This window comes from Coenobita brevimanus, chromosome 70, assembly GCF_032717465.1.
Source record: "Coenobita brevimanus isolate Jiangsu-jjx chromosome 70, ASM3271746v2, whole genome shotgun sequence".
NCBI lineage: Eukaryota > Metazoa > Arthropoda > Malacostraca > Decapoda > Coenobitidae > Coenobita > Coenobita brevimanus.
The window spans coordinates 19273166-19345254 of NC_137023.1; positions in this window are offsets into that span (position 1 = coordinate 19273166).

Here is a 72089-nt window from a genome sequence, read left to right on the forward strand (position 1 = left end):
TTTATGTTACAGTTACCTACAGCCTACTTTAAAACCATACGTTTTCACATTACTCCTTCAGCTGAATGATCTATTCTGTTGTGCTTGCAACCTCCAGGGAACTTTAACCAACTTAAAAAGTATGTCTCTCTTTTTTAAAAAGGATTAACAGAATCTGTATTTGATCCAACAGTTCGGAACATCTTTCGTAATTGGAGTAAAGTGGTATATTCACTTGGTAGAGTCCTCCACAACGATGATATACCGATATAAATCACACTGCCACTATATGATTTCATGAATGCAGTTTATTTACATCTAGTAATTGTGAGAGTATAATAAGGTTGTATCTAAGTTCAAAGTTATCAAGACACAAATAAAATTCCTGAAAGTTGGAAGCATAAAATTAAGAAGCAAGTAAACTGACTGAAGGACTAAATTCACCATATCATACTCACCTTACATTGTTTCCACCCCGTGGTCACAGGTATAAGGGTCCGTCCCCCCGCCAACATCATGCCGGTTTCCATGGCGGGCCTCGGTGTGGGCGCTGCCCCTTGTGTGGCAAACACTGGGGTGTCAGGCATCCCTTACGGCGGATTGGGCGTGTCTGGACTGGATCTCAATGCAGGCATCTCCAGTATACGAATGGGCGGCCCCATCAGAATGACCAGGGCGGAGAATGAGCCCTTGGGCACGATCAGTGGACACTCCAGCAGTATGACCAATGTGGGAGGGACGGGGGCAGTGAGGATGATTAATGTGGGTAGTATGAGTGGAGCAGGGTCTGTCATGAAGGGAAGTGCAGGTACTGTGCCTGGCCTGGTAGTTATGGAAGCTTTTGCCCATATGAACACACCTACAACGTCAACCTCCCATCAGGTCTTCGCTACGCCACCCCCTATTGGCTTTGGTCAAGATGGTGGCAGTGCAGCGACGCCACCAGACAGCACTGAGAGTGTTAGTGCTTTATGAGGACAAACAAAAGACACACACACCGTCAGTTGCCTATACTGATTCAGGAGAATCATCTCCATGGAGGAATGGAAGTCATTAAGCCTGTTATTTTTATCTTACCATGTATGACACATTAATTCAATAAAACATTTTCAGTTACCTCATCGTAAAAGATCAAGTGTCCTTGCAGATGAAAAGCATCATACATTCAGTCAAAGCTCATTTTAGGCTGATATAATTGTTCTGCGTTATAAGTTAAAACACTGTATTCTTTCCGAGTAGATAACACTCTGTATTTAATAGACAGACTGAAAATTAATGGAAGAGTGCCAGATACGTGAATTGGAATTTGAGGTTTGAACAGCCGCTCTCATAATGAGTGTATGCAGGGTAAATAAAAGAAAATGTATTTCATATTATGCACTCCATTTGCCAACAAGATGTGTCATAGGAACGTGAACATGTCCCACATGCCTGTGTTTCCAGGAATATGACGAAGCTAAAACGTGCAAGTTTTAGTGGTTGCATCCTTTGTTGGTCTGGCAAACCTTTCCAGGTTCCTGGATTTAAGTTTTGCGTTATTAACAAATTACAGTTAATTATCCATAATTATAGACTTGAAGTACGGAACTTCAGATCATGATACTGAAGTGGGTAAACAGGAAATACTGTTATAGTGCATTGCTACGATCATACCCGTAAAAATATGGACATTCATAGGCATTTCTTCGCCATGAAATACTGTAATAGCATACACTTGGGTTTACAGTATGTTACTGGTGATAAATATTAAGTGTATGCAGATATGTGCAGGACATAAAGTTTAATTATTTAATTGTTTCTTTACCAGCCTCTGCATCATCGTTGATTCACACCCTTGAGACACAGCTTTTGGAAACATGAAAACGGTAGACATAAAGACAACATTTGCTAGGCCCAGTGAAATACAATAAACACGTGAATCACGGAAATCATGATGACCTAGCAGTGTTACTGATGATTTTCATATATACTTAATTGCACTCTTCATAAAACTTCAACACCCTGTTAATACAATGAGAAAACCTTAGAAATGTTTTTTTTTTTTTCTTGTATTTTTGTGAATAACATCTAAGTTTAAATAGTTCGAAATAAACATTAAAAGTTCGTATGAACCTAATCTTCAGTGAAGCTTATGTGAGAAGCACAACTAATAGTGGCAGTGGCAAAAATGAATTTTTAATTTATGCATTGAATAAAAATACCACTTTTTGTAATAGTTCTTCCCAGTAGGTAGTACCCCAAGTCTTCACAGTGACAACTAATGTCAAAAATTTTCACAGTAACAGTGACAAAACTGAAAAAAATAACTATTTTTGTAACAGCCTTTGATAGCCCAGCACAACCGAAGAGCTGCCTTTATTGTACTATATTGTACTATATATGCTCCACATGACACTGTTGCCAAGCCTTGTCATTTGAGCTTGGTCGTTATGTCACCATAAATAAATGCATTTATATTTTGAGATACAGTTTCATTTCACAATCCATGACAATCTTTCATAAAAGTGCATAGTTAATCGTATACTGATGTATGCATAATGCAAGCATACTAATTTTATAAGATGAGAATATATTAGTTTTTTAGATTATAATACACGATAAATTCGCCAAAGGATGAATTACTAAATAGCTTGATTATATTATGTAAACATAGAAGTCTGTGCACTTCATAATATATAAATTATAAAGTTATGCAGCATTCAGTCTCTGTGGTTCCTCCTTTTTGCACGATTCCATGGTCTGCAGAGCTTGCAGTCCTGGTAAATGTGTTCACTCTAGAAATGAATACAAGAGGCAGAGCTAATTTAGTGTCAGAGATTTGATTATTAATGAATCTCTGCCATCGATCAATAGTGCTGTAGCAAACAAATCAATCGACTTTTGCGCTCAAGGTGGATGCCCAGGGGTGGAAAGTTCGGTCCCCCAGCAACTGTCAAACATTTTCCATGAATGTTTTTACCCTCCACCTGATAAAGTCAGAGGATGGTATTGTTAACACTGGTGTCCGTCTGTAAAGTTGGGCAACAGGGCGGCTGGGCCGCTGGCCAAGCATGGAGATTTCGTTTCCGGAGCAAATCTCAGAAAGTATTAATTATAGAGTCATTAAACTTCACATGACTACTTGTCTTGTAATGAACTGGTGCCTTGTGATGGGCGGAATATTGTATTTTATTTTTTTTTATTTTTATTTTTTAGTAATGAAACAGTAAAAAAAAAATCTCAGAGATTCCAATGCACCTTGCACAAGGAATCTGAAGGGTTTAGGTTATGCTTACAAAGGATTAATTACTGAATTATTTAAGTTTTAATGTCTCTGTGTTATACAGAGGGGGGCCGTTATGCCTGTGGTTAGATGTGCCTGGAGGTGTGCGGTATGTGCCTGGTCAGGTTGCAACAATGATGGTGGTGTTGGTGATGATGGTAATGATGATAAGATGATGGTGGTAGCTGAGATGATGACGATAGCTCTTATGATGATGGAGATGGTGCTAGGTGATGGTGATGGTGGTATACTCGTATGATGATGATGATGATGATGGCAGTGGTAATGTTCGTTGAGATGATGATGGATGGTGGTGGTAATGTTCGTTGAGATGATGATGGATGGTGTTGCTAGACGAGATGATGATGGATGGTGGTGGTAATGTTCGTTGAGATGATGATGGATGGTGTTGCTAGACGAGATGATAATGATGATGATGATGGTAGTAGTGAAAATGATATGATGATGATGATGGTAGTGATGATGGTTTATGGAGGTTTTGATAAGGATTATGACGATAATGATGGTGGAGGCAGTTGAGATGATGATGATGATGGTGATGGTGACTTTCTCTGTCATATTTTTAAGTTTTAATGTCTGTGTCATACAAAGGGAACGGGGAGAAGCGCCGTTATGCTCATGGTTTGGTGTGCCGGTAGGTGGCAGGTATGTGCTTAACCAGATGGAGGGTTGGAACAGCGTAGCATTGCCTATGTTTCCACACCGTCTCCAGTGAATATGTACTATGTTGTTTTTCCAGTAATACAATATTTTTTTTTTTAAATTTGGAAAGGAAGCATAAATTTCGTCATTATATATATATATATATATATATATATATATATATATATATATATATATATATATATATATATATATATATATATATATATTGGATCACAGAGTTGCTGGGTGAGGCACTGTTCCGGGAGGGTCCTAAGCGTACCGCCCTCCGCCTATCGGCTCATAGTCGCAAAGCTCATAGTTCCCACCAGAGGGTTCCCTACTTAAGGTTTGAAAATTCCCAGTTCTATCCAGTACTGTGGACACTGGGCTCAATGGGATATATATATATATATATATATATATATATATATATATATATATATATATATATATATATATATATATATATATATATATATATATATATATATATATATATATATATATATATATATGTATATATATATATATTATTATTATTATTATTATTATTATTATTATTATTATTATCATCCGTTTGAGTATCCACTGCAGGATCGGCCTATCCCAACCGAAGTCGGGACGATACAGCCAATGTATCTCTACGAAGTGGCTTAGGCTGTCTAGTAGAGATTGTATGTAGGGTGAGAAGTGCTTGTTAGTGTAACTGTCATGTTGGAGTGGCTTTGGATGTGTGTGTAGTCTGTGAACCAAGTGTAATCGGCCCGCGCAAGCCGACTGGGTGCAAGCATACTTTATAGTAAGCGACACTGGTTCAACCACATCACCCTTGGTGTCCGCAAATTTAGTACGTGGCCGGGTGAACACTCCCAGAGTTTATTACCCTGGTGGGGCGCGAACCCTGGCTCACGAATTCCTTGACTGACCCAATCTCTGCCACGTTTTCCCTGCAAATTTCTCCATCTCATCTCTCCACCTCCCATATGGCCATATTCTGCTACGCTTACAATCTCTTGGTGTCCAGTCAGTCAGCCTCTTGTACCATCGGTTATCCCTTATTCTTGCTACATGGCCTGCCCACGTGCATTTCTGTTCTTTTCAAACTTCCATAATGTCTTTGACTTTATTTTGGTCTCTCACCCAAGTTGATCCTTTCCTTTCTCGTAAATATATTCCCAACACTGACCTTTCCATTGCTCAGTGAATGAATTAATTTATTTTCCATCGATTTTGTCAGCTTCCAGGTCTCAGAACCGTACGTCATACTGGACGTATACATTCGTTATATACTTTTTGTTTCACACATATTGGCAAGCTATTTTTCATAATGTCCCAGTGACCCATCCAGTTGTAAAGCGTCTTTTTTATTTCACAACCATGGTCTCTCGTTAATTTTAGTATTTGCCCCAAGCAATTGTAGTCCTCGACTTCTTCAAGAATTTCTTCACTCATTCTGATGAACCATTGGTGTATTTGGATTAAACATTACTGTAGCTTTACTCCGGTTCATCTTTAGCCCTACTTTGAGACTTTCTCCGTTCTGGTCATTTGAAGTGTCTCTGCTGTTTCTGAGATTAGAACAGTCATCTGCAAATCTTAAATGGTTTAGCTTTTCCCCATCTATTTTACTCCTTTGTTTTCCCAGTCTAGCTTTCTGAAAATACTAAGCATGCTGTAAATAATTTCGAAACTGTATCTCACTGACGCACGACCTTCTCAATCATATATTTTTTTTCCGAGTCTTTATGTAATTTAACTGTAACAGTTCCCCCTTTATATATGTTTTCGTGCAGTTTTTCAATGTTCTCATTCACTCCTTGTTCTCACAGTGAATTTATAATTGCTATGTGCTACACTGAGCCAAAACCCTTTCCTAAATCAACAAAACTTAAGCATAGTAGTTTATTTCATTCTGTAGTTTTCTCAGTTAGCTGATTCATTGTGTTTAGAAAATAAGTAGTCGAATACCCGCTTCGAAATCCTGGCTGTTCACGAGATTGATTTTCTTTCAAACTTGTTATTCTGCTGTTAAGGACTTTAGTGAAGAGTTGGTAAATGAGTGATAATAAGCTAATGGATCGATAGTTACTAAGATCTTTTGTCTTGCCTTTTTGTAAAATAAAATAATGATTGCATTACACCATGTTTTGGGACTTTTCCTCTTTTTTATACACTGAGTACATATACGGGCAAGCCTGTTTTGTATTTCTACTTGCACCCAACAGTAATTCTGCTACTGTTCCATCATCTCCCAGACCCTTCCTTCGTTTCATATTTTTTAAAGAGAAATGTTTAATTCGTCTGGTGTTACCTTAAGTAAGACACTTTTGTCAACTGACAACTTAGCTATTTGTACAACTGTCTTTGATGCATACAGTTCTTTGTAAAATTCTTCAATTCTCCTCACCATCTTAATGACTTCACCGTTTTTGCCTTCCAATAATATATTTTGATGCTTTCCTAGTGCCATTTTACTTCCGACCTGTTTCACACTTTATCCTTTTTTACTGGTTTCTTTGATCTGATCCACGTTTCTTTTTCTTTTTTTCTTCTCCTTGTCTCCTGTTGATAAGCTTATTTAATTCAGCTCGTTCTGTTTCATCTTGCTTGTTTTCACTTTCATTCCCCCCCCCCCTTTTTTTACAAGTTCGAGATCCGAATACTTCTTGGTTTGGGTTGTATCAGGTTTCTCCACTATCTCTGCTGCCTCTCTTAGCACTTTTGTCAGTCTGTCATTCAACTCATCAATGTCACATTCAGAATTACTTAGGACCTGAAATCTGTTCGTTATTTCCAACAGAAAGGCTGCTTAGTTTTCGTTTACTTTTATTGAGTATACCTTTTTATTTTTAATCACCGTCTTTCTTCCGATTCCAAAACTGAATCTTCCTGTGCAACCCACCATTTTATGGTCACTCCCTATATTTACTGTGTTGATAACTGTGACATTTGTGATCGTGTTATTCTTATCTGCTTCTTACGGACTTCTCCAGGTCAGTTTTCTCCCTGTTCTTTTGTGAAAGAATGTGTTCATTATTCTTATGTTATACATGTCAGCAAAATTAACCACCATTTTTATTCTCTTCTGTCTTTCTTTCCTTCATTCTTTCCTTGTCCTTCTGCCTACGGGTGACTTTGCACTCCCTCTTCTGTCTTTCTTTCCTTCATTCTTTCCACATCCTTCAGCCTGTGGGTGACTCTAAATGGTTTCCTGTGCACCAGGAAACCATTTACTACGCTGGGTGGTAACCATGTAACCAAATTTTGGCGCCCGGTGGTTTAATGGGTAAATATTGCGCTCCAATCGGATTGAGCCGGTGAAGGTTTATATCCAAGGGATGGTTGGGGTTGATTGCTCATGTAATGCCACTCAGGGATGAGTGAGGCTGGTCACTCATCTTAAATGTCGGGACCAACTGCCTAGCCCCGGGCTCCTATGCTCCTCATGGGGCAATGTAGGATTAGATGATGGATGGATGGATTCTCCTCATTCATTCCTGATTCGAACTCCAATTTTTCCCATACATGCTTCTCCATGTTTTTATTTTCCCAAACTTCTGCATTGAAGTCTCCCATGAGTATAGTATACTGTACGTGGTCTTTTCTTCATCCATAAACTGAGAAAGGGATGGGGGACTGAGTTATCCCCGTACCATAAAGATTGGGTCTATGAATGTGCGTGGATTGAGGCTAAAAGGGAGGAGATTGGGAGAATGTTGGTGAGAAGAAAGTTGGATGTGTTAGCTCTGAGTGAAACGAAGATGAAAGGGAAGGGTGACTCTCTGTTTGGAAGTGTGAATGGAAGATTGTCTGGTGTTGATAGAGGAAGGGCAAGAGACGGTGTGGCCTTGTTAGTGAGTAAGGAAGTACAGCAGTGTGTTACTGAATGGAAGGAGGAGTCATCGAGACTGATGTGGGTGAAAGCGAAATTTGAATATGAGTTGTGGGTGTTTATGAGTACATATAGGCCTGGTAGTGAAAGGGATGAAGAAGAGAAGGAGTCTTTCTGGTATGATGTTGATGAGTGTCTGCAGAGTTTTGGAGAGAATGTGAATGTGGTAATGATGGGAGATCTGAATAGTAGAGTGGGAAATGTAGCAGTTGAAGGTGTAGTTGGTATGCATGGTGTGCCTGGAAGAAATGAAAATGGGGAACGAATGATAGGGATGTACGTTGAGCGAGAGATGATGATTGGAAATACCCTGTTTGAGAAGAAAGATATTTATAAGTATACATGGGTGAGACAGGAGGGTGGAAGGGATGTTGATAGTGCATTGATGGACTATGTGGTTGTGTCCAGGAATGTAATAGGAAGATTGTTGGATGTGAGAGTTCTGAGAGGGGAGGGTGGAGGTATGTCTGACCACTACCTGGTGGAGTGGAAGTTAAGAGTAGGTAAGAGATGGGTGAGGGCTAGGAGAGTTAGGTGTAGCAGGGAGGTTTTGAAAGTGAGTGAGTTGGATAAAATGGAGAAAATGATAGAGTATCAGGAGAAATTGAAAGATGAGTGGAACGCAGTGAAAGATCAGGAAAATGGCAGTGTGGAGGAGGAATGGCAGTTGTTTAAGAGTGCTGTGGTGGGGCATGTGGAAGAGGTGTGTGTTGTGAGACGTGTGGGTGGTGGTGTAATAAAAGGAAGTGAATGGTGGTGCAAGGAAGTAAGTATGGCTGGCAGCTGAGAAAAGACGTACATATGAAGTGTGGCTGCAGAGGAAGGATGAGGTGTCATATGAGAGGTATAAGGAAAAGAGGAATAGGGCGAGAAGGGTTGTGCGTGATGCTAAAATGGCAGCAGCTGAGACGTAGAGTAGGCAGTTGACTGAGAATTTTCAACAGAATAAGGAAATGTTTTGGAAGGAGGTGAAAAGGGTGCGAAAGGGAGAGTCTGGGAAGGAAGAGCGAGTAAAAGCAGAGGATGGAAGGATGTTAATTGAGATGGATGCAGTAAGGAAGAGATGGGCAGAGTATTTTGAAAGATTGTTAAATGTAGAGGAAGAAAGGGTGGCTGAGATTGTGGCGGATGGAAGGATGCAAGGAATAAATGTGTTGGGAGAGTTGAATGATTATTTGATCACGAAGGAGGAAGTGGAGAAGGCAGTAAGGGAGATGAAAACAGGGAAAGCTGCAGGTATGGATGGGTGTGCTGTGTAATGCCTGAAGGGTGGTGGAGCAACTATTGTTGACTAGTTAGTAAGATTGCTGAATGTGTGCTTTGTGAAAGGTATAGTGCCAATTGACTGGGTAAATGCTTGTGTGGTCCCGTTGTATAAAGGTAAGGATGACAAATATGAATGAACTAGCTTTAGGGGTATAAGTCTGTTGAATGTTGTAGGTAAGGTGTATGGTAGAGTGTTAATTAAGAGAGTTAGAAAGGGTACAGAGGGAGTGATTGATGATGAGCAGTGTGGCTTTAGGATAGGGATGGGATGCATGGATCAGGTTTTTGCTGTGAGACAAATGTGTGAAAAGTATTTAGTGAAAGGCAAGGATGTGTTTTGGGCATTTATGGATTTAGAGAAAGCGTATGATAGAATTGATAGAGAAGCTTTGTGGACTGTTTTAAGATTGTATGGACTTGATGGTAGGTTACTAAAAGGGGTGAAAAGTTTTTTTATGCAAATAGTTGAGCGTGTGTAAGAGTGGGAAATGCTGTGAGTGATTGGTTTCTCGTGAGAGTGGGGCTGTGGCAGGGATGTGTGATGTCACCTTGGTTGTTTAATATTTATATGGATTGATTTGTAAGGGAAGTGAATGCAAGAGTTTTAGGTGGAGGTCTGAGTCTGGTGAATGTTGATGGTAGAGAGTGGAATCTGAAGCAGCTGCTGTTTGCAGACGACACTGCACTGGTGGCTGATTCAGAGGAGAGATTGAGACAGTTGGTAGAGGAGTTTGGAAGGGTGTGTGAAAGGAGGATATTGAAAGTAAATGAGAATAAGAGTAAAGTGATGAAATGTACGAAGTCGGTAGATGGTAGGAGGATGAATATAGTTTTGAATGGTGAGTTGCTTGAGGAGGTAGAGTGTTTTAAGTACTTAGGGTCACATGTTGCTGTGGATGGAAGAATAGATGCAGAAGTGAAGTTTAGAATGAATGAAGTAGGAAAGGTGCTGGGAGAAATGAAAAAAAATGTTTAGCTGTCGTTTGCTTAGAATGGATGTAAAGAGAAGTCTGTATGAGGGTGTTGTGGTACCAACTGCGTTAATGGGGCTGAAACATGGAATATGGATATAACAGAGTGGAAAAGTTTGAATGTAATGGAGATGAGGTGTCTGAGGACTATGTGTGGAGTGACGCGTATGGATCGAGTGAGAAATGATGAAGTGCGAAGAACTGGAGTTGTTCGGGAGATGGCTGGTCGAGTTGAGCAGAGGGTGTTGCAATGGTTTGGCCATAATGGAAAATGAGTGACTGGTGAAAAAGATATCTAGATCTGATGTGAGTGGTGTATGGCTGAGAGGGAGACCAAGAATAGGATGGATGGACAGCGTGAAGAGAGTGCTGAATGTGAGAGGGATGCCTGTTGAGCAAGGAAGAGTGGCTGTGCATGACAGAAATAAATGGAGAGAAATTGTGAATGAATAAATGATGACACAGCCCTGAGGGTATATTCTCTCGCATTTGGTCCGATCAGCTAAGCAGGTCAGGTGGGGGTAAGGGGATGGGTCTATTACGAAGAGGCAGGGGTAAACCAGCTCTGCTGTCGGGCCTTGCTGCGGATGTCACTGATTGCACTGCGCAGTTGACCCTCATTCGGTGTGATGGAGTGAGGATCTGTCCCTTCTCCACTTTGGGGCTAAGATGCGAATGAATGTGTTTGAGTGGATGAGTAAATTGGGAGTGTGTCGTCCTGTCTCGGCTACCTCCCTTTCCTTGGGGGAAGCAGCCTAGGTGTATAGATAGATAGATAAACTGGGAGATGTCGTTATAGAACGCTTCTATTTCTTCACCTGAGCTTTGAGAAGTCATTGCATATACTAGTATTACTATGTAGGTGTATTTTTTTCTCATTCTTATTACAATCCATGCTGCATTGTTAGATACACTGCTGATTCTAACATTGTTGTCTGCAAGATTGCTCTTAGTTAGAAATCCTACACCACTAATTCTTTCATTTTCTCTTTCTCTGTTGTAAATTATGTGGTTGCTGTCCTGGAACTGAATTAATTTCTTATCTTTTCTGTGGATCTCACTTAAACCTACATTATCCCAAATAATGTTTTTTTTAAATTCAGTCATTAAGTTATCACATTTGTAAGCTTCTGCGAGGATTGTTACATTGTATGTGAAGATCTTCATGGATTTCAGTTTGTTTAATATCGTAGTCTCTAATCTGCCGACATAGTGCCTACTCACTTTTCGTGGCACAATGCCTGTAAGAATAGGAGGCAGTGCGGTTGGACGCTTAGTAGACGATGATCCAACAGGAACGCCCGTCAAATTAATCATTTGCAATATAATTCATGTGTGGTTGGGAGAATTGTGGCAAATAATCTCCCCTCCCTGCCACGTAATTTCTAGTAAGATGTAATTTCTTGTGCCACCTTATTTACTATATTCGGTGGAGCCCTATATATCTACCGGGGGTCCCACGGTTCACGCCTTTCCAGATGGTATCTTGTATATATATATATATATATATATATATATATATATATATACATTGCCCCACTCCTAGGTACTGTTTAGTAGCTTTGCTGTACACCTAGAAAGTAAGACTGAGGGCATCAGCACTTTGAAGGTATAGTTTTCAGCCCTCTACACAGATAATGACAATACCAAACACATGAACTGAGTAAGTCCGTAAGCTCATAGCTAGACCAACCCAAAGGGGGATCTCACCATCTGAATTACCATTATTTTGTATCACACTACGAAGATGAGTAAATTCCTCCAAGACCTCTATATGTCCTCACCACATGCAGGAAATGACATTAATACTTTGAAAAACAAGCATGTAATTGTCTGGACCTTGGTATTGACCTAGGTGATCATTCGTTCCAGAAGTTTTGCGAAATCCACAAGGAAGAAACTATTGGTTCTCAAGGATCTACATGAATCAGGACTTATGCATTCTCTGTAAACCTTCCCTGTCAGTATCTGTAATTGCATCAAAGTCAGCCAAGATACGTAGTGTATCCCTCAAGGGGATACTGCAGAGCAATTCATATAATTCACTTCATTAAGAACACATGCACAGTGCCATAAGAGAGATAATAATCAGCAGCACTATTATTTCTTCTCATCAACTGCAGTAAATCTATTGACATAAGTTTCAAAATGAGTAGAAATCATTACAGCAACACCCACAAGATGGGAATCATGGTCAGAGGCAGACCAATAATATGTTTTTTTTTTTTTATGCGAGGAAGTAGGAACCAAAGGCTACGAGCCCGCAAACAGTTCCTTCTAAGAGAGAGAGAAAAAAAAAAACAATACAAAAGAGAGCAAATTTCAAGATCTGTTCGTTTTGAGATGCCTGGACACACTGCGTTTGACAGACTGTAGATCATAGGAAGCAGGAAATACAGACAAAGGGAGATAGTTCCGGAGTTATCCTGTTGCATAAAAGAAGGATTGGGAGTAACGGTTAACTCTTGCATTAGAGAGTTGGACAGAAAAAGGATGAGAGTTTATTGCTAGATGGGTGCTACACACCCGTCGTAAAGGTGGAGGGATGCAGGCAGATAGTTCATAGGAGCAATGACCATGAAAGCAGCGATAGAAATGAGATAAAGAGGCAAAAGTGCAGCGAAGAGACAAAGGTTGAAGGGAGCCAGTAAGAGGAGCAGAGTTGATGAGACGAAATGCCTTTGACTCCACCCTATTAAGAGGAGCTGTATGTGGGAAGCCTCCCCACACATGAGAGTTGTACTCCATACAGGGGCGAATAAATCCCGTGTATAAAGTCAACAACCGTGCAGGGGTAAAAAAGGTACGTAGTCGGCTTAGCAAACCTAATCTATTGGAAGCAGATTTTACCAGAGATGTAATATGATCTTTCTAAGATAAATCCCGAGTGAATGAAACCCCAAGCATGTTCAAGGATGATGCTGGATTGAGCTGGATATTATTAAATTTCAATGGGTACTCCTGTGGAAGATTCTGTCGGGTTGATAGGTGTAAAAACTGAGCCTTAGATGCCTTAAAAACAACAAGATTATTTTTACCCCAGTCAGAGATACGAGCCAGGTCAGACATTAGGAGTGCCATAGCCTCATCCCTTGATTGTTGAAGTAACTGTTGGGATGGACGTTGCGGGAACCGAATCGAAAAGTGAAGGGTGGAATCATCAGCATACAAATAGGGTTAGATGTACAACGTAGAAGATTATTGATGACTAAAAGGAAGAGAGTTGGTGATAAGACAGAGCCCTGAGGAACACCACTATTAATAGATCTAGGAGAAGAACGATAGCCGTCTACAACAGCAGCTATAGAACGACCAGAAAGGAAGGTGTTGATGAAGGCACAGATGGAAAGATAGAAACCATAAGACGGCAGTTTGGAAATTAAAGATTTGTGCCAGACTCGATCGAAAGCCTTTGAGATGTCAAGTGCAATGGCAAAGCTTTCGCCAAAGTCCCGAAAGGAGGATGACCAAGACTCTGAAAGGTAGGTGAGAAGATTGCCAGTTGAGCATCCCTGACGGAACCCATACTGACGATCAGAAAGAAGGTTGTGGTAGGAAAGATGCTTTAAAATTTTTCTGTTAAGAATAGACTAAAAAACTTTTGAGACACAAGATGTTAAAGCAATTGGACGATAGTTAGAGGGTTGGGAATGGTCACCCTTCTTTGGGACTAGCTGAATGAGAGTAAATTTCCAGCAGGAAGAAAGGGTACAACTTGAAAGACAAAGACGAAAGAGTTTACCTGGGCAGTGTGTAAGCACTGAAGCACAGTTCATGAGGACAACAGGAGAGACTCCATCAGGCCAATATGCCTTGTTAGTATTGAGGCCAGTGATAGCAGAAAATACATCAGCTGAAGAAAATTTAATGTCATCCATGAGGAAGTCAGAGGGGGGGAAGTGATGGAGGAACAGCACCGGAATCGTCTAAGGTGGAATTGGAGGAGAAAGTCTGAGCAAAGAGATCTGCTTTATCAGTAGAAGAAATAGCTACAGAGCCATCTTAGTAGAAAAGAGGAGGGAAGGATGATGAGGTTATGTTGTTAGAAAGGTTTTTGGCAAGGTGCCAGAAGGAGCAGGAAGAATTTGAATTGGCGAATTGAGAGCATTTAGTGCAGATGTCATTATTTTTAGCAGAGCGAAAAACAGACTTAGCACGATTCCGGGCAGATACATAAAAAAGATGTGATTCAGGGGTGGGTTGGCGCTGGTACCTTTTATAGGCCCTCTCCTTGTTGCGGACAGCATTAGAACAAACGTGATTAAACCAAGGCTTTCTTCCATTAGTCAAAGGATATGAGAAAGGAATGTATGCTTCCATGTCCAAGACAGTAACCTCTGTAATGCGCAAAGCACACTCAGATGGCTTCTGACCATGGAAGCAATAATCATTCCAGGGAAAATCAAAGAAGTACTGCCTGAGGGCCACCCATTCTGCAGCTTCAAAGTGCCACAGTCGCTGTTTCTTTGGAGGATCCACAGGCTGTACCAGAGTGATAGGACAGGTTATGGTAATAAGGTTGTGATCGGCGGAGCCCAACGGAGATGAAAGATTAACAGTGTAAGCAGAATGATTAGTTGTAAGGAAGAGATCAAGTATGTTGGAGCTCTCTCCAAGGTGGTCAGGGATACGAGTAGGGTGCTGTACAAGCTGCTCTGGGCCATTAAGGATGGAAAGATGTAGGCTTGTTCACTAGGTGGATCAGTGAAAGAAGAGGGGAGCCGAAGGTGGTGGTGAACATTGAAATCTCCTAGAATGGTGATTTCAGAGAGAGGAGAAATGGATAGAGTGTGTTCCATCGTAGAAGTAAGATAGTCGGAGAATTTTTGATAGTCAGTAGAATTAGGAAAAAAGTAAACAGCGCAGATATATTTAGTCAGAGAAAGACAGGAAAGCCAAAGCCAGAGAGTAGAGAATTCAGAAGAATCAAGTTCAGGAACATGAGAGCAAGATAAGTCGTTGAGTACAATCAATGCTGATTATCTACACAGTCACACTGCTTAACCTCAGGAAATGGAGCTGTGCTGACCTAGAGTCGCCCCAACTTTTATGACACTAAAGGCAGTCAGTTATCCTCCAAGGGGCATATAACTTTCCAGGTCCCCACCTAAAGTGCCCTTTGAAACTTGCCGCCATGTTGGAACTTCATAGTCATGATTTTTCTCTGCACCTTTGTGATGTATGTTAGAAACAGGATGGGGGGTAGGAAGAGAAGGGGGCCCCCCACCCAATAACCGGCTGAAGATGTCCTGTACACTCTTCCAAACAGCAGTCATACTTGGTACCCACCTGATACCACCACTAACTAAACTGTGTCAAGAACCCGTCCCTGCCAGCATGTGAGGAGGAACCCTATCAGCAAAAAATCTGGGATGGGGCCAGCCAAGACCAGCTGACCTTTGCCTCTCCTCATTTTTTTTTTTTTTTCATTTTCTGGGTGGTGATTTTCCTGTGGGTTGGTGGAAGGGTCGAATTGGGCTGTAAACACCTCCAGCTTTCCATGTCTCTGGACAGGGACATAGCATCGAATGACATCAGGACTGTTTTTTCAAGGTGGATTGCAGCTAAGTTTATTTTCTCAATTTTTCTGGCCTTTCCAGTGCAACACTGTGTACTTCGGTGTATACAGTACGAGAGAGAAACGGTATACTAAAGGTGTATTATACACTAAATGCCACAAAAGATAACTTTCACTTTCTCTGTGAGTATGCTGTCTGTGTTGCACAGGATCACTTGAGTTATCACTGATTTGATTTGATTTTGTGACACTGGTAGCTTTCTTATTTTCTAGAGCACATACTTGGTTAAGTTCTTACTGCAGTAAAGGAACTTCACAACAAGAATAAGGTTTGCTATCACAACAAAACCAATCTTAACTCGTATTGCATACAATTTCCGTAAGGGCCTGGACACACTTGACCCCGAACATGTGATCGTCAAGAGGAAACGAGGCTCAGGGGTCTGTCCAACGTTCAGACTCGAATATTGAAGCAGCCCTAACCCGGTGCTTCGTTTCGTCTTGTCAATCACATGTTCAGGAGCAAATGTGTCCGGGCCATTACACTTGTTACCTCTGCCAAGCAGGTTATGTTTTACTCTGCGTTGGTTGGTTGGTTTGTCTGTCTGTCTGTTACCAGAACTACATAAAAAGTTATGAACTGATTTTAATGAAGTTTTGTGAAAGCGTGAGCGATGGCACAAGGAATAAATGATTAAAGTTTAGGCTGGATCTGGATCCGGACTATCCCTCACAATATCTCCAAAAGTTCTTGATGAATTTCAATGAAATTTCGTGAAAAGGTGTGCCACGGAACAAGAAAAATTTGAGTAAATTTGGGGGCGAATCCAGATCCTGATCTTGTATTCACGAATTCGGATCCGGGATTACTCAAAAAGTTACTAACCGATTTTTATGAAAGTTTGTGGAAGGGTGTGCCATGGGCCAAGAAATGTAAGATTTATTTTTGGGACGGATCCTCATCGGATCCGGAGTATCCCACACAATATTTCCAAATGTACTCTATGAATTTTATTGAAATTTCGGGAAAGGTGGGCCATGGACCAAGAAGGAATTGATTACATTTTGATGCACATCCGGTTCTGGATCCTATATCCACGGATCCGGATCCTTTTAACCCTCTCAACCGTGGGGCGTCACTTTCGTGACGCTTGGGAGCAAGGGATCATACCACGGGACGTCACTTTTGTGATTCTGTGTTATTTTGAATTCACCCGGGCTTTCAAGTGGTGGCTTGTATCATCTATCAGTACTGCCAATGTCCAACACTAGTCAGCACTCCTAATCACATCTGTACTCCCATCCATTGTTGACAATTTAGCCATTTCTCCCCGTTCTTGACTCCCCTCCCTACCCCCTTTCCATTACCCTATCCTCTCGCTTGCCTGGCCGTGCTACGCTAAGTAAATCTTCCCTGGAATTTTTCACTAAGTTCATCCATTGAAATAAGCCCTATGCCCTATTCTTATACCAAATAATATATACAAAAAAGAAATAAGGTAAGTGAGAGTGCCATACACCTAGAATTGGCTAATTATCACCTGACAACACCTCACATGCACTTGTTCGATAATTTTCGCAGTTTATTTCCCCTTGAAATATGCTGTATAATCTATTTTCGTAATAAAAATATATATAAGAAAGGAAGGGAGAAGCCTAAGTGATATTTACATTCACCTGGAACCACCTAATTATTGCAGGCTGCCACACTGTATTCTACGCTAAGTAAATCTTCCCTGGAATTTTCCGCTGATTTCATCCATTGAAATAAGCCCTATGCCCTATTCTTATACTAAATAATATATACAAAAAAGAAATAAGGTAAGTGATAGTGCCATACACCTGGAATTGGCTATCACCTGACAACACCTCACATGCACTCGTTCGCTAATTTTCGCTGTTTATTTCCCCTTGAAATATGCCATAGAATCTATTTTCGTAATAAATATACATATAAGGAGGGAAGGGAGAAGCCTAAGGGATATTTACATTCACTTGGAACTACCTAATTTATAATGTATTGTCTAGATTTCCTGCCAATCATTTCACTGCTATATATTAGCTGCTGTCAAGAGGCTGACATTGACAGTAATGCATTTCCCTAGGTAGGCCACCCCGGCCCACCCCTAACAGTTCACTGTCATCTTCCAATGTGAAGGTACGTCTGTTTGCTCCTGCTAACTTCAGCCACTTTTCACCCCCATGCAAAGGGCCCTGTGACCTTTACCCCCTACTAAACCTCGTGTGGAAAGAGGTAAAGGGCTGACAATTGATAAAAGAGTGACTATGATCTTTCTATTGAGTAAAAGAGTGCAAGTGGAATTGTAAATAATGTGTAAATAATGTGTCAACAGCAAGTGAAAGTAATGAATGTAAATATACGTAAACAGTGGAAAATAATTTTATAAGTTACTTCAAGTGACAGTGCATAACACAGTGTAAATAAAATAGAAATGTAGATAACGTAAATAAAATAGAGAACGTAAATAGAAATGTAAATGAGTAGCATTATAAGAATATGAGTATATACCCTAGGAGTAATGAAAGTGAAAGTTTCACTCTAGCATGTATGAATACTATGAGTTATGAGAGTGAAGGTGAAAGTGACATTCACTCTCAACGCTAGTATACAGGACGAGAAAGTGAATGCTACTTATTTTACTGAAAGAAATTGAACCCCTACAGTGACAATAAATTACTATTACTGAAGGAAACTTATGGATAAAGACTATAGATATATATAAGTGTTATATAATAACAGAAATATAAGCTGTGAGTGTTTTTATGAATAATAGACAACACTAGCGGCGAACGATCGGAAGTGGGATGGTCATACGCCCTTGTAATTTTCATTGCTTTCACAGTGTTTTTTTTGGGGAGTATGGATTCCGAACTATTTGAGAATCATAGATTAGTGTTTCTAGCGATAATATGAGGCTGTGGTAATCATATTACGAGTTGTCGGGAAGTGTAAACTGGGACTTCGTTACCCAACTTCAGAGGTCTCCACAAGTCCTACGGTACTCGACGAAGGCTCAACAAACACCCAAGGAGAAAGCTGAAGGTATGTGCCATAAGTATATATGATTTTAATATTCTAGGACTAATAACTGATTTTTGACAAATATTTTTAGAGAGTTTGTCGGAGCACGAATATGCCCGCGGGAGTCGCAAGTCAAAGCAAAACAAGCCCGCGGTGTAAGGGTTAATGGCAATGGCACAGGCGGGGGTATGCGCTCTCTGAGCGCCATCAAGCTGACACGTATTGTTAATTCACATTCACAGCATCCCGAGATGTTTCCTTATACCAGTATTTTCCCCTGTATTCTAAATTCTTATGAAGTAAAATCACTTATTACCTCCGCCAAGGAGGTAATGTTTTACCCAGCATTGTTTGGTTTGTCTGTTTGTTTGTCTGTTAGCGGAATTACTAAAAATAAATAAATAAATAAATAAAAACAGGAATGGGTTTTGATGAAATTTGGTGGAAGGGTGGGCCATGGGCCCGGGGAAGAGATTATTAAACTTAGGGCCGGATCCGGATCCGAAGTATCCCGAACGATATCTCTAAAAGTTCTCTGCGAATTTCAATGAAATTTTATGGGAAGGTGGGCCATGGACCAAGAAAGAACTTGATTACATTTGGGGCAAATCCGGATCCTACATCCATGGATCCAGAATCAGGGTCACTCTCTCTCTCTCTCTCTCTCTCTCTCTCTCTCTCTCTCTCTCTCTCTCTATATATATATATATATATATATATATATATATATAGATATAGATATAGATAGATAGATAGATATGGACAGATATTTATGAAATTTTGTTGGAAGGGTTGGTCATGGGCGAAAGAAGAACGGATTAAATTTGGGGTAAGGGGGGATTCAGATCCCGATCCGGAGTATCCCGCACAATATCTCCAAAAGTTGTCATTTTCAGTGAAATATTGGGGAAAGTTGGACCATGGACAAAGAAAGAATTGATTAAATTTGGGGGTGGATCCGGATCCTATATCCACGGATCAGGGGATCTTTTTTATTGGCAATGGCATTGGCAGGATATGCGCTCTCTGAGCGCTTTCTAATTTGGCTATGCTCTTTCTGAACTTGAGGAGCTGTGCATAAGAGTTTCTAGAGTACTACAGTAGCACAATCATGCTAGTTTGCACGCTAGGGTGGAGTGGAAACCAAAATTTTCGAAGTTTTACATCAAATAGTGAAATTTTGGTGGTACATTAGCTTTATTAAAACATGTTAAAAGCATATTATATATCTAATAATATTTTTAAGTGCCCCAGAGACGAAAAAATACGAGAAAATGCAAATTTGTACATATTTTCAAGATTTTCCAATTATATTTCTAACTGTTTTGTCACTGTATGTACCTTTGCAATAGTAAAAATATTTCAGTTACTGTTGTTATGAAAACCCACACAAAGACATCTTTTTATAAAGCAGCATCTTGAAGTGCCCCAGTGTAATGCAAAAACCTAATGCCTGTGTTTCTTTCTCCACAGTGATTTCCAGGTTGTCGTCAGGGAGTGAAGTATAAATCTCACTAAATTTAACTTTTCTTCAAAATCAAACATCAGAACTACTTTACAGCCCTAATGACAATAGAATATTCTGGTCAACTTTCAGTTCTTTCGATAATAACTTTAACAAGTCATCATCCATTCCCCCACTCAAATCTTCAGATGGCAACATTACAAATGACCCGTGCGGGAAAGGAGATGTTTTTGCCATCACATTTACCAGAAATTCTGCCTTAGAGGAAGCCAGCCAGAACGTTCCAGTACTAGAACTTCCCTCTCCCGAAATTGTTCCACTTAAAATACAGACAAGATACATGAAAGCTATCAGAGACAGTTTACCAACCAACAAAGCTCTAGGTCCAGATGCAATTCCGCCAATTGTTTTTAAAAAGTGTTCCCCAGAACTTGCCTCTGTTCTTGCTAAATTATTCAGACTATGCATACGTACTTCTTCATTCCCTAATTCATGGAAAGAAACCAATATCCACCCAATTCCAAAGAAAGGAAGTTCCTCTGACCCCTCTGATTACAGACCAATAGCTGTCACATCTTCTCTTGGTAAAGCATTAGCAACCTTAATTAATAAGCACATAGTTAAACATCTTGAATTGAACAACTTAATTTGTGATAGTCAATACGGTTTTCACCAAGAATGATCCACCATTGACATACTCAATCTCCTGACTCATACCATTCATCAGTCAATCGACCTACATGGAGAAACTCATGCAGTAGCCTTTGATATTTCAAAACCTTTCGACAGAGTATGGCACCATTCCCTGTTGTCCAGACTCCCTTGCAATGGACTAATGTCTTTTGTTCCTTTGGTTCCTTTATCTCAGCAACAGAAAAATAAAAGTCGATGATGTATAATCCAATTTCCACTCAATTAACACCGGCATGCCGCAGGGATCAGTTCTGGTGCCAACCCTGTTCCTGGTTCATATTAATGGTCTCTTATCTGTCACCCATAATTCCATTCATTCATATGCAGATGACTCAACAATTCATAGTTCATTCACAATCAGACACCCATTTTCAAAGTCTGATATCTCTAACTCTCAACTCAGTGCAGCCATCTCCATAAGTCAAGACTTACTTACGATCAGTGAAGGGGGACAAAACAACCTTGTCTCATGTAATTCTAGTAAAACTAAATGTATACAGTTTACTAATAGACAGGTATTGTCAGATTCGTATATTACCATCAGTGCTACAAATATTCCCATCTCCAAAAGTATTGAAATTCTCGGTGTCTCACTTAACAGTGCCCTCAGCTGGACCTCTGATATCAGATCGCTTGCTAAAACCACCTCAAAGAAACTTGGATTATTGTACAGAGTCCGTAACTTTTTCACTGACAAGCAGTTAGCTATAATTTATGAGTCATGTGCGCTCTCAGCTTGAATACTGCTCACCCTTGTGGAATGGATGTGGAGAGGTTGCATTAAAACAACTAGACAAAATTCAGAACAAAGCTGTTAGAATTATTAATAACCCTGCTATTACTAGTAAACTACCTCCCCTACAAGTAAGAAGGAATGTTGCCTCCCTTGCATTATTTTACAGATGCTTTTATAGCGAATGCTCAGACGAAGCTGCGTCCATTGTGCCACCTCTCCATGCTTTCCCTCGTGCTACATGGACATTTGGTGGCGCTCATGAATGGAAAGCCGCTCAGCAATATTGCAGAACATCTGCCTATCAGAATTCTTTCATTCCCCGAAGTGCATCTCTCTGGAACTCGCTTCCCCAGATTGTTTCCCTCCAAACTTCAACCCACAGCTGTTCAAGGAGTAGACTGTAGCACCAGTCGAGCAGGGCAGTACTCCCGAGATGGATGGAAAGCTGATGACAGGGAGTGCTGGAGCTCCCGTTTCATCAGCCCTCAGGACTAGTTCCTGACCATCCCCCTTTGCTGAAGTTTTTCAGTGTCTCAGTTACAGAGAGTAGGCCAGCATGCTCTCCAGTACAAATTTTTCTAACTATCTACACCAAACTACATGCACAGTACACGCTACACTTCCTATTCAAAATTCAACTAAAATGGCGTCTCATCACCAAGCCTCGGAGTCCCCAGGGGGGGGGACCATAAATGCCCACACCATCCGCCCCTCTCCCGGTGACGACTCGAGGTGCCTGGAACCACTGTCTGACTCTCTTCTTTTTCATTTCTGCAACATTCGCGGCCTTTCCTCTAACTTTCGCTCTGTTGAGCACCACCTCTCCTCCTCTAAACCTCACCTTCTTTTACTAATTGAGACTCAGCTGTCTGAGGCAACTGACAGCAAACCCTTCTCTGTATCCTCCTACTTTCTCTATACTCATTTCAAAGCCAAAGGTGGCTGTTGTGTATATATATATATATATATATATATATATATATACGCAACGACTTATCTTGCTCTCGTGTTCCTGAACTTGATTCTTCTGAATTCTCTACACTCTGGCTTCTGCTTTCCTGTCATTCTCTGACTAAATATATCTGTGCTGTTTACTTATCCCCTAATTCTGCTGACTATCAAAAATTCTTCGACTATCTTACTTCTACGATGGAACACATTCTATCCATTTCTCCTTTCTCTAAAATCTCCATTCTAGGAGATTTCAATGTTCACCACCACCTTTGGCTCTCCTCTCCTTTCACTGATCCACCTGGTGAACAAGCCTACATCTTTTCTATCCTTAATGACCTAGAGCAGCTTGTACAGCACCCTACCCGTATCCCTGACTGCCTTGGAGAGAGCTCCAACATACTTGACCTCTTCCTCACAACTAATCCTTCTGCTTACTCTGTTAATCTTTTCTCTCCGTTGGGCTCCTCCCATCACAGCCTTATTACCTTAACCTGTCCTATCACTTTGGTACGGCCTGTGGACCCTCCAGGGAAACGTCGTCTGTGGCATTTTGGAGCCGCAAACCAGGAGGCCCTCAGGCAGTACTTCTTTGATTTTCCCTGGAATGATTATTGCTTCCATGACCGTGAGCCATCTCAGTGTGCCTTGCGCATTACGGAGGTTATTCTCTTGGGCATGGAAGCATACATTCCTTTCTCATATCCTTTGACTAACGCAAGAAAGCCTTGGTTTAATCACGCTTGTTCTAATGCTGTCCTCAACAAGGAGAGGGCCTACAAAAGGTACCGGAGCCAACCCACCCCTGAATCACATCATCTTTACATTTCTGCGCGGAATCGTGCAAAGTCTGTTCTTCGCTCTACTAAAAATAATTTCATCCATACTAAATGCTCTCAACTCTCCAACTCGAATTCTTCCCGCTCCTTCTGGCACCTTGCCAAAAATCTTTCTAACAACTTTACCTCATCATCCTTCCCTCCTCTTTTCTACTCTGATGGTTCTGTAGCTATTTCTTCTACTGATAAAGCAGATCTCTTTGCTCAGACTTTCTCCTCCAATTCCACCTTAGACGATTCCGGTGCTGTTCCTCCATCACTTCCCCCCTCTGACTTCCTCATGGCTGACATTAAAATTTCTTCAGCTGATGTATTTTCTGCCATCACTGGCCTCAGTACTAACAAGGCATATGGGCCTGATGGAGTCCCTCCTGTTGTTCTCAAGAACTGTGCTTCTGTGCTTACACCCTGCCTAGGCAAACTCTTTCGCCTTTGTCTGTCAACTTGTACCTTTCCTTCTTGCTGGAAGTTTGCTCTCATTCAGCCAGTCCCAAAGAAGGGTGACCACTCCCAAACCTCCAACTATCGTCCAATTGCTTTAACGTCCTGTATTTCAAAAGTTTTTAAGTCAATTCTCAATAGAAAAATTTTAAGGCATCTTTCCTATCACAACCTTCTTTCCGATCGTCAGTACGGGTTCCATCAGGGACGCTCCACTGGCGATCTTCTCACCTACCTTTCAGACTCCTGGTCATCCTCCTTTCGGGACTTTGGCAAAAGCTTTGCCATTACACTTGACATCTCAAAGGCTTTCGATCGAGTCTGGCATAAATCTTTAATTTGCAAACTGCCCTCCTACAGTTTCTATCCTTCTATCTGTGCCTTCATCGCTAGCTTCCTTTCTGGTCGTTCTATGGCCGCTTTTGTAGACGGCCATCGTTCTTCTCCTAGATCCATCAACAGTGGTGTTCCTCAGGGCTCTGTCCTATCACCAACTCTCTTCCTTTTATTCATCAATGATCTTCTAAGCTGTACATCGAACCCTAACCACTCATACGCTGATGACTCCACCCTTCACCTTTCCATTCGGTTCTCGCAACGCCCATCTCAACAGTTACTTCAACAAACAAGGAATGAGGCTATGGCACACCTAATGTCTGACTTGGCTCGTATCTCTGACTGGGGTAAAAATAATATGGTTGTTTTTAATGCATCTAAGACTCAGTTCTTACACCTATCAACCCGACAAAATCTTCCACAGGTATACCCACTAATATTTAATAATATTCAGCTTAATCCTGCATCATCCTTGAACATGCTTGGGGTTTTATTTACTCAGGACTTATCTTGGAAAGATCATATTACATCTCTTGTAAACTCTGCTTCCAAGAGATTGGGTGTGCTAAGCCGACTCCGCTCTTTCTTTACCCCTGCACAATTGTTGACCCTATACAGGGGTTTTATCTGCCCCTGCGTGGAGTACTACTCTCATGTGTGGGGAGGCACCCCACATACTGCTCTTCTCAGTAGAGTGGAGTCAAAGGCTTTTCGTCTCATTAACTCTCCTCCTCTTACTGACTCCCTTCAACCTCTGTCTCTTCGCCGCACTGTTGCATCTTTATCTCTTTTCTATCGCTACTTTAATGGTCTCTGCTCCTCTGAACTGTCTGCTTGCATTCCTCCACCTCTACGACGGGCGCGTAGCACCCGTCTGGCAGCAAACTCTCATCCCTTTTCTGTCCAACTCTCTAATGCAAGAGTTAACCGTTACTCCCAGTCTTTCATTTATGCAACAGGTCAACCCTGGAACTGTCTCCCTCTGTCTGTATTTCCTGCTGCCTATGATCTCCAGTCTTTCAAACGCAGTGTGTCCAGGCATCTCAAAATGATCGGATCTTGAATTTGGCTCTCTATTGTATTTTGTTTTTCTCTTGGAGGGAACTGTTACTGCGGACTCATGGCCTTTGGTTCCTTCTTCCTCGCATAAAAAAAAGAAAAATATGTTACAGATTTTTTATGAAAAGAGGACACCAGTAATCTGGTATATGGATTATTTTTATATTCATCTGTTTTTCCTTCCTCTCTTCTGTTACTTTAAAAAATCCATAATCTTGTTCGTTTATTGCGTCTAGGATCTTGTTACTTTCCCTCCATAATTTAGGCTTTAATTTAGATTGTCTCACATACAACTGTCTTTGTTCAGCACACCCCCATATCATTTATTTCTTTTTGAAATTCTTCCTCCTTCTTTCCTTTCAGACACCGTCGTTTTGATTTTCCCATTTGCTGTTAAATGAAAACTTTCACCCATGTCACCATCGACACTCCCACTACCTTATCACCGACACTCATACTTCCCATTCAGTCAGAATCAAACAGGTGGAACACTACCCATTCATTTCTTGGGATGGGTTTAACGTGAAACATTAACTAGTAATTTCGGTAAATTCAGTGTTCGTAGGCATCGACTTTTTTTTTTTTTTTCCAGTAAGTAAGCGTTCACAGATCAAGTGATTCATAGTTTTTATACATTGCACACAACATAGGATGAAACTGGAGGAAGCAGTCAAAATCCAAGAATTGAGTACCATTATTTTAAGCTCCTAGGTTATTAGGGTATTAGGCCAATCTTGGTATGTCGTACCTTCTCAAAATTGTCATGAAAACTTCCTTCCAGTGGTATAGATCATTAAAAATAAAGTTATATGTAGCCAAAAATACAACCCTGATCGCCAGAACACATTCCGTACCTGTTTTGTGGACGATTGTTTTATGAATTTAATCTCCTTACAGAATTGCCTGATTACGTTCAGTAGTTTAGCTTTACTTGCAGACACATTCCTCTTTCACCGGTGGCTCTTGCTAAGTATATTACACTTTCTAAAAATAAATCCATAGTTCCACTCACCCTTTCGAAAGAATGTTGAGATTTGCGTTTGAAAGCAAAGCATTCATAAAATTATTTACATATTCCGTACAGTTTTCTCATTTACAAAGTTTTATGTGTACATTTCATAAGGGAAAAATGTATTTTACATTACCTGATGGGAAAAATACCATCTTGGAGTTACTTTCGATCTTACCAGCGCTCAAAGCCACGGCCTCTGCCCTGTTTGGTTTGAAATGTGATTAAGCTCGGAGCAATTTTGACCCCAACAGACCTAGTCTGGTTTATAATTTGATAGTTTCACATGAACTACAAACAGAAGTAGATATGTGTGTTTACAAAGTCAGCACACACATATCTACTTCTATTTGTAGTTCATGTGAAATTATCAAATTACAAACCAGGCTAGGTCTGTTGGGGTCAAGTAAAGCTAAACTACTGAACGTAATCAGGCAATTCTGTAAGGAGATTAAATTCATGAAACAATCGTCCACAAAACAGGTACGGAATGTGTTCTGGCGATCAGGGTTGTATTTTTGGTTACATATAACTTTATTTTTAATGATCTGTACCACTGGAAGGAAGTTTCCATGACAATTTTGAGAAGGTACGACATACCAAGATTGGCCTAATACCTTAATAACCTAGGAGTTTAAAATAATGGTACTCAGTTCATGGATTTTGACTGCATCCTCCAGTTTCATCCTATGTTGTGTGCAATGTATAAAAACTATGAATCACTTGATCTATGAACGCTTACTTACTGGGAAATTAAAAAAAGGGTCGATGCCTCCGAACACTGAATTTACCGAAATTAATAGTTAATGTTTCACGGTAAACCCATCCCAAGAAATGAATGGGTAGTGTTCCACCTGTTTGATTCTGACTGAATGGGAAGTATGAGTGTTGGTGATAAGGTAGTGGGAGTGTCGATGGTGACATGGGTGAAAGTTTTCATTTAACAGCGAATGGGAAAATCTAAACGACGGTGTTTGAAAGGAATGGGGGAGGAAGAATTTCAAAAAGAAATAAATGATATGGGAGTGTGGTGAACAAAGACAGATGTATGTGAGACAATCTAAATTAAAGCCTAAATTATGAAAGTAACAAGATCCTAAACAATAACCGAACAAGATTATGGATTTTTTTAAATAACAGAACAGAGGAAGGAAAAACAGATGAATATAAAAACTAATCCATATACCAGATTACTGGTGTCCTCTTTTCATAAAATATCTGTAACAGTTAGACTTGAACAGCTGTGGGTTGAAGTTAGGAGAGAAACAACTCTGGGGAAGCGAGTTCCAGAGAGATGCACTTCGGGGAATGAAAGAATTCTGATAGGCAGAAGTTCTGCAATACTGCTGAGTGGCTTTCCAGTCATGAGCGCTACCAGATGTCCATTTAGCACGAGGGAAGGCATGGAGAGGTGGCACAATGGACGCAATTTCGTCTGAGCATTCGCTATAAAAACATCTGCAAAATAATGCAAGGGAGGCAACATTCCTTCTTACTTGTTGGGGAGGTGGTGTACTAGTAATGGCAGGGTTATTAATAATTCTAACAGCTTTGTTCTGAATTTTGTCTAGTTGTTTTAATGCAACCTCTCCACATCCATTCCACAAGGGTGAGCAGTATTCAAGCTGAGAGCGCACATGACTCATAAATTATAGCTAACTGCTCGTCAGTGAAGAAGTTACGGGCTCTGTACAATAATCCAAGTTTCTTTGAGGCGGTTTTAGCAAGTGATCTGACATCAGAGGTCCAGCTGAGGGCATTGTTAAGTAAGATGCCGAGAATTTCAATACTTTTGGAGATGGGAATATTTGTAGCACTGATGGTAATATACGAATCTGACAATACCTGTCTATTAGTAAATTGTATACATTTAGTTTTCCTAGCATTAAATGAGACAAGGTTGTTTTGTCCCCTTTCATTGATCGTAGATAAGTCTTGACTTATGGAAATGGCTGTACTGAGTTGAGAGTTAGAGATATCAGACTTTGTAAATGGGTGTCTGATTGTGAATGAACTATAAAGCGTTGAGTCATCCCTATATGAATGGATGGAATTATGGGTGACAGATAAGAGATCGTTAATATGAACCAGGAACAGGGTTGGCGCCAGAACTGATCCCTGCGGCACGCTAGCGTTAATTGAGTGGAAATTGAATTATACATCATCGACTTTTACTTTTCTGTTGTTGAGATAAGGGAATCAAAGGAACAAAAGACAATAGTCCATTGCAAGGGAGTCTGGACAACAGGGAGTGGTGCCATACTCCGTCAAAAGCTTTAGAAATATCAAAGGCTACTGCATGAGTTTCTCCATGTAGGTCGATTTACTGATGAATGGTATGAGTCAGGAGATTGAGTAAGTCAATGGTGGATCTCTCTTGGTGAAAACCGTATTGACTATCACAATTAAGTTGTTCGATTCAAGAGGTTTAACTATGTGCTTATTAACCCTCCTCAGGTAGAGCCGGGTCTCTGAGACCCCCCCACCCCCCCAGTTTGTTTGGTAAACTACCTTCTAAACACCCGGGAACCCTGTACCCCCCAACAGCTGCCTGACTTTTTGTACCCATGTAAGGGGTGAAAGGACAATTTCGAACTTTTCTCCGTTTCCGGTGTAGGGAGGGGGGTGGGTCTCAGAGACCCGGCTTTACCTGAGCAGGGTGCTTTATTTTGTTCCCTGATTGCACATAAGGTCGCAGCTTCAGGCACCCCAACATCACACCACGAAGCTCCATGATGCTACTACCAGTTGCACCACGCAGTTACAATCAGAAATTGTTTTCATTTTTTCCCAGAATATTTAAAAAAGGACCTTTTTTTTTTTTTTAAATAGGTAAAAATATATAATGATTTAAAAAATTAAGTTTATTTACATGGCTGTATTGCATATACACTGAAGAATGTCATACCATGTTTGGATCTATCATAAATAAAACAAAAGTGTGTTTTCTGACCATGTTTCTGACCTGGGTCTGGTAGACCCAGGTCTACCTGAGGCTAAAGGCTGGACAGAGGTCTACCTGAGGAGGGTTAATTAAGGTTGCAAATACTTTACCAAGAGAAGATGTGACAGCTATTGGTCTGTAATCAGAGGGGTCAGAGGAACTTCCTTTCTTTGGAATTGGGTGGATATTGGCTTCTTTCCATGAATTAGGGAACGTATGCATAGTCTGAATACTTTAGCAAGAACAGAGGTAAGTTTTAGGGAACACTTTTTCAAAACAATTGGCGGAATTCCATCTGGACTTGGAGCTTTGTTGGTTGGTAAACTGTCTTGGATAGATTTCATGTATCTTGTCTGTATTTTAAGTGGAACAATTTCGGGAGAGGCAAGTTCTAGTACTGGAACATTCTGGCTGGCTTCCTCTAAGGTAGAATTTCTGGCAAATGTACTGACAAAAATATCTGTTTCCCATGCGGGTCATTTGTAATGTTGCTATCTGAAGATTTTAGTGGGGGAATGGATGATGACTTGTTAAAGTTATTATTGAAAGAACTGAGAGCTGACCAGAATATTCTATTGTCATTAGGGCTGTTAAGTAGTACTGATGCTTGATTTCAACGAAAAGTTCGATTTAGTGAGATTTATACAGCTTTTGCATAGTTTCTAGCAACCTTAAATTGAAAAAGTGATTCAGAGGTTTTTGATTTTAAGTAAGAGTTATATGTTCATGACTTTTGGGGTGTTGCTCTGGTACACATGCAATCAAACAATTTTGGAGATTTCGAACTTTTAGTGAACTATTGACTTGGTATGAAAAAATCCATACCAGCTAGTATTTAGTCACAAATGTGGGACTGGGCAGAATTGGCATCACTAGAGAAGAAAGACTGCCATGTAATGTCAGCAAGATAATTTCTAAATCCATTCCAGTTTGCCCTATCAAAGTGCCATTAGGTCACCCTGACAGGTTCAGAACGGGGAGGTTTGCGGGGGCTTACTAATGAGGCTTTGGTGAGATTGTGGTCAGAGGATCCAAGTGGAGACAATACCTCTATCCTGTATTGATCTGCATTATTTGTCAAGAATAAATCCAAAAGATTGGCATTATGGTCAGGATTATCTGGTATTCTGGTTGGCTGCATTACCAACTGTGTGAGATTAAACGATTCTGCAAACACCTCGCACTCTAGACCTGCATCGTCAGTCCTGACAGAATACAATCACCATTCTACATTATGTAAGTTAAAATCACTCAAAATAGTAATTTCGGTGCTCAGGGCAAGGTTAAGGTTACTCAACTCTGTGGCTGTGGAATCAAATACACTGGGTTTTGAAGAAACACTGGGGGAGCGATAGACTACACAGATATATTTGGTAATATTCTGACAATTTAGTTTATACAATGAGCAATCAAAACTGGATGAAGTGAAGTTGAAAATGGTGTCAACTGCAAACTGAGATTTGATATAACAATAGGTGTTGCCCTTGTTACAGAAGTTTGTGAGGAGATGGCAACCAGGAAAACAAAATGGAGATACTTCAGTAGAGGGTGAGATTTGTGGTCCTGCGAGGAATAGGGCCAGAGGGGATACGAACTGTAGGAAAAAATGAACTGAATTTAAATTGGTACTAAGACCACGGATGTTGGTGAAGAATAGGGCAGCATTTTCACTTCTCCGCTGACGAACATAACCGGAAATTGCACTAGTTGCTGCCAGCACAATCACTTGATGGTGATCAAGAGGACCCTGTGCCACCAGCCCTACCCTGCCGGTGGTGGCAATCCAAGGTACCACCCTTTTGAAAGTAATATTGCAGCAGTCATTGCTAAAGAGAATGAGAATGGAATGTGTGATATCTTATGTGCATGTAGTATGGTGTAGACAGTTGAAGGTAGAGGTATTAACAGAGTATGCTGGCCTACTTTCTGTGTAAATGAAAGCACTGAAAATATTCTGTGTGTGCGAATTACGGAGATGTTGCTTGTCAGTATTCAGTTTTCGACTCTAACATAAAGCGCTGGCGGCTAGTGATGGCAACATCATATACCCACTTGATGTGCAGCTTATTTCTTCCTGAAGCAAAAATTTTATCACTCTTTTTCTACGTTTGCCCCTTTCTCTTCCTGTTTCTATCATCGTTCCTGCCACTTTTTATTCTTTTTTCCATTTCAAGAGCCTCAGTAGTCATTTGAGTGACAAGCCTAATGGTTTACAGTAACGTAGGAAACAGTTTAAAGTGGTAGGCTGTTGCAATACAACCAGATAAATTTGGTGGAACCTGCTATGGGGCACCTGTTAATTAGATGGAGAGACGCAGTTCAGGCGTCCGTCTGGAAACCCAAACTCTACAGTTGTCTCCGCGCCCCACTGTGGCGAGACGCTGTCTGAAGCAAGGGATCATCGATTCACTGCACTGGTGGCCCTGCAGGGGCGGTTGATTGTATGAGCTTGATGGATGTGCTTGGCCAGATAGGCAGGGTTTACTGAACAACAGCATCATAACACGGTGAAACCTTTGATGCCTGGGTGAGACAAATCAAGACTAAGGATGGCGGAAATAAACTTCCTTAGTACCGTAGTATCTATATGAGGCTGGAGGGAGCCATTTACGAATAAGGATATCTTGAGAAATGCAGAGAGAATACTGATGTCTTGGGAAATATAAAGAGAAATGCTTCGAACTGGCTCAGCCAAATGGAGTGAGCAGAAAGTGAGAAATTGACTGGAATGGTGCATGCGAGTGAGGCGGTTGTGAGAGAAAGAGAGAGAGAGAGAGAGAGAGAGAGTACTAGAGGAAAATAAATGTGGAGTTATGTGGGAAGTAATTTGCTCTGAAAGGAAAGTCAATGCTGATTACATAAAGTATGAAGAAAATGAGTTGTGGATACTACCACTCACCAGCGATAACGTCAGGCGATACCGATGACTTAGGGGGCAAGAGAACTTTTAGTAGGATCAAACAGAAAATCTCCTTCTCTTGATTTAGACACACCAGAAACTGCTTGCAACTCCGACGGTACTCAAGCAACTGAAAAGAGAAAACAAGTGAGAAAACAAATGAAAAGAGAAATGCTTCCAATGTGCTGCTCTCATAATGGACGGTGTTAAGAACGATATTATGAAATGAGTAAAATAGATTGCCTTGTGTCCCATTATATACTTTTTTTTTTTTTTAGTCATACAATTCTGTATTATTAGAGCAGGATTTAATCGCTTTCATGATCGGACCAAATCAAATATTGTGTTTGGAATAATGCTAGACGATTTTATTCAACAGGGTGAATGAGATATACTGTAATGCCGTCACCATAAACCTTCTCTTAGTATTCATTTCTAAATAACGCCGGGTAATTATATTCAGCGTAGTCATTACAGCTTTGGAGTATACTAGAGAATAATTCAAACTGTTAAACAAATACTTAAAATTCTTGCATTGGAAAAGAAAAAAGGTTCCTGTAGATGACATTTATAGATTATCAGTAGTCGTTTCATTCATCTGCAAGTGCATGATAAAAGGGAACAATTTAGTAAGATGCAAGAGCAGTGGCACAATGTCACAAAAGTTGATTTAGCATGGTTATTTGAAGTTTTGATACATGTATATCTTTCCTAGAGTCACTGTAGAGTCCAGTTTTGCATGGAACTTTTGGCCTATGAGGGTGAATGGAAAATTTGATGTCTTGAATGATGAATGACTGGGTATGTTGCCCATTTCATTGGGTACTCAGTTTGATAGTTCTCTAACGTTTCCGCGTTATGTTTCTGGATCCATCCCACCCCATGTATTAAGCTGCAGAGATGGTGATGATGATGATGATGATGATGATGATGATGTATTTTTCTGTTAATGAAAAAAACTAATAATATACAAAGAAAGTTCCTAAAACGACATAAATTTTGCTGATGACAATTCATTTGCTGAATGATGGGAAGAGCTACAACAAATCCCCAATAGGGTACACAGTGAGTGAAGGCAGTGGTAACCCCTTCACTGTGAATCATTTTCCATAGTTAAATAAAACTGTCTGGTGGAAGCGAGCATTGAATATAAAGTATGGAATGACAAAGAAGGTAATGAAAATTGTTTGCAAGCCCTTCATCATAAGAAGTCTTTTCTTAGCTAAGTACATCCGCTTGACGTCAGGAAGAATAAAGACTGAGGGACGTCACCGAGCTAAGAAATTATTAGGTGAATATGAAGCAAATCTGAATTACGGCTAGCAGTGTTGGTGAGTTTCTGCTGCAAAGGATAGTAAAGGATTAAGTGCTGGAATACTTTGAGGAATACGGTACTAAAACTGTTACATCAGAGGAAAAACAAGACTGAAGGTGAGGATGTCTAATGATTTGAGGCGTCTGAAACGTGCAAATATCCCCAGTTGCTTAAGAGAAAGGTAAATAATTATTATCCCTTCATATTACGACCCTAGTCAAACAAGTGGCCTGAATTTTACTTCTTCAGATTGTGTGGTGTCTCATAATTAGAATAAAGTCGTCTGGAGATGACAGGATTAAAATGTAAGAAAATAATAATTTTGTAAGGATTAACGGAGAATACTTACAGTTCTTTTATTACAAGGGGATTCTCCTTAGGTGATTAATCGTCTTGCATCAGTCTTCCATCCAGTACCGCATTGAGCCATTGACAGTGTATGGTCTCGCGGCTGAGATATTCATTCCAGGCTTAATAGTCTCGGGTGACCACTCACTCATCCCTAAGTGGCATTATATGAGCAACAAAAGCAAACACCATTTAGGCCTGAATCATTATGAGCATTATCCCTTTGGAGTTTAAACCCAGTAGACTTGCATACGTCCACTTATTGGTTTTAGTGACTCCATAGCTGTAAATTGTCTCCTGGTGCACAGAAAACTGTCTGACTTGTCACTCACTTTAGAATTTAGGCAGCACTACATTGAGTGAGTGGCTGATGGGCTCCCCTACCTGCCACGAAGTAGCGGTCGAGACACTGAAATTAGTTTCCTTGTCCTTTTTCTTTCTTTAATTCTTGTGTACTCCCAGAAGCATTCGCAAGCTTCGCCAAAGAGGCGTGGGTGATAAGGTGGGAGTGACTGAGGTTTGATGGGTGGTGGTGGGACGTGTTCAAACATGACAGAGCAAGTGAGTGGGCAGCGGGGGATATGTCAGACTTATATGACACTCCACACACTTAGCTTAGCACCCCTACTGAAACTCTGTATTTCAAAATTTATGTTGTATTAATTTTACTTTCTCGTCATGTTACTAAGGATTAGAAAAATGAAATACCTAATTACTGTTTGTGAAGCACGAGAATGAAGAGCACATTAGAAGTTCGATTACATGCCACCTGAAAAAAAAAAAAAAAAAGAAAAAGAAAGCTTGGTTTTGTTCTTAAAAGGCATTAACTGAGCGAACAGTGCAAGCAGGACTGTAATATGCAAACCGCAACTGAAACGGAATTAATATTGTGACATGGGTATTCCAAAGGATGAGGCAAATTTAAAGTAAAAAAGGAAACGCCAGTTAACACAGCAGAGAGAGAGAGAGAGAGAGAGAGAGAGAGAGAGATTTTGACACGATATTTTGGAAATGGGTGGGGAAAGGATAATAAATGCATACAAAGAGTGTTAAGTTAGGAAGCCTATTGAAGGTACTGTACATAATTATTAGGAGGGTATTGACGATAAGGATAAGATGATGAAGTACTGTACATAGAGCGGATTGGCACAAAAGGAAGTAGATGGCGGGATGGATACAGGAAAATGAACTAAGATAAAGGAAAGCAGAATACCCTGAGAGGACAAGGTACATATGTAAAGAAAGAGTGAAATAAAGACAAAAAATATATAATGAAAGCTTTGGAAGGAAAACAAAAATATTTAGTACTTTCATGGCAATGCAGGACACACACACACACACACACACACACACACACACACACACACACACACACACACACACACACACAATATCTGCAGCACTCAAAAACGTACTCTCAGTCTACAAACTTTAAGTATTCGTGTTGCCGCGTCACGCCTTCAGACTAAAAGTGTTTTTGTTCGGTTTGACCTTTGGCTTGGTGAAACCCTTGAAAAGACGCAAGGAAATAATAATAGAAAGAAAAGGAATAAAAATCGCTGGGTGTCTTCCCTCCAGGAGTCATACTGAACATTATTATTAATAACCTTTAATACTGGCCAGATTTAATAATAATAATAATAATAATAATAATATAATAATACGGTAATAATAATAATAATAATAATAATAATAATGATAATAATAATAATAATGCAGAGATGAAGAAGAAAAACGAAAAGAAAGACAGAATGAAGGAAACTGGGGAAAGACAACTGGGCAAATACATCATATGGGGGACATCATAAAGAATGTGAAAACTTGTAGGGTCATGTTTGGCATCCCCATGACCATTTATAAATGACTAAGGACTGAGGGTGTTTCTACGGTTTTTCATGCATAAAATGAAATATGAGCGGTCTAGTATTTTGGTTATAGTCGTAAATAAAGTGTTTTATATTATTTTGGAGGTGATAATATCCATGGCGTCGTTCCTTTGGCGATTCTACATTATTTAATGTTTAAAAACATGGATGCTCCTGACGGGCCAGCATGAGATATTTATAGATAGATACGCTAGTTTCAGGACACTAATACTAGGCTTTGCTAAAGGTGCAGTCACTATAGATTACGGATGTGAAGTTGTAGCTTCCAGGTCCAGATCTGTGGCTTTGCGAAAGTCACTGAATTGTACGGGAAAGAAGCGCCTCGCTTTCTCAAGTAATATTATTGAGATACAGACGGACAGAGCCATTCCACGAAAAGCTCCTGTATTGTAAAAAAAAAAAAAAAATCAAGTATTTATTTCTATATGTGCATGTGGGAATCAGATATAAACTCATTATTCATGTGAGTGAAACTTTGTTATGGCATACTGATGTACCGGAATAAAACTCTATAATACAAAATTTTATCGTAGGAAAACGTTTCATTCTTAAATTACAAGTTTTAGCATTACATGTCATGCAACACAGTAAAATTTATTGCATTAACCCCTTAACCGCGGGGCTTCACTTTCATGACGCTCGGCTACAATGGATCATACCGCGGGGCGTCACTTTTGTGATTCTGTGTTATTTTGAATTATCCCGGGCTCTCAAGTGGTGGCTTGTATCATATATCAGTCCTGCCAATGTCCAACACTAGTCAGCACTCCAAATCTCATCTGTACTCCCATCCATTGTTGACATTTTAGCTATTTTACCCCCTTCCTGACTCCCCTCCCTACCTGCCCTCCATTACCCTCTCCTCTCACCTCCCACGCCACGCTGCGCTACGGAAATTTCCCCCTTCTCTTTCCACAGATTTCATCCATTGAAATAAGCCCTATGCCCTATATTTTTACCCAATAATATATACCAAAAAAAAAAAGGTAAGTGATAGTGTTATACTCCAGAAATTGCCTAATTATCACCTGACAACACCTCACGTGCATTCATTCGCTACATTACCACGGTAATTTCCCCTTTGATTTATGCCTTGTAATCGATGTCTGTAATAAAAAAATATATCAGAAAGGAAGGGAGAATCCTAATCGACATTTACATTCACCTGGAACTACCTATTTCTTTATTTATTGCCGAGATTTTCTACCTATAAAAAATTAGCATGTAAGTTAGCAGCAGTAAGCCTAAAGTGTCATTGTCAACCCTTCCCTTCTCAGATAATTTACCCCCTTCGTGACTCCCCTCCCTACCTGCCCTCCATTACCCTCTCCTCTCACCTCCCACGCCGCACTGCGCTACGGAAATTTCCCCCTTCTTTTTCCACAGATTTCATCCATTGAAATAAGCCCTATGCCCAATATTTTTACCCAATAATATATACCAAAAAAAAAACAGGTAAGTGATAGTGTTATACTCCAGAAATTGCCTAATTATCACCTGACAAAACCTCATGTGCATTCATTCGCTACATTACCACGGTAATTTCCCCTTTGATTTATGCCTTGTAATCGATGTCTGTAATAAAAATATATATCAGAAAGGAAGGGAGAATCCTAATTGACATTTACATTCACCTGGAACTACCTATTTCTTTATTTATTGCCGAGATTTTCTACCTATAAAAAATTAGCCTGTAAGTTAGCAGCAGTCAGCCTAAAGTGTCATTGTCAACCCTTCCCTTCTCAGATAAGCCGCGGCATTTAGTTCCTTGTCCTCCACTGCAGAGACAACATGTCGCACTCGCGCCCCGCCATTCCTGCCGCTTCTGCGCCCATTACAAAGGGCTCCGTGACCTCTACCCCCAAGAAAAGTGTTGAGGCAAGCAGGAAAGGCCTCAGTGACTCTGCAGTGGCACGAGAACTTGCTGAATTGTCGATGATAATAATGGACAGCGATTTTGACGATTCCGGTGAATCGTGTGATGAGCCGGGTGAAGTTATCGCGCCAGAAACAGCGACAACAAGTGCTCCTACCAGTGAATCTGTGTCTAGCTCCAAGGGAAAGGAGCCTTTAGTGCAGGAAGGAAAAGAATTTGGGAAGGGAGTGAAAAGGCGGCGTGTTAGCCCCAGAACAATGCCCCCACACGACCCAGCCCGCCATGAGTCACGAGAGCATTCACCTCCCCGTTCCCCAAGCCCCGCTTTACTCATCTCGTCATCATCGTCGGCTGAGTTATCTCCGGAGTCTTCGTTGTCGGAGTCACCACCAGCATCAACAGTGAAGGCCGGCCATAGAGGTAGAGGTAGATCTAAGAGAGTGAGAAGTAGTGTAGCTAGTAGGGTAAGGGCTGCTAGTGCTGTACGGCAACCTAGGGTCAGTGCGAGTGACCTTGACCGAGATAAGCCTCCCTCTCAGCCAACCTCCACCACCACCACCACCACCATCCCTCCACCGCCACGCCAGGGAATCCTGGACGCCTTCGCGTGGACGGAAGGGTCAGATTTTGTCCCCGAAAACCTGGTTTTTGATGAGAGCTCGTCAGGAGTTCAGCCTGCCTTCACTATGGACGAAAATGCTGAGTGTGTCGACTACCTTTTGGCCTTCCTAGATGACGAAGTCATGCAGCACATATGTGAAGAGACCAACAGGTTCGAATCACAACATGCTGTTAGTGGTACAGGTGCAGCTAAGATGCAACAGTGGACCATGCTGGGAGTGCAGGAGCTGTATGTGTTCTTTGCCCTCATGCTTCTTATGCCACACTCCAAGAAGCATGAGTTGGAAGAATACTGGTCCATGGACCCCTTCCTACCCTCACCGACCTTCAACAAGTAAATGGCCAGAGATCGCTTCCGGAACATCATGGGAAACCTGCACTTTGCCGATAATGATGTACCTTCCCAAACCGACCCACTCTGGAAGATCCGGGAGATTCTGAACAGAATGAAGGATAAGTTCATGTCATTCTTCCACCCATTTCAGAAGGTTGTCATTGATGAGTCCTTGGTTCTGTTCAGAGGACGTCTTCAGTTTTGTCCAGTACATTCCAAGCAAACGCCATCGCTTTGGAATTAAGTTCTTTGTACTGTGCGACTGTAAGACGGGGTACATCCTTGACTTCGTCATATATTCAGCCAGCACTGTCGATCTCGATAAAACACACCCCCTTGGCTTCTCAGGCTGTGTAGTGAAAGTGCTCCTAGAAAAGTATTTTGGTGGGTATCATGTGCTGTATACAGACAACTACTATACAGCACCGAAACTTGCCAAATACCTTTCTGAGCACGGCATTGGCTCCTGCGGCACTGTGAAAAGTAATCGTGCCAACTTCCCCAGATTCCCAGAGGTGGGAAACTCGCAGCGAGGAGACGTGCACCTACGCAAGTCTGAGAAGATGCTGGCAATACGGTGGCATGACAAGAGAGTCGTGCACATGCTCACCACCGTACATAAGGGGGAGATGAAAGACAGTGGGAAGGTCGACCGTAGGACAGGCGAACCTGTGATGAAACCTGATGCTGTGTTGGACTATAATATAAACATGCGGCTGGTGGACAAGTCCGACATGATGATTGGTGAGATCGACTGCCTCAGGAAGAATACTAGGTGGTACAGGACCGTTTTTCGGCATCTCAGAGATATGACGATGCTGAACGCCTTCATCCTGTACAAGATGAAGGTAAAGCCACCCAAGTCCTTCTCCCTGAGGTTGTTCGCCAGGACTTGTGTCCAGCAGCTGCTGGAAAAATATGGTAAGGTGCAAGCAGCAACTCCAAGGCGCCATCCAGTTACACTTCCCGACCGACTTGAGCAGAGGGCGTATATGGATCGGCACAGACTTGAGCTAATGCCTGCCACAGGGAAAAGGAAGGCTGCGATTCGCAGGTGTCAGGTATGTGCGCATACCACACGCCACACACCTGAGCATAAACGCACCTCTTGGCAGTGCGCTGAATGCCAGGTTCCCCTGTGTAACCTGCTTCTTCGATTATCACAGCCAGAAGCAGTTCTAACAGTGCAAGTGTGGAAGCAGAATTATTTGGAAATAATGTGTAAATAATGTGTAAATAGCAGGTGAAAGCAATGGATGTTCAGTTCATATGTTTGAACAGTGTATTATAGTTTCATCTTACTGAAAGTGACAGTGAATAACACATTGTAAGTAAAATAGAAGGGTAAATATTGAAAATAATATAGAAAATGTAAATAGTAATGTAAGTAATTAGTAATATAAGAATATGAGTACAAATAATTTATGTTATAACAGTGAGAGTGAATCCGTGGCTCTCTACGTATTTTACTGACTGAAAAATAGAATGACTTCAGTGACAATAAAATAATACGACTGAAGGAAAATTATGGAGAAAGACTCCAGATATATATAAGTGTGATATAGTAATAGAAATATAAAGTGTGAGGGGTTTTATGAATAATAAATGACAGAGTGCCTAGAGCGAACTAGCGCAAGTGCGGCGATCAGACGCGCTCGTAATTTCCATTGCTTTCACACTGTTTTTTTTTTTAGTATGGATCCCAAACTACTTGAAAATGGTAGAATAGTGTTTATAGTGTTTGTATCTGGCTGTGGTAATCATATAACGGGTTGTCGGGAAGTGTAAAGTGGAGACTTAGTTACCCTACTTCAGAGGTCTCCACAAGTCCTACGGAAACGACGAAGGCTCAACAATCATTCCAGGAGAAAGCTGAAGGTATGTGCTATAAGCATATATAATTTTATTATTCTAGGACTAATAACTGATTTTTAGCAAATATTTTTTGAGAGTCTGTTGGAGCCCAAATAAACCCGCGGGACACGCAAGTAATTGGTAAACAAGCCCGCGGTGTAGGGGTTAATACTCCATCCGTTATGGTACAGGCCAGTTTGTGTGTGTGTGTGTGTGTGTGTGTGTGTGTGTCCCTCCACGGGAACCACCTTGTCATGGTGGGAAGCATTCGTGCCCTGAAAACTTGGTGGGCTGTACCAGAGGGGGGAGATCCCCAACCTCCCAGACTCAGCAGGAGGACACGGTTACACATGCTGGATAAGACTAAGCGTTCCTAGGTTCAGTGCCATGTGGATTGCCCTTGGATGGATTAAGGCTGTCGGAGTAAACCCCAAACGAAAAATGCGTGAGTGGAGTCCCATGGAAGTCAGAGCTCGACAGACAGAGCAGACTCCTGGAACGCTGCTTAGCAGATGGTCGTCGTGAATCTTCATGCCACAATCACGGGCTGAGAAGTACTAAGCCATCTGATGGGAAGGACTGCGCACCCTCGCATCACACCAAATCCATTCACTGCGCAAGGCCATTGCTATGCTCACCTCCCGTTTCATCTTTCACCAAAACAAAAGACCTATGGTGACAGGATAGGGTGACAGTGACAGGTCATGGATGTGGCTGGAAGTCGCTAGCCCAAGTATTTCTTATAGGCAGCACTGGCCAAGTGGTCACTGGCATGATGGCATAGGAGCAGGTCATGCCTTTGCCTGCATCCAGTGGAACTAAGCAGCTATAAACGGATGCCCAACTGCTTATTCCTGATAGGGAGGGGTTTTGAAAAGGTAACCTAAACATTTGCTGCATCACACCACCTGGCAGATAACCGCGTCTGTCAAGGTATCCCACACTGCAGTCCATCCATCCATCCATTGCCAGACGCCATGTATCCCAAACGGGGTGGTCAAGGGCTTAGAGTTAATTGTTTTACAGGGAGGGGCACTAATCCTCCACCAACCCCACTTGACACGCAGGGATGCCAACAGCATCTGGTGTTCCCAGGCGGTCACCCATCCAAGTACTAACCAGACACTGCAGTCGAAAAACAAAAAGAATTTTTCAGACTCATGCTACCTGGGATATACAAACCTTACTTGAAACTGACCACTACACATGACCACGCAGTAGAACTGGCCATATTGCCCAAGAACTGAAAATATATAAATTTACATTGCTGCCTTGTCTGAAACTCGCCTTTCAGGAGAGTGCAAATTATAGAAGCAGGAGAAGGGTATACCTATACCTGGAGGGGATACCCAGACAGCACAAGAAGAAACCATGGTATTGGCTTTGCTGTCCGAATTAACCTTCTACAGAATATCCAAGAAACACTTGTGGGTATATCAGAGAGGCTGATGTCTTGGTGCATTCTACTCTCTAAAGGCCAATATGCAACACTCATCAGTGCCGATGTTCCAGTGTTTGATTCTGAGGACACCATCAAAAGATTCCTTTTATGACTCTTTGGATGCCACCATTCGCTCAGTTCCACTTAATGACAAATTGATTCTGCTTGGAAATTTTAATACCAGAATAGGAAAAGATACTCACCTCTTGCAAGGCATTATAGGATGCCATGGTGTTGGAAACATGAACAACAATGGCCTTTGACTGTTCTCCATATGCTCAGAACACAGTGTACTCATAACCAACACCATTTTCTGACTTTGGAATAAACACAAGACAACATTGATACACCCACGAGCCTCTTGCATATGAAAATGTAAAACAGTTGGAGAATTATTTTATCTACCTTGGAACTGTGATCACAGATAAACATAACACTGATGGAGAAGTCCTTGTACTAATCAACCACGCCTCAGCCTCTTTTGGATGCCTCAGATCCAGTCTTTGAAAACAACAACTTCAGAATCGAGATGAAGGTGTCAGTATATACAGCTGTATGCCTCTCCACCCTCTTATACGGTGCTGAATCCTGGTCCACTTACCATTGTCACATCAATCAGCTTGAGTTCCGATGCTTATAACACATCCTAGGACTCACATGGGAGGATAAAGTCCCCCTCTCACAAATTTTCCACGTGGCCAAGTTAACCAGCATAGAAACCATGCCGGCTGAAAAACAGCTTAGATGGGTCGGACACTTGTTATGCATGCCTGGGCATTACCTTCTCTGCCAGTTTCTGTATGGTCAACTCCCTGCAGTACGTCACAACCTAGGGGGACAGAAAAAAAATTATAAAATCATGTAAGGAAAACTCTGAAGAAATACAATTTCATACCAAAAGATCTTGAAACCAATGCCTCTAACAGAAAACAAAGGTAAGCCCTCTGCAGTGAAGGAACTATTCATCTCGAAGAAGCTCAGAACCTGGCCAGAGAAGAGCGCAGACAATGGAGGCATGACCAACACAGAGTTCTCCCAGCAAACCCAAACTTGGCATGTCAAATGTCTGGCAAAGTTTGAGGATCCAGAATTGGTCTGCACAGTCACACTCGTTGACACCAAAGACTGCAAAACACACCATCTTAAAGGGTATAGTAGCCGTCGTCTTCTGTAGTAAAAGGACAGCTTTAAGAAAGTGTGTGTATGTTTGTGTTTGTTCATAAGCTTTTGTTTTAATCAGATTCTAAATGGCTTTTGTCACCCTGTCTTTAAATAAAGGGGGAGGGGGAGATCGGAACTCACAGTTACTCACTGAATCAGAATCTGAGCAACACCTACGCGGTCATTGCTGGGAGAGAGTTAGCGATGCCGACTGGCTGTTCATGAGAGCATGACATTTGTACCAACACTGACCAAGTTTCAGTGACGACCAACAGCTGAGAGATGGGTAATAACAGAATGATAATACCTGAAACAAACAAGGCAGTTAGCACACGTTGAGTGCAATTGCAGAGAATCAGTGTTCGGTTGGAACCTCGTAGTCTATTTCCACTTCTGACTGTGCCACTTCTGTGCCTGAAACTGTGCTATTCGACTGCTGTTGGTGTCTCCATAGAAGTACTTCAACACGAATGTCATAGGGGTCATGTGAGCATATTGTGATTGAGGAAGGGTTGAAGCACATCTGTGAAGTAGGATACGGGTATCTCTCATTTGTTTCATGTAGATAAACCACGGTTCCTGCCACAGCCAGACATGACGCACTGGAATCTGAAGTTTGTGATGCCTCCTCATTGCAAAGAAGCTGAAACAGGACATATTGACTTTCCTTTCTTACACATTCCACGGGATTTGATGTGAAGTATAACCAGCTTGGACATTTACAGTTGTACTTTCAGTGCCAAGGTCGACCATATCCACATCTCTTGTCACTCCAGTGTGGTACTACTGGTTGAAGTTAATGAGGACGGTACCTGCTTCTGCATGACGACCTCGGAGCTCGTTCATCTTCTCCAGTACAACAATTCAAACACGTAGATGTTACACACCATAATGATTTTTATTCCAGATGTACCACCTGCCTGAGTACAAGCTTCATCAGCTTCTGTATTCATATTTTCTTGTCTCAGTTGCAAGTACATGCCATGAAACTTTTTACACTTGAAAAATTATCTGTACTCTTCATTAATACGAATAAATTTGCAATAATAACTCCTTGGTTTTTGCTTTTGAGTTCCCTCTCCTATTCCTGTCTACTCTGCTTTTATGGTGTTCGTACCAGTCACTGATGTTAATTGTAGATTTTGCATGTTGATATCAAGGCAGTATCAAAGGGACACAATTATCAGTATCCCAGACATACAAACTATCATCCAATTTTGCGTCTGTCGGCGAGTATAGTAATAGACATTAGGGCAGACATCATTTGTGAGAATTTATGGAGTTATTTACTTATTTACTGTTTATTTTTACATTATAGAATGTACCATCGCTGAAAAAAAAAATGGTAAACAATCTTGAGTGACATGATGCATAAAGAGGTCTTCTAACTCCTCTCGTCCACTGCTGCCAACAAGACAGGTCATTGATGCCTAAACCTGGCCCTCCAAAGTCAAAGTCACAGTCAAATGTTTATTTAGCCATAGAGATTACAATAGTTGACATAACACTTAGTCTACTAGCGGCTGAGCCTTTTGAGAGTCCAGGAACTCTCTTTAAAGGCACCTTGTTTTTCTTGCACTTTTGGTAAACATCAATTGTCTAGTAAGGCTAAAAGTACGATTTTACTAAATCAGCTGTATGACTTTTAAGTAATAATGGTCATCCCCGAATGACAATAGTTTAAGATTTTAATAAAGGGTATATGCAAGATAGCACTACAACAAAACGGAGGTAATTTTATATTAATACCAGTAATAATAGTAAAAATAATAATAACTACCACAATAACAATAATAATAATAAATAATAATAATAATGAAAGTCAACTAATTTAAAGAATTAGTACTTTGATAGTAAGTAGGATTTATAAGCAGATTTGAAAGCTACAGCTTCGCTTAGTTCCCGAATGGCCAATGGGATACCATTCCAAACTTTGAGTCCCTGATAAGTGATATGTGACTGGGACTGGGTTGAAGCCATGAGCGGTATTTTTAGATTACAGTTATTTCGGAGATTATACCGATCATTCATATTAGAATCAAAGTAACTGTTAAATGACAGGTTGTCCAGAGACTTGTAAACAAACAAAGCAGTGCAGTAGGATGAAGAGAGAACCTGTACTTTTTACACAGGAAAAATCATCAGAGAAATTACCAATATGCCGGGAATCGAACCCGGGACTCTCAGGTGAGAGCCAGGCAGCATACCAGTACACCACGACCAGGTAAAAGTTATCTCACGTTGTCACAATCTTGTAACCAACGTCCCTCCGCCCCCACTGTGGGCATCAAGAGGATGAGTTAACCCCCTGGCACTCGGGCAAGTAGATGCTTTTAATCTATCCCAAACACTTACGGCAAGTCAGAATGAAGGGAGAACCTGTACTTTTAACACAGGAAAAATCATCAGAGATATTACCAATATGCCGGGAATCGAACCCGGGACTCTCATGTGAGAGCCAGGCAGCATACCACTACACCACGACCAGGTAAAAGTTAACTCACGTTGTCACAATCTTGTAACCAACGTCCCTCCGCCCCCATTGTGGGCATCAAGAGGATGAGTTAACCCCCTGGCACTCGGGCAAGTAGATGCTTTTAATCTATCCCAAACACTTACGGCAAGTCAGAATGAAGAGAGAACCTGCTGAGTGCAGTAGGACTTTATTTCAGGCAATTTTAGGATACCCAATTTCTTGAAAGATGGATTAGTCTGGTCATATTTGCGTACGTTTTCCATTATACAGACCGATTTCTTTTGGGCTATAAATAAGCGGTTTAGCTGCGTCTTATAAGCACCACTCCATACATTGTTACAATAAAACAATACAGGAAAAATCAGCGAATAATAAATGAGCTTAAAAGACCGTGTTGTTAGTTGATTACGAATTTAGTACATGATACCACACTGTTTGCTAATCTTTGTATGGAGATACTGGATATGTAAATGCCATGACAAACGTTCATCAATTATAACACCAGGGAATTTTATACTGTCCACTCTTTCAATTGACTGGGCACCTATGTAGATGTTGGGTTGATTTGCAGTGCTTTGTTTCCTTCTAAATATAATGTAATGAGATTTGCTTACGTTTTGCGTGAGTTTGTTGCTTGTTATCCATTTTTTAATATCTGTTAGGCTGCTATTTACAACATTTGATAGTTCATTGAGATTTTGGTGGCTTGCATAAAAGATACTATCATCAGCAAATAGTACTGGCTTCATATGTGAGGTAGCGTACACGATGTCATTTATGTACAAAATAAACAAGATTGGTCCTAAGACCGACCCCTGGGGAACTCCAGATTCTACTGACATACAGGTAGACTGGCACTGTTTGTATTGCACGAACTGTTTGCAATTGGCTAAGCAGGAAGCAAACCATTGATTTGAAGTGCCTCGTATACCATAGTGGTCAAGCTTCTTCAGTAATATAGAGTGATTAACCGTATCAAATGCCTTGGTCAGATCTAGAAATACACCCACTGTAAATTTATTTTCATCAAATGAAGCCAGCACGTCCTTGGTGAATGACAGCAAAGCACTCTCGGTAGACAATTTTTCCTTAAAACCAAATTGTGAATCAGTGATAATATTGTTGGTGGTGCAAAATTGAATTAACCTACCATAAACCAGTTTCTCTATTATCTTACTGATTGCTGGCAGGATTGAGAGAGGACGATAATTGCTTAACAGCTTACGATCACCAGCTTTAAAAACTGGAATGACTTTGGCCAATTTCAACATGTCAGGAAACTTTCCAGTCTCGAAAGATAAATTAAAGAGGAAGACAAGTACAGGAACTAGATAGGCCATTATTTCCTTAATGATGGACATGGGGATATCGTCATATCCGGGACCAACATTCCGTAGGTTTTTTATAGTCTGAGTAACTTCATGTTCAGTAGTAGGTGACAAAACGAATACACTGTCTTGCCTATTGCGTAAATATGAATAGAAATTAACCTCAGACTCTCCAACAGACTCAGCAAGTTTCTTACCAACACTGACAAAGTAATTATGAAAATGGTCAGCTACTTTCTTAGGTTCATATACCTCATTAGTGTTTACTAAATAAAAACAATTATTTCTTTGTCGTGAAGAAGGCTTATTAAGGATAGAGTTTATTATACACCATGTTTTTTACTGTTACCTATATTTTCACACATTTTATTCTTATAGTAATCTGACTTTGCCTTTCTGATTTTAGCTGTGATTTCATTGGGCAGTCTGCGATACTCTGCACCGTACGTAATGGGTTACTTGGCACACTTTCATTGAAGCTTGTTTCTTTCTCGCATCATCTGCCTAATATCTGCAGGAATGTAGGGCTTATCAGCATGTTTAGATTTAATTATTTTTTGTTTTAACGGAAACTGGTTACGAAATATATTAGAAAGTAGGAGATTAAAATTACAATGACCTACGTCTGGGTCTTCAGCACATAAAACAAGGTCCCAAGACACTTGACTAATTTTTTCTTTAAATGTATTTATACTACTTTCGTTAAAGTCTCTGTACTGGAGGACAGTTTGTTCACCTTTCGGTAAATATGGTGCGGATTTGAACACCGATACAACAGGAAAATGGTCCGAAATTTTATTATATATAATATTGCTTGTGAAGCAGTTTATGTAGTCATTAGTCCATATATGATCTATTAGTGTGGCGGATGTTAAAGTTACACGTGTGGGTTTATTAATAGTGTTATAAAAATATGAGAATAGCACACAGATAAAAGGTTACTGACATGTGGGTTTGTTCTACTTTTAAACAGGTCGATATTAAAATCACCCCCGATGTAACAAGATTTACCTTCCGAGCTGACTAAATCAATAATGTAGCGAAAGTCGTCAAAGAACCTTGCAGTATTAGTGTTTGGGCGTCTGTAAATAATCCCTAAGACTATGGAATTAGTACTAAGATAAACATCAATAAATATGGTTTCAATATGTTCTTTCTTAAATATCAAGTCATTTCGCACGTTACATGAAAAATGTTGTTTTATAAACAAAGCAACTCCTCCACTGTTTCGAGAGCAGTTATTTGCGTAGACACTGTAGTCTGGGATACTAAAAAGATTCTCAGTATCATCCGTTAACCTTGTCTCGCAAAATCCTAAAACGTCAAAATGAAATTGAATAGGATTTATGCACTGATCCAAAAATTTGTCAAAATGCAGTGGTAGGCTTCCTATATTATAGCAAAGCAATGAAAAAATATTGTAGACTGTTTATGTGCGTAAAAGGTGAATCAGCGAAATAGTATTCAGTTGTTGGGAGGTTCACTTTACTAAAATTTAGCATAAAATTATCTGGATCACTGACAGATGTACAATTATCATTAATGAAATTTAAGGGAGTAAAACACATAGTATCAAGGCTATCCAACGAAAACCTAGGTTCTCTAGTATCATTTACGAAAAGTGTGCATAATTCTGCGTCATCTAAATTATAAAATGGTAGAACATGGTTATCCATATTTAATAGTTTGTAACAACAGCGTTTTACTCATTACAAAATTTTAGGACCTGTTTATACCTAACCTGCTTCTAGTTTGTCTTGTTTTAGGTGGTGAGGCAATCCCAGGGTTAACTCCACCAACTGCCCCTTCTGCGTCGTCTGAGTAAGTTTCTCTGGTCTTCCGCTTATTGACACTACTCTCCTTTGTTTCCGCGAGTTCCTTCCTTCGTGGTCCGTTCCTGAGGGGATGGGGTGCGGTGCCTCCATTTTAAGTTTCAACCAGAGATTTTCTATTTGTAAATTTGCCTGGATCTGAAACGAGAAGTTCATCCAAGAATTCCTCTTCTTTCGGTCAAAAAGGGACCAAGCCTTTTAAAATACCCTCTCCTTCAAGAAATGTTTAAGTTTCTCTTTGCCAGCTCGAATCAGTTTTTCAGAAGCTGATTCCCGATTTGGAGATGCGAGGTCAAAGGGAGTGTTTCCGAGCTCGATTAAGCACGCAGTGATGCCTTGCACGCTTCTGCATCAGTGTTTAGGTAAGCTGGGGCACATTCTGCCTATCGTTTGAGTACACTTAGGCACAAATGTGCTTCTCAATGAATGCTTGGATGAGATCACTATAATTGTGACTGGATGTATCAGTGAGAAATTGCTTCACATTTTACAGGATGAAATGCCATGCAACCTTCATTTCATCTCGCCCGGACGGGGTCTGCGAGGTATTGTTTTTGGTCGAGTTTGCTTGTTTGTTTGTTTATTTTTTGTTGTTTCTTGGTTAGCAACATTACTGAAAAACGGCTGAATGAAATTACATGAAACTTTCAGGATATGTGGGCACTGGTCCCAAAAGAAAGTAATTTGGTCTTGGAGGTACTCGGGAGACCATACAAGGTGAAAATTAAGGTCACGGATTTTCAGAGGGCTATAAGTTGAAACCGGTTGAAGATATATTTACTATTATAAACATATAGGAATTCTTCATACAGGTATGTGGATTCATTTGACACCAAGACCTTTGACCTTGAATGATCTTGAAAGGCCAAACTCAAGGTGACGGATATTCCGGGGGCTATAATTGGAAACTGGTTAAGATAGAGATATTTACTATTATCAAATTGTAGGAAGTCCCATATAGGTTTTGAATTGGTACCATGACCTTTGACTATAAGTGACCTTGAAAGGTCAAACTCAAGGCCACAGATATTCAGGGGGCTATAACTCGAAACTCGCTAAAGACGGATATTTACCATTATCAAGATATAGGAAGACTCGTGTGGGCTTTTATTTGGCACATTGACCTTTGTCCTTGAGTGACTGAAAAGTCTAACGAAAGATTTTCAGAGGGCGTTATTTGAAAACATTTGCGCCATTAGACTTTAATTGTGTACCGAACTGATTCTAAATGGCAGTACCTTTTCTGTATTTAATAGCAATAAAACAACTGCTGTTGGGTGAGGTTTGTTGTGCCTGGCACCACTTGTATGGCCTGTGTCCACTGTCCCCTAAGTCCTAAAGTCAAATGGCAGTTATGAGTATGGATTCCTGCAAAGTGTTCAGCACTCCCCAGCTCTGACTAAGTAGCTCTTGGAGAAACAAACTGAAAGAGTTAACCCACCCCCGTTGTGAAAAAGTGACGATCAATCCGTAATACAGGTATTTGGTTGGTCCAATACAGACTCTAAATAAATAACAGGACAATGAAAAAACACATTTAATTTAGTACCATACTATATGGCGATGTAGCAGAATAAGTATATAGCGAACTGTGTCACATGTTTTTCGGAGATTTATTAAAAAAACAATAATACCATACCGTTGAAAGAAATCTACTAAATGAACTGTTTCAAAATGACGTAATAGTAGTTTGTTCAATTACGGCTAAATAGGATGTCATATTTCGTTCCCACACACATATGGTGCAGAAAAGATGGTTCGCTTTTCTGTGATATGTCTTATATTGACCTGAGGGCAGCTATTTTTTTTTTTTACTAAGAATAGATAAAATGGCCAAAACACAGACACCATGGCATTTATTCCTCTCAAATTTACACAAAAGACATCTCTGTTATGAATATTGTCCAAACACTTCAAATGTTTAGTCAAATCTGATGACCCTGGCGTCCATCTTGTATTTTGTGCAATTCAGTGATATGGTATACTCTCGCACATAGTCTTCTTTGTGTATGAAAGACTACAGAAACTTTCTCAAACCTTGCTCCGTGAAAAGTGATCACGAGAGTGTCAGTTATGACATTTCCATAATTTTTCTGAACACGGAATCCATTTTGATAAAGTACACGACTGCAGTGATTGACATGAAAAAAGTGGATAAATAAGGTAAATACAATGGAAAGAATGAAGCAAATAAAATTAACATAATGGTAAAAGGGAAGATTATCTTTGTAAGCACCGGTGAACGAGAATGAGGGGAGATGAGCACGTAGGTCAGAAAAGGGGACCATTTCCCAGCAAAGTCATTCGCAAATGTTGGTGCATAATGGTTAAGCTATGTGTAACTTTAAGAAGTATGACACATTATTCATGGGACAACCTATTTATGTATGGTGTGAACTTAATACGACAGTGGCGTACAGAGATTCGTGAAATATGTGCAACAAAAAAGCCTAATGATCAAGCAGTGGAAAAGAGCATAACAGAGTACTTAAATGGGACAGTCACAGAGAGAATATAACATTTGAGGTTTAATTATTATGTGAGTGAGTTTGGGGTTAGGAGAAACTGAGGAAAATCTTGCAGGTAATTGCATATATTATATGGCAAGCCAATTCATTTACTCATTTTCAGTCTCCAAGCTGTAGAGTCAGACAGTTTATACAAAGCAATTTTCAACCACTCAGAACCAAACCTCGCTTAGATTACGATGGTTCTAATTAACTGACGGGGAATAATCTCGCCACAGTTAAGTTTTACTCTGTTCCATACACGCCTCTGTCCCCCATGAAAGTTCAGGCCTTCATAACTCAAAAGCTTATTCACATCATCTTTCTACCTTCTCCTTGCCCCCCCCCCCCTTATTCTCATTCCCTGTACATGTAAACTGCACATCTTCAGTATACCATCACCTGTCTCTAATGGTCATGCCTTTTTTCAAGGCACTCAAATATGCCATTTTCGATCATATTACGACTATCTCCACACCATTTCCTTTACAGTCCAGTTTCTCATTCCGCCAAACCAGGTGACTCTACATCTAAACTCTGACACGTAATTTCCAAACTTCCACTCTTTTTCTAGTCACTAACATTCAGGGACAGTGCTTTAAATTCGTATAATACTTAACTCCCATTACACTGGTTATCTTTCCACACACGTGTCAACCCTGAAATACTTTTCCCCCTTCTATTTTATGACTTACTAGTGGTCACGGAATTCCAACCGCTGAAATGTCAACCCCAGGTACCTGAAACACTGCACTTCTCTAGATCGTCATTATTATGACGCCTAATCTGACAAACTGTGACACCTGTTTTATGAAATTTTGCATCGTCTTCGTTATGGTTCATCACTGTGTTCGCTGCTTCCTTGGTTACTTCCACTGGGGTGTTCGTGAAAAGTGACTTTTTCTTTTTTTGAGCTACATGGTGTTTACTCAAGCAATGACGTTAGTGAAATTCTTCAGGTCAGCATTGTCGTGGTATTCTGTGCGTTAGTCACAGGCATAGGTAGCCGTTTAGCCACGTTATACTTCCCACACAAGACGTAATTGGTGTCATTGGTATGCTTCATATGAGAACTTTACAAAATTCCTCCATCTCTGTGGTGACCTTTTTCATGGAATCTTAATTTTATTTTTTAGCACGATGAGAAACATTTTCTAATCTTGTTTGACTTTTGAAATTTGCAGATTCACTGTTTGTAAATTAATTGCATTTCTTCTTCTAATAGCTGAATACAAAATGAAGTAATTTCAATATCTCGTCGGCGTCATTATATTTCCTGCTGCCACCCTTTTCCATTAATAACGACTATTTTTTGAATTTTTACTTAAACCTTTCAGCATTTTTTTGTTCTGAGCACTTTGTAATGTAATTTGTTGTTCATTAGTTAGACCTTACAACAATCTAAATTTGCTGAGGTTGCTCTCAGTCCACTTAGTTATTTATTTATTTTGTTTTTTAATAGCCAAAAAGCCTTTCACACATACATCCGTGCGAGATGCTCGGAGAGGGGGAAAAGCAACTTCTTCAGTGACAATAATAGCGTTCCACTGTCTATGGGTTAGTATCCACAAACGGCCCCTAATACACAGCATTAAAGTGTTGCTAGTGTGGCTGTCTATTCATGTCAAGCGTGTGCAAGCCGGCAGGTACAGTCTATCTGTCTATCAGTCTACCTGTCTATTGATTGATAGATACAACATAGATTTTATGTATTCTATTATGGCGAATATAAAACCACGGGAGAGAGATTTTAATTCATTCTATCTTGTTTAATTGTTAGTCAAATTCTGATCCTCCCACTTACTGTGCGTACAATATCCACATTATTATTGTTAGTGATTTATCTGTACATTACTTTTTCTGCACACTACAGTAGTCTCTCTTGTAACCAAAGAGTTAAAAAAAGGTAGGTCAGCCTAGAGTTTATAAATCTCTTTTCCGTTTTTCTGTGGTGTACAGTTTATCTGAGTACAGGCTTTGAGTGAAACAAGGAATATAATTATTTTCCTGCGTTTACGTCCCACCCACTAACTGATATATTTATAATTATGTAAGTTCATGTGAAGTGCATACTCCCGCCCCCTCATTATGTGCAGATGCTTTGGCTTGTGAGGTAGACCAGGATTCCGGGAGCTTGAATTATGTATGAAAAGCACAGTGTTACTAGTTCTCCCACTTTTGTATTTTCGTTTCTCATGTTTTTTAGATCTTACCTCACTTCATCTTTACATGGGAATCAGTGTCAGTAGATGGTGGTGATGATGATGATGATGAAAATGATGATGATGATGATGATATGTCGTCATTCATGATTGTTATGTTGTTCTTTGTCTGCCTCTATTTTCATTACATCTGTCAATAGCCTCCCTAATACCATGACTGGCCATCACTAATCCCCTCTACGACATACAGGACCAACAAAAGTCATTTTCTGTTTTGTACTGTATCTTTGGTGCTTTTAAATGCCACTTTCTGCTATCCCACCATGTAATACCTAATGTAATGACGGGCATATTCCCATTAACAAGTTACCTTACTAGAAGCCCGGCACCCCTTGCCTATTTTTTACCTGATTACGTTGCCAGAACTTGTACTGTCTGAAATGCGTTCCTTAAGTATGCAACTTTTTTCAACATATTCATCCACATTGTCGCCTATTTTCCTGAAAAGAATGTTTCGAAAATATACAGCACTGGGCAAAACTCTTATAGTGATATGGTTAGAAACAGCCTCTTCTTGTATATTTTGCAGTTGCTGAACCAGACGATTTTCGTCAGCCTGAGAGAGAGAGAGAGAGAGAGAGAGAGAGAGAGAGGTCGTATCTATGGGGTTTAAAATAACTTTTTTCTTCACTCTGATTGTCAAACTTTAGTCAGTAAACTTTAACATTAATCTCCTTTGATATCCCAGTCCTAATGTCCACGAGCGTCCACTTACGATGCAGTAAATAATTTTGTGAAATTGTGTAGCCTGTCTCATACCTCTCCTCGTCTCTGGATATCATTATTTATTCTTGGAGATAAAATCGAGGGCCGTAGCACACTTGAGCCGGGGGAACAGTATTCCTTCCGTCCATCTGTCCGTCTGTGTTCTAGCGGCCGCAGTAAGGGACCGATTTTTACTGCTGAGGATGGACCAATTTTGACGGCTGAGGTGCCAAATAAAACCTCTCCACCTGATGGTGTGCCATCATCGGAGTGGTTAACACGTTCAGAGCAACCTTTATGTCACAGTTACCATCAATGTCGTTATTTACAGGCATCTAGTCATAACAATGGTATCATTGGATGGGGCGTTCAAAATGTTGTAGTTTATGGTTTCATTACAGTTTAGATACAATCCATTACAAACTGGCCAACAACAACAACAAAAATAAATAAATAAAAGCCAGCTCGTGTCACTGTCTCGGTAGGTCATGGAGGCAGGCCATTAGGCTGGTACTGTAGTTTGGTGGGCAAGGGGTTAGGTAAGCAAGTCGGGATGTAAGTAGGCAGGTATGTAGATAGGAAGGTGGGAACGGAGATAGACAGGCCGCAAGAGAAGGGCAGTAGACACAGAGGTAGGTAGAGAAGCTGACAGGGAAGTTGGTAATGTCAGCAACGAGGAAGGTTGAGATTTAAGTATGGAAGGAGGAACATATGCAGGGAGACAGGTAGGTAGTCGGGCGGTTAGGTAGGTAGGTAGGTAGGTAGACATGAAAGAAGGTAGACAGGAATTTAGGCAGAGAACTATGTAGGGAAAATCCGGGGAAGTAGGTTGTGAGGTAGGTAAGTAGACAGGGAAGTAGACAGGTTGATAAGTAGATAGGCAGGGAAGGAAGTATTGTAGGTAAAGGGGTAGGGAAGGAGGAGGGTGGGGAGGCCGGTGGGGAGATAGGTGAGTGGTGGGGTGGGCATGGAGGTAGGTGGAGATGTAGGAAGGAAGGTAGTGAGTGGAGAGGGTAGTTAGGTGGGTAAAGAAGGAGATAGGTGGGGAAGTAGGTAAGACAGAAGCTATGGAGGCAGCGAGGCATGGGGATACGGTAGGTATGAAAGTAGGCAGGAAGGAGATAAGTAGGGAAAAGCGACCAGAAAAAGTACAGATTAAAATCTATAGACTAAAAGAATAATTTGGTGTTAATGCGAGCCTGTTAAAAGATGACATTGCCTAACAGAGCGGCTGCAAATCATGTAGTCATCGTATAACGAAGAATTCTCTGTACACGAAAAAAAATTATGCGAGACCTCGTTATCGTGACCTTAGCATGGCAATACGTGGTTAGTTTGTTTTTCCTATGAAAGTCACATCTTTATTAATGTCTTCTGAAACTATTTGTTCAAGTTTCTTTGCACCTTGCCTTCAGAATATTTTCACAACCGACGTATGTATGTGCGTATATGCACTTCCATTAAATAACTTTTCCATACTGCTGCTAAGACACAGACAGACAAAAAGAAAAAAACGTGAAAAAGAAAACATACTGTAAAACTAACGTGCAACAATGGCGTAAATACTTAGTTGACAAATTACATTTGGACATTGAATGAATAACCACCATGAAATCTGGCTTGCTCTCTTGGTTACTGTTTAAAACGTAAAATTAAATTCCTTCAAATTTATTTATTTATTTATTTTGGTTGTTGTTGTCGAAGTGACCCATCAAAAGTAAGCAAGCAACCGCACCAGCAGGGCCGTCCCATGAAGTGAACCAGTGTTCCCTTGCGACAGACAGCGCCTCGCCACAGTGAACAGCTGGGAATTGAGGAGGTTTGGCTTATTCATGGACGCCACATTTGCGTCTGTCCACCTAGTTAACAGGGGCTCTATCCTAGGCTTTATATCACCACATTATTTGGTTATATTATTACCACCCAGCGTTGTAAATGGTTTTCTAGGTTACAGGAAGCCACTAAGTTTGTCACTCCGTGTAGAGCCCCTTGAACTGGAGTACGAGAGGGCGCCTCCCACTCACTTCACGAAGTACAACCTTCAGAGGACTCAACACTGAATAACTAGCCATAAAGTGTCATGTGGACCAGGAAACTTTACTATGCTGTGTCAGAACCAAATAATCAGTTTGGTGCCGTGGTCCAGTGAGTTAAGGCACTCCAACCAGACGTAATTCGGGAGAGTTATATCCGAGGGGTTGGTGACTGAGCACTCTCGCCATAAATGTGTCGACTGAGCAGCCTGACCCAAGGTAATTATATTCCTGATGGGGCATTGAACATTAGATAGCACAATCATCGTAATAGCTATAATTTCTTGTTGTGTGATGCTTTTCTTTAGCTATGTGACATTTGTTGATCTCTCCCTGTCCTAGTGATCATGTACGATAGCCTACATACTTTTCCTTAAACAAATAATGCAATCCCTAATTATATTTTTTAAAGTTATTCATCTGCTCTTGCTTTGATAACCACTCGGTTTTCATTCATATCCTTTCTGCTGCCAGCTGGCTTTCCTCTTGAATCTGACCACGTATTATATCATTTCATCATCCTGCTTCCACACAAATATTTTCAGCGTTGGAGAGATTGCTCGAGTAGGTGAGGTTAGATACATCCTTTACGTAAGCCTTTGCTACACGAGGACTCCCTAAGACTGAATAAATTCCTTTAGGGGTAGCAAGGATAAATTAATCATCAGTACACATAACAGGTGGAAGAGATTAATTCAGTTTGCAGTAAGTACTAATCCTGACCTAAGGAATTAAACTCCAGTGCATTCTCTCTCACATCTAGAAAGTTCGGCAGTTGCCTTCCATTAAGTGTGTCTTTCTCGCTCTTGTTAGTTGTGATATTCCCTCATAAATTGCCATTTCCTTGGGGAAGATTAGGGCTTGGCTAATACTGATTATCTGCTTTAATCATTTCACCTCGATGACGTCTATATTACCTCATTCTGTCTACCATCAGACAGTGTTACCTAACTTATGAAGGCTTTTGAAACCAGGAAGCCAGGTATAGTCTTCATTTGACCCCCACGCTAATCATGATAAACTCTTGTGGAGGTGGGGAGAATAAATTACAAAAGGACGTTATGTAAATGAAGTAGTTATCGGCCATCATACAGTCCACAGGCATTAATTCAAGCCTATTGGTTCTTTCTCAGCTTGCAGTATTTTAAGGAAAGAGTACATACCCTTCCTGTGTGTGTGTGTGTGTGTGTGTGTGTGTGTGTGTGTGTGTGTGTGTGTGTGTGAGAGAGAGAGAGAGAGAGAGAGAGAGACAGACAGACAGAGAGAAAGACAGACGGACAGAAAGACAGACGGACAGAAAGACAGACGGACAGAAAGACAGACGGACAGACAGACAGACAGAGAGACAGAGACAGAAAGACAGACGGACAGACAGACAAACAGACAGACTGACAGACATACACAACACACACACAAAAACAGACAACAGGAAGGGGGAAGTGTGAGAAAAAGAACCCAATCTAGGAGTAAAAAATGTCTTTTCTGAAAATAACTCGAAATCAACTTATATACCCAGTTCCATTACCCCCTCCAGCACAGTGAACCATGTTATAATCCATCCCTCCTACCACAATATGATTTACTCAGAGAGGAGATGAAAGACATAATATCCTTAATTTGCCTACCTAATACTTAAGATCGATCCTTCCTTCCGCCAATGCCGTCTGTTTGGTAGAAAAACAATGTAAAAGGAGAAAACCTGTTTCATACGAAAATAATGTATATATATATATATATATATATATATATATATATATATATATATATATATATATATATATATATATATATATATATATATATATATATATATATATATATATATATATATATATATATATATATATATATATATATATATATATATACACTCGGTCAGAAGATGATGTAAAATGAGAAACCCTGTTGAATACGATAAATAGAAAAGAAAAATCGCCATTAGTAAAGGGTTAAGATTGGTGGTCATGTACGAGCAGTTTGACTGCACACACGGCCCGGGTTCACCAACATTTGCGGGAAGAACGAGAGAGATGAGAAGTTCTACACTCTATTATCCTTCTCCTTTCAGCAGATAAGTATGTAATTAAATACTACCATCCATCCATCGTCCATCGATCATCCAATCCTGTGTTGCTCCATGAGGAGCGTAGGAGCCCGGGGTTAGGCAAGTTGGTCCTAATATATAAGATGAAAGTGACCAGCCTCACTCATCCCTGAGTGGCATTACATGAGCAATAAACCCCAACCATCCCTTGGATAAAAGCCTGCAAAGGCTCAATCCAGTTGGAGCGCCTTAATTACCCACTAAACGACCAAGCACCATAATTTGGTTATATGGTTAGCACCCACCGTAGTAAATGGTTTTCCGGTGTACAGGAAACCATTTGGCTTGTCACTCACTCTACAGTCACCCATTGACAGAAGGAAGAGGAAAGAATGAAAGAAAGAAAGACAGAAGAGGAAGGAAGGAATAATGGAAGAGAGGAAAGGGCAGTCATCCGTGAGCAGCGTGTATGGATGATGAATATCCCTGTCTACCACCACCAATAATAATAATAATAATAATAATAATAATAATAATAATAACACTGCTACTCAAATTTAAAGTGTTATGGTTCTAGTATATTTTTAGGTGGTTCTTAGCAACATGAACCTGTAAATTTCGAATATGATATCCAATGTTCGCCAGCACGTCCAGTTCTCGAGAACCATTATACCATAGGAAAATCAGCTCATGTGTTGGAAAAGCCGATTTGACTCCAATCATAGAGAAAGGTATACCCTGTAAAGTTGCATTCAGCTAGTAACTGTGGCGGTTATATCAGTTTCAGTTAAGTAACTAAATCACAAGATATTTAGCAACTCAAAGTGAATCAGCCACAGTCGAAAGTCAGGTAAAATTTTCCCATCATCAAGCAGATGATCTTAATTTTTACACTAATGTATGCAACGATAATCTTATATTTGCTATTATTCCATTTCAGCTTTTCTTTACTGTTACAGTGCCTTGATCTGTGTTGGCAAGCAATGAAGCACCACAACTGTATGAATGCACCAGACTCTTTCTGCGACATCTGCGTGTTCTTTACACCTGAAAGTCTGAAGAGACCAAATACAAGTAATGTTAAAAGTGCTTACAATCAACACAAGAAGTGGGCACCCCATATTGCATGCAAGCTCGGTGTAAACCACATGAAACGACCATCAGGTATACCTTTCACTGTACCAATGGTTTGGAGCGAACCAAATGATCACTGTCCTGACTGCTACTTTTGCCTCACAAACACCAAAGGGAATTCAGTGAAAACTCGGTCCAAAATCAGGTATCCTTACGTACCTTCCCTAAGGCAAGCACCCCATGGCCCTGAGCTTCCAGTTCCAGATCCTCCATTAAGAACCACAAGTGAATCAGAATCTAGTGAGAAGGAGTGTTGCATGGATGCCGACTTTCAAGAAGATTTAGAGAGCAAGGAGCCACACCTCATCAGTCAGGTAGAGCTGCATGACCTTATAAGAGACCTTAACTCTCCCAAGAAGAAAAATGATTTCCTTGGATCTCGACTCAAGCAATGGAACATCCTACAAGGCGGAGATTGTACCACCACCTTCCATCATAGATATGAAAATCTTTCAATGTACTTCAAGCTTGATGACATGCTTTGTTACTGTTATGATGTTGTACTGTTAATGCAACACCTTTGTAAGTCTTGTCCTCATGAAAAAGGATAATGGCGGTTGTTCACAGATTCTGGGAAGAATGCACTGAAGGCAATCCTTCTCCATAATGGAAATGAGCTTCCTTCAGTTCCAATTGTGTATGCCCATGGAATGAATGAAAGTTATGAAAGTATGAGTGCTCTGTTGACCTCTACTGGCTACAAAACACATCAATGGAGCATCTGTGGGGTCCTGAAAGTGATCTGCTTGCTTCTAGGACTTTAGCAAGGTTAGACAAAGCACATGTGTTTTCTCTGTTCATGGAACAGCAGAGCAGACGCTAAGCATTACACACAAGATGAATGCCCAGTGTGACCGAAAGATATAACAGGAAGGTTCAACTGTCATAGCAAACCTTTTGTTGAACCTGAAAAGGTATTCTTGCCTCCACTTCATATGAAACTTTGATGAAGAACTTTGTGAAGAACATGGATCAAGATGGTGTTGGCTTCCACTGCTTGCTAACGAAGTTCCAAGACACTGTATCTGAGGTCAAAGTAAGGGCATGTTTTTTCAATAGTCCCTCAAATTCATCTTATACTCAACGACCAGGATTTTATAATGAAATTATCTGAGCTGGAAAGGGCTGCTTGGGAGAGCTTCATGGTTCTTACCAAAATTACCTAGGAAATTATCCAGCATTGAATCATGAGGAACTTGTGAACAAGATGTTGATGAGTTACTATGCACTCCGTGCTCGAATGTCGCTCAAGATAAATGTCTTCCATTCTCATGTGGACTTCTTTCCATTAATTATTGGCAATCTCAGGGAACGTGGCGAAAGGTTTCACCACGAAATTGTCATAATGGAGAGCAGATATCAAGGTCGATTCAATCCAGACGTGATGAGCGACTAATGTTGGACTTTACGGCGTGAGATTAATTGCTCCTATAAACGCAAAATGCAGAGGCACTTCTCATGTGCAAAGGTCATGTAATAATGTTTTGTATATATATCGGTTTGTGCTTAGTATATGATATAAATTAAACTCTAAGTATATTATTATTGTAGCATTATATAGACTTATTGACAGTTATTTGATGATTTTGCATGTTTCATGGAATTTTCCCTCACTTATGATGCAGTACGTCAAGGTTACGTGATAGCCAAATTTTGGGGTCAGTTTAAAAATTGGGGGTAACAAGTTAGTTAGAAACAGGTGATAAGTCACAGCCATTTTGATGTTGACTAGTGTAATAATAATAATAATAATAATAATAATGATACAATACTATGACTACTACTACTACTACTACTACTACTACTACAACAATAACAACAACAACAACTACTACTACTACTGCTTTTTTTTTTCTTTTTTTTTCAAAAATCACCTCCATCAATTGGGGAATTATACTGCTAAGATCAAAACCAACCTTCCTAATACAGTTCACCATTTGCAGCTGTAATGTGAAGGTTAACACTAACCCTCATATAACAGTCCGTTGGCCCCAAGCACGCCAACGGCTGTAGTTACCAACCATGTACTATTACTATTATCACTTTATTTAATATTTATTGATATTACAGTGTAAATAAAGACATTAAACTATTGGAGTCGCTGGTCTATGCAACTCTCGACCACAGTGGCTTCATAATTCATACCCGCCAGAGAGACAGGCCTGAGGGCTAATGATCTTGTGCCCCTGAGACATAGGAGTGCAGACCTCACGAGGGAGAATGACAGTCGACATCTCATCAAGGCCATAACGGAACTCTGCAGTTAACGTTTCTTCTCAGAAAGAACCTCTGCCAGAAAGAACCTCTGGACGCTGCCACGTTAAAAAGGGGTGCCAAATCCCTGATCATGCATTTGTCCTCACAACATTCATCCAGCCAGCTCGATCTCTTGTCAGTACCCTAGCCTCACCGACTTCCAAATCTCTCTTCCTCTCACACTCATCCATCATATCTCTCCTCCTTCTCCTTGGCCTACCTCGCCTCCTCCCTCCTTCAAATTCTCTCAGATTTTTCACCACTCTGTTGTTATCCACTTTCTCCACATGACCATACCATCTCAGTATACTCTCTTCAGTTCTGGTGTGCACCGACTTCCTCAACCCACATCTTTCACTAATCACATTATTTCGTATCCTATCTACCCTCTGTATTCCACATACATTCCTCAGCAGTTCCATCTCCACTGTTCTTACTCTTGATTCATTTGCATGCCACACCACAGTCTCACATCCATATGTTAATCCTGGCACTAACACTCCTTCATGTAAGCCTCGTGCAGCTGCAACACTCAAGCCTCTGTTTCTTACTAAGGCCTTCATTGCACCAGCTACTTTTCTTCCTTTTGTCACTGTACTTTCAACTTCTTTTGTACACTTTCTTCTCTTTTCTATCACTGTACCCAGACATTTGAACTCTCTCACCAATTCCAGTATCTCTCCATTCACTGTAACATCGTTCAGGGAGTCACCTCCTCTCTCAATAACCATCACTTTACTCTTTTCTACATTTACTCTCAGGGACGCTCACAGACGTCAGCAAAGCTCTGCACTAGCTTACCAAGTTCTTGTCCGGTATTTGCAGGCAGTACTGCATCATCAGCATACAACAAATTTGAGATATTCCATCCAACACCATTCATTACCAACGCTATCCCCCTCTCCATTACTCGTGTTTTTACTTTTCTCATCACCCCATCCAAATATATATTGAACAGCTATGGGGACATCACACAACCTTGTTGCACTCCCACACCGATCGTGAACGATTCACTTAGATGCCCATTAACTGTTACACATGCTTCACTACCATCATAAAAACTCTTGACTGCACCAAGTTCTTGTCCGGTATTTGTAAGCAGTACTGCATCATCAGCATACAACAAATATGAGATATTCCATCCATCACCATTCATTACCAACGCTATCCCCCTCTCCATTACTCGTGTTTTTACTTCTCTCATCACCCCATCCATATATATATTGAACAGCTATGGGGACATCACACAACCTTGTCGCACTGCCACACCGATCGTGAACCATTCACTTAGATGTCCATTAACCCTTACACATGCTTTTCTACCATCATAAAAACTCTTGACGGCACCTAGCAGCTTAGCATCTACACCGTACATGAGCAAAACTTTCCACAATCCTTCTTTGTACACTTTGTCGTATGCTTTTTCCTGATCCATGAATGCCATAAACACCTTATGGTCCTTCGCACAAGCCTTCTCTACTATCTGTCTCACTGCAAATATTTGATCTACACATCCTCTGCCACTCCTAAAGACACCCTGTTCATCACTCACTAGGACTTCTGATATCTCTCTTACTGTCTTGATAATATTTTTTCCATATACTGTCCCTACCACACTCAGTAAACTTATGCCACGATAATTCTTGCACTCACTTCGCTCACTTTTATTTTGTGCAGAGGTACAATCACATCCTTTTTCCACTCTGCTGGCACAGTTTCACTTATCCATGTCTTCTTACATGTCTCCAACAAGCGCTTCATTCCACTCTCTCCACTACACTTAATCATCTCTGCATACACCTCATCAACCCCAGCTGCTTTTCCATTTTTCAGCCGCTTCACAACACTCTTCACCTGTGCAAGTGTCACGTCTCCTTGCACTGCATTCCTTCTCCAAAACCAATCATGTTTACAGCCGCTCTGCTCTCTCTATTCCCATTCATCAGGCTTTCAAAATATTCTTTCCATCTGGTCCGTACTTCATCCCCATGGGTTAATAATCTACCACAAACATCCTTCACACCATCACATTTCTTTCCGCTTTCACTTCTACATTTCCGCACCTCTTTCCAGAATAACTTCCCATTTTCAGAGTAGTTTGCATTCATTTTTCTTCCTAGATCACCATTTACCTGCTTTTTCCTCTTCACTAGTCTCTTTACGCGTTTCTTGCTCTCTATTCAGTTCTTATTTCAACTGAACCCCTGTCCTGTAACCATTTTAGCCACTTCTTCCTCTTTTTCTCCACCGCTTTCTTAACCTCATCATCCCACCATCCATACCTTTCTTCTTCGCTGTTACTCTTGCCACACCACCACACATCGCTTTAGCACCCTATGTGCATTCCACTGGCTGTCCAGGTCCATTTCATTCCAATTCACTGATTTTAACTTCTCCTCTACTTTGGTCCTGTAATCATCTACTCTTTCTTTGATCCTCAGCTTCTCAACTTTCAGTCTTTCTCCCTGAGTGCTCCTCTCTCCTCCTGATCCACCTCACTCCTCTCACCTTGATATTGCATACCTGACAGATCTCCATATCGTCCTCTCACGGCCCTCATATCAGCAACCATTCCCATCATCGACCTCTCTACGAGCACTTAATCAATCAGGCATCTTTCAGCACGAATAGTAGTAGTAGTAGTAGTAGTAGCAGTGGTGGTGGTGGTAGTAGTAGTAGTAGTAGTAGTAGTCATAGCAAATGGCTTCCACTTCAACAAACAAGAATTTATTGATGCCATAGCCTTGAGACATGGGTGGCCAATAGAGAACCTACCACAGCACTGTGCCTGTGTCACTGCCTTTGATGCAAACCATGCAATGGTATGCAAGAAAGGAAGCTTTCTTTGCATCCAACACGATGAAGTACGCGACCTCACTGCCAAAATGCTGCAAGAAATATGCCATGATGTCACGATTGAGCCAGCTCTGCTACCCCTGGACGGCAAGCACTTCATCCACAGAACAGCAAACACATCAAATGATGCAAGACTGGATGTCAGTGCTCGAGGTTTCTGGACACGTGGGCAGAGGGCGTTCTTCGACATCAGGATATTCGATCGCATGGCAGCATGCCATCGTGAACTGTCTCTTGAAGCTGCACACAAAGGGAATGAACAAGAAAAAACAGAAACTATCAAGAAAGAATCCAACATGTGGACCACGGTCGATTCACTCTCCTTGTGTTCACAGCATCAGGTGGGATGGGTCCAGACTGACTCTGCCGGATACGTTTATGTGAAGCTACACAATGTGGTGAATGTTTTGGGCGTATCTGATAGAGCCAGGATTCCGGGGCTTGAATGATGAGTGAATGGAAGTGTGGCCCATTGGATTGAGCAAACTTGGGTTGTCTGGACGTTGCTACTCCTCACCCTGCCCAAGGGTGGGAAAGGAGGTCCGGATGATGATGATGAAGATGATGATGATATTACTCTTGGGCTGTCTTGACGTTGCTACTCCTCACCCTGCCCAAGGGTGAGAAAGGAGGTCCGGATGATGATGATGATGATAATGATGATGATGATGATGATACTAATACTAATACTAATACTACTAATAATAATAGTAATAATAATAAAAGGGGGAATCACATCAGCCGCGAGCTGGTACATATCTAGTGCGGCTCTAAATATGACCTGGACTTAGACCAACTCTCAACAATTTCTAACTTGTAGGAGATTTTCATCCCTACTGCACACTTGTAAAATTTTGTGATTATTTCTTGAGTGGTTGCGAAGTTACCGTGGTAACAGACACACAGAGTTTAACCTACTTTCACCAATTTCGAACTCGTAGGAGATTTTCATCCTTATTACACAACTGCAAAACTTTGTGATGATATTTTGAGCGGTTGCGAAGTTGTCGTGCTAACAGACTGCTATCCATTTCAGACCCTATGAAGCATCATTTTTCGGAAATATATTCTAAACAAACAGTTGGATCAATATGACATTTTGGCACAGCTTGTTTGACACCGTCCCCTAATTTATGGCACTGCAGTGCATTGCCAAGTATGTTTCATTAAAGAGTTTACTCTTGGCTTTGAAGGCGAAGCTGGCAAGAGCCGAGTAGACATTCATACAGGAGATTTCGTCCATATAAACACCTGTAAAATTTTGTGATGATACATAGAAAGATTGAGAGGTTATCGTGGTAACAGACAGCCAGACCTTGACCTATATCCACCAGTTTCGAACTCGTGACCGTTTTTTTTCCTACCACACACCTGCAAAATTTTGTGATGATATCTTGAGCAGTTGCGAAATTATCGTGCTAACACACACACACACACACACACACACACACACACACACACACACACACACAAACTGAAAACAATACCAGCTTCGCTATCGTGGCTGGTAAAGACGGACGGCCAGGAATCGGTGCTAAATATTCTTGGGAATCATGTCACATGGTCATATCCTTAAGAGTTACAGAGGGATGAGGAATACAAACTCTTGCGGCCGTAGTCTTAAACTGTGAGCAGACGTTCACCTGCTCTATTTGTATCTTTTAATAAACTTAACGCACTAAAGGTAGAGCGTTCCCTGGTCAACGGGAGATCATTACCCCAGCATTTATTAGGAATCCTCAGGGAGTCTTACAGCACCCGTTTTGCATGCCCCTTCGTCAAATCATAGTAGCCTAGTACAAAGAAAATTGTCTAGAATTTGCAGGACCCTATGGTGTGTGTGATGGGAACTTAAATTTAATAATAAAAAGACTGAGTAAAGATAAAAATAAGCGTTTAATATTTATATAATTTTAAAAGACTTCACCACTTCTTCGGAGATGGTTAATTTACCATGAGACGAAAACAAAGATAAGATACTGTATCTACGTCCATTATATTTTTTCAGTATTTCTGCTAAGCTGTTTATCAGATATGGTGCATGATATTTTTATAAATAGTTTGAGTAGTTCATGAAATGATCCCTACAGTAAAGAATGGTCGAGTACTACATAAACAGACGAATCGTGCACAGCCAGTTAGTTTGAAGTACGAAGTCTCATGTTTGCGTTCGATAAAATTTTACAAATCCATACTATTTTGTTTTGGCTTGGCAGTATATTTTTTTGGTGTATTTTGGTGTGATTTGAACGGATTTGACCTTTATTTTCGTGCTCGTGATTGGTTTTCAAATTAACCCCCCCCCCCCTCCCAAGTGTCCTGGGGGGGCTAGTGGGTTTTGTGGGTTCTGGGTGGGAAAAATTATAAAAACAAGCATTTGGGGCAGAAATATAATCAACATCGGTATTACCAGCCAAGGGGTATGCATGGGCCACTTCGAAGCTATGTCTGTCACCAAATTTTCCCCATAGTACAGGAATGGTATACGTACTCATACAGAGTATTCAAGAACAAATGCCAGTCTTTAATAATAAAATAGGTAAGAATTGCTAAAATCAAGAGATTATATTGTATATGAATCTTAGAAACTGTGATTTTCTTTTCAGTACATTAAATTTAAACCTAATCAATGTTACCAGCTGTTTGCTGTGCCTACCCACACAAAGGGGTGTGCTCTCACCCTTTCAAGATTACCACTTACACTGAAGGTGTGAACTTCCTCTTCGAGCGGGGTACGGGAAGGGTAACCACTGCCTTCAGTTTCGAGACTATGGGCATTAGTATCTGATGAAAAATTCTGATGCACCTGATGAAAATAAACGGTATCTGGTCTCTCTGTCATATCTTACAGTATTCTGTTTTGAGGGGCTCAGGATAAATAACAATAATAATAAAACTAATTATAATAATGATAACAATAAGAAGAAGAAGAAGAAGAATTACTTAGCTCCATTTTTCTCGTCCACATGTATGGATCAAATTCGAAGCCATCTTCGGTGAAACCAATCTGCAAAGTTTTTGTTGGCCAGAGTGATGCGAAGGTCGCCCAAACATTTGTCAATGAAGCCAAAACCGCCTTCTTATCTCATTCAAGCATAGTTGGGAGCAATCTTCGTGCAGTTTGGGGAGAGAGAGAATGGACAGCAAGGATAATTAAGTGATGAATATAACAATGTACAATTTTGGGGATGCAGGTGCCTAATATTAACCTGCCACATCCAGGTAACACATGGGTATGTTGCAACATTTTGTCACGCTCAGTCTCGACAATGTACCCATACATTTTGCAATTGCGAGGTCCATCAATTGCACATTTTTCAAGTTTCGTGCGTGATTTTTGGTAGGCATACATGGGAGACCTTCCTCTACCCGCTGCAAGGCAGGAACACTGCTTTTCCCCATGTGACCCTCCCAACCCCCCATACGCCATTGTCTCGGCAACTCACCTGTTAGCAGTGACCTGACCAGTAAAGACATCGTGCCACGGTACGAAACTCAAGGTGAGAGTGATTTCCCAATCGATGACGTTGTGGAGGACAAAGATGATGTGGCACCAGAAGAAGGAATGAGCAGAAGTAATGAGGAGGTAACATCAACAAGGAAGGTGCGGTTTGTTGATGTGTTCAGTGAGTGAGACAATGCTTATATCGCTTATATTATTGTGTGAAAACCAATATATTCTTGTACTACATATAAATTCATACAAAATGAACAAATATCTACCTATTTTGAGTGGTTTACAGTAGTTACTGCTATCATAGAAAACGCGACAGCTGCAGCGCAGCTCCAGACAACACGGTACCAGGTTTTTAAAGGGCCACCTGTTTAGACCACTTCTAAGCTCAGGTGAGCACTTCTGTGAAATGCCATTGTTTCTCACAAAAAAAAAAAAAAAACCGGAGGTTTGAGCCAAAACAAATTCCAAAATTGGTCGGGACTGGGGGGGCGGGGGGTCATTGGTGAAAAATCGGTCGGGATGCGGTGGGTTAACAACATATAGAGCCAGTCCAGCACAGATAAAGGCTACTTGTAAACTGCCTATTCATCAGATGATCTTCGATGAACCCCTCTGTTTACATGGCGATTGGCAAGTGTAAATTTTTGGTTCTACGTATCCTGGAACGTTTACGTGGACAGAAACCAAGTACCTCAAGATGTGCTTTGAATCCCAAGCTCCATTTTGGAGACAAAAACGCAGCTCAAGTTATCTACTGTTATTGGATAGTCTCAATAAAGAAGCTTCATCATATGGCATAAAAGTATGTGTTATATTAACAAGATCTGAAGACCCTATGGAAACCTCGTGTGGAACATCAACAAGGGATCTGAAGGCAAAGGTGTCAAAGAAAGCATGTGTAAATTATATGTTTCTCTCAAAAACTGGCAAGCTTTATGCTGAACTGTAACTATATTCCTTTCACGTCTTAAAACGAATCACAGCTATATATCTGGAAAGTTAAAGCATTAAAGTTTTTGTGGTTTTCTTTAAAACATGTGCAAAAAATCGAGCAGATTTTAATTTGGTACTTTCCACTAGGCTAAGTGGCCAAATATTAAGTCAAAATTATTCAGCAAACATATTTATCATAGGATTTTCAACCAAAGAACTGTATCTCAATTACTTTCTGGGTTATTTCAATTTCAAATATGCAATTTTTAGAATAAAAATGGGTATCACCTTCAAAATAGGTCATGCTCATTTATATCTGACACAAGGACTTGCTCTTCCCTAGGGTACCTTCAGGTGTAATATCAAGACCGAAGCAAAAAAAAGGTCAAAGAATAATGATAATAATTAGTTACCTGTTCTTACTGTGTAGCCACAATGAGGAAGCTTCGCCATAACTATTAATGGTATATAAGGTGTATGTAAAATAAACTAGATCTGAAGACGTTAATGTGACTTCTTGTGTAATATCAACAAGATCTAAAGAAAAAGGTGTCGAAGAACGCATGGGTAGATTTTTCATTTGTCTCAATAATTGGCTAACACTATGCATAACTGTAACCATACTCCTATCAGATCATGAAAGGGACCACAACTATATGTCTGACCAGTTATAGCTTTAAAGGCTTTTGTGGTTTTCTGTAAAATGTGTTGCAAAGAAAAAACTGAGCAGATCTGAATTCTGTACTTGCCACTAGGCTACCTGGCAAATTACTAAACCAAAATTTTTCTGGAAACATTTTTATTGTAGGATTTCCAACCAAATAGCTGTGCCTCAATTAGTTTCGGAAATATTTCAATTTCACATATGCAATTTTTTGAAAAATAAATGAGATTTAAAAAAAAAAATAGGTCTAGGTCATTTATATTTGGCACAAGGACTTGGGATACCCTAGGGTACCTTCTTGTATACAGTAATATCAAGATCATAGAAGATGTGCAAAGAAAAAAATAATAATAATAACACAGTATATATATTAATACTGATTATCAATAATAGTGATGATGAAAACAAGCAGCTTCGCCATAGGACGAAGCTAAATAACACTGATGAAAAGAAGCTTCACCATTTATATGACAAAGCTTAATAATAATAACAATAATAATAATAATAATAATAATAATAATAATGTTACCTACCGTACTTACTGTGTAGCCACAATAAGGAAGTTTCGCCATAGCTATTTATGGTATTGATTGTCGTCGTAATCGTGGGTACATTTTGCATATATTGTCTCAATATCTGGCTAGCAGTATACATATCTGTAACCATATTCCTTTCAGATATAGAAACCACGCCTATATTTTCTTAAAGTTACAGCACTACAGCTGTCGTAATTTTCTCTAAAATGTGTTATAATGAAAACACTGTGCAGATTTGAATTCGGTACCTTCCAGTAGGCTAAATGAGAAAATATTCAGCCAAAAAGCTCTGTAGACTTCTTTATAAGGTTCAATAAGATAGCTGCATCTCAATTACAAAATATTCAGCCAAAAAGCTCTGTACTGTAGACTTTTTTATAAGGGGATTTTCAATAAGATAGCTGCATCTCAATTACTGTAGTTTATCAGATATTTCAGTATCAATTATGCAGTATTCCATAAAAAATGAGTATGACCTTCAAAAACAGGTCAAGGTCATTTATATCTGGCACAAGTACTTGGGTTACCCTAGGGTACCTTCCTGTATAAGATCTAGGGAGAAAAAGTGCAAATAAAAATAATAATAATGCTTACCAAAACATCTGAATTCAGTACACTTCATTTCGATAAATGGCAAGATGTTCAGCCAAAATTCTCAGCAAACTTTTTTGACATAGGGAAATAACTGTACCTCAGTTAGTTTGAGATATTTAAATTTAAATTATGCAATTTTTCAGCAAAATTGTATGACCTTCAAAAATAGGTCGAAGTTATTTATGTTTGGCACGACTACTTGGGTTACCCTACTTTACCTTCCTACATAATGGGCCGTTTTCACAGTCATCCCTAACCTTTTGGGCCCGAACGTGTGTCGGACCAGAACCAAAAGCACCTTTGGATTTCACAGTCGCTCCGAATGGCTTTCGGGAGCTTACTAACGTGAGGACGTCTGCCTGTGTTGATGCGGTAGGGTTGGTAGTTCTGGGTGGCGAAAACTCTTTCCATATGTAGAGAATATTTAGAAATTGGAATGTAATGAATGTGATGAATAACATGGCTGGAACATCCACTTCACACAGTTCTCACTAATATATTCAGGAGTGATGATATTCGTAAGAATGCAGCAAAAATAACGAATAGGAAACGTCATCGGAATGAAGAGCTAAGTAACGGCAACCTCACCACGCTCTACTTGAAATCGGAGGTAAGCTGAATCCATAAGTATTGTAAAAAAAAAAAAAAGGCTTAGGTAAAAATAACCATGAAGCAACATGTATAACGTCTAATGAGTGATGGTGTGGTTTATTAACGGATATTTTACTAATACATGAACATTTTCTTTTCTAAACGGGGTGTTAGCTACATCAACTTTTACATCGGGCATCAGATAATAGAATTTTCATGAAAATATGCATTAGACAACGATTCTCGTATTTCTTTCTGATCCGTTTGTTGAGGAGCCTCCACCTGTCTGCGAAAGGGCAGTATTCGGATACGTAGTAGAAAGTCTCATGAAAATACACAAACATATATATTTTTTCAATATCGGGCGTGTGTTTTACACCAGAAATATTATATTGGGTATATAATATTGAAATGATAATGAAAATATGAAACATGTAATTATTCTTTTACTTTTTTACTTTCGGGACCGTCTGTTGGGGAGGCTGCAGGCCCCCCAAGAATGTTCCAGTAATTTGTTCGGGCCGTTCCGAATGCCGTCCCCAACAGGGCCTCGGAAGGCTGGTTGGGGGCGACTGTGAAAACGAAAACGTGCGTTCGGAGGCGAGTAGGCTGTTGGGGACTGCATTGGGGACGACTGTGAAAACGGCCCAATGTCATCATGACATATGACAAAAAAGTGCAAAGAAATAAAAATACTGCTTACCAAAACAATAAGTTTCGCCATATGTATAGCGAAGCTCAATAATAATAACAATAATAATAATAATAGTCTATCTATCAATCTATTGCCAGACGCCTCAATCCCGTAATGGGTGGCCACAAGCAAAGCGCCTCCATGTCGCCATGTCCAGTGCCACTTCACTGCCAATAATGATACATCATCGGACTGAAGGCTTTAATCCAGTCAACCTGATGAGGTATTTCCCCACTATATTCACTTACAGAGATATGTTTTGAGCAAGAGAAGTTAGGATTAGCTTCCATTATCCCTTTACTACATGGCGTCTCTCTCAGCGTAAATACATTCTTCTGGAGGTAAGCACAGTGAATCTAATAATAAGTCACAGGATTGAAGGAGTCAAAAATACGACCCCCGGGGAGGCCATTATTTTCAGT